The following is a 69,636-nucleotide window of genomic DNA, read 5'->3' as shown; positions in this document are numbered from 1 at the left end:
TAACGAGGGAAAAGTTAACGGAGGTATTGATTTGAATAATATTTTTTGAAATTTTTTATTTGCAAAGTTTTTTATATTTTTCAAGAAAGTAATATTATACAAAATGGTCTATAGTAATAATAAGTGACGCTACCTTTACAGGACCCATGATAGTAGTTACAAGTAATGCTATATTAACAATATTTTTATAACAAATTTTAAGTGACAAGTTATTATTGGTTATAATCTTAACTCACCATTGACATTACTTTTTTTATACTAGCCACATAAAATTTGTCATGAAAATATTGTGAACATAGCATTATTAACATTGACAACAAAAATTGAATAATATTAACTTGGGGCCGTCATCGCAAAACTAAAAAGGTGGTTGAAAGAAAAAAAAAAGTAAAAAAAGGAAAGGAAAAAAAAAAGAATAATGCTAGAGATACAAATTTTTTTACAAAATTTTTTACAAACAACTGAAATGGTAAGTAGTTATTGGTAAATAGAAAATTGATGTTAGTTGTGGGTTTAGCTGAAAACTAGTAAGAAGTTGCTACAACAACATTTTGTAAAAATATTATAAAATAGTTTATGACCGTAACATTACTCATCAAAAAAGAAAAGAAAAGAAAAAAAACCCTACTGTTATTTGTTCACAATTTTTTATACAAATTGTTGCATGCTAGTTATGTAAAAGGAAAAAGGACGCTGATTGCAGCATTCTATTATCTTCTTTCTCTTTGTGCTTGAGTTGTTGAGCAAGATTTGATCAACTTGAAAGAGTAGGCTAAGAGCTTTGTAATTCAGCTGATTGATACCTTGTGGTGTCAATGGTTTATGTGGATTAGTTTGGTCCCCTTAAGATTGGCTTTGGAGCAAACACAATCTCTTAGACTAAGTTGCTTTTGGTGTTACTGTAAGGGGTTACAAAGGAAGCCTTGTAAATTGTAATGATCATACACTTGCGAAAAATTCAGCTCACAGGAAGTATATGCTTAAGATTACAAAAATTGATTCATGTTGCAGTACTTGGGGGATTCAATAGTGATCTTAGAATTTCACGAGGTGCTAATCAAGGCACTAGGAGGGTCCACAATCCAAATTGACTATGATATTGGTAAAGCTCTCCGTCCAAGCTATGGTGGATTCATAGATCCAAAGAATTCTAATCATACAGTAGCATTAGACGAGCCTTTTCCTGCCCTATCAAAAAGGCTCTCTCTCCTGGGGAAAAAATAAAAAAAGAGGCTCTCTCTGGGCTTTGTTCCTAAGAGAATCTATTAACTGCTGTCTTTTTCTTTTCTTTTCTTGTCTTTCTTGCATGCCGTTATTATGTAGCCAAACAAATAATACTGATAGCTAGATACCTATATTACATACATTACTAGGAAAATAGTAATGCATATGTAGTGTATATTACATACATAAAAGTATAGGGGCAATGTAGAAAGCCTCTCTTGTTATCACATTTGATCTATATAAAAGGAATATAAAAAACTAATGAGTAGAAGAAAATCTTGGGTTTGAAGAATCCTTGAGCTATGGAAAACAAAGGAAAGAGTTTGTCAATTGAGTTCAAGCAGCATACATCTTGTCATGCTTTCCAAACGTAGATGATCTTACAACATATCTATCCCAAAATAGCATATTATATAGTTTGCTACAAGAACAATTAAACATGATATATGAAAAAAAAAAGTAAGAAAGAAAATAAGACTTAGGAGATTTTAAAACAAATTACTCAAACATATAGACATATATTGACCTGGCTTAAGAGAGATCTGTTAGGAGAATAAATCATGAAGTTTTCCTCCTGTGGATGCTTACAGGTCCAATTTCATAACTGAATGTAAGTGCACATGGTGTATTATAGTTAGATTTAATATCAATGACCCAAGGAAAAAAGTAGGTCCAACTTCCACAAAATCCCTGGCTATCAAAATGGCTTAGATAAAATTTTTAGGACAAAAATGTTAATAATAGTGTCATGGCATTGTACAGTGAATGTATTAAAATGGAGGAACTTAAATTTCCAGTCCAGCAATAAGAACATCCAAGGACACACCCAATGATGAATAACTGTAAAGAGTTCTCACCGGAAAAGTGAGCTGCACTAAAGATGACTGAGCTTATGAAGATTGCTCGCTGCCATTTCATTGTGGCTGAAATTGATCTCAACAGAAACCCTCTGTAAACAGCTTCTTCCAAAAGGGGAGTTGTAATACAGTAAACAAGGAAACAAGTTGCTTTTGAAATGTTGCTGCTTAGGAGGATCTCCTTCAATACAGGGTTGTTCACAGCCTGCATGCAAATGTCATAAGAGAAGTTACTTGAAAGAAAGCTGCATTTCCAAAAATTCAGAGCTCCAAGTCCTGTAAAACCCCAGCCTCCACTGATTTACGTATCTCTTTTAATGCAATATTTAGGAACAAATAAATATGGAGGAAATAAAACCCCCTAATTGCCCCTCCGAAAAAATAAAACTAGAAACTCAACAAAACGATGCAAGAGGTGAGAATTTATGAGTTCCTTCTAAAGCAATAAGGTGTTGTATGCATACACCAAAGCCTTGAAGCATATTACCCAAGCAAATGCCCTAAGATGAAGCTCTATGACAAGAAGTCAAGAACTCTTTTAGCCCACTCTATAGATTGAAGTATAGATGCCACCAAACTCATCATTCTTTTTCCTTATTCCATAATATATAATGAGGTAACATTTAAAAAACTGTGGAAATTAAACGACTTCTTTTTGTTCCCCATAGCATTTGGATAGAATATAAAGCCTTAGAAATTAACCCATAACCAGGAATGGTGATCAGGGGATCCTTCACCATCCAGCTTCCAAAATATAATAAATTCCAGATTAAAAAAAAAATAATTCAGATTTTTTATGAGTGTAAATTCTCCAACCTTTGCGACTCTTGACCAGCATGGCTGAATTCCAAAGATGCAATTACAATGTTCATTTGAAGAGGTTAAAGAAAAAATAAAATTAAGGCATAAGATACCTTAGAAAATACTATCTAAATTTGATGTGAGACCCACTTGGGGAATTTCTAGTTAACAAGTTATGTCTAATAGTCTATCTTTTCTATAAGGTTATATGTTGATGTTTTAGTTAACCCATGTTCTGTAGGTTTCAGGAGTCAAGAATGTCTGTTAACTACTAGATTTTGAGAATAGATGCAATAATGTGGTCTGGTCTCAGGTCCGATGGACTATAACTTTTATTTCAAGTCCTAGTCTATGTTAGAATCAGAAGTGCCAATTACCTAATTACGTCAGTCCAATCTATCAAATCTTCAATTAAAAAAAGTGCAGACAGCAGCTCAGAAGCTCCTTTTGAGGAAGTGGTTGAATTCTTTGATAGAGTATATGAGTGATTGCTTAAGAAACATATGTGAAAACTCGAAAATGTGTTAAAAACACAAAAACTATTTAGACCCCCAAATTAAAGATTACGGCTCAATTGATTTTACTCTAACTTATACAAAGTGCGGAAAAGAGTAAATGCGAGCAAATAAACAAACAAACAAACTACTCTAACCCATAATCATTATAACACAGCAGTAAAATGAAAGGTAAAAAAGTAGGGAAGAAGAATACAAACACAAAATAACATACTGATGTATTATTGAAGAGGAAACCAAAGTACTTGGCGTAAAACCTCTCCACTGCCCTTCAAGCGGTAATCGATCCACTAGACAATCAGTTGGGATACACGAATAGCAAAAGACTCTCTAAGCCTAGTCTACCCATTGCACCTAAGCCCTCCAAGCTCCTACTCCAACAAGACTTCTCAGAACCGTGTCTTGTCTAACTCTCCGGATCCCGCAATACACCCGATTGCATCCGCCAAAGCCTGGTTTCTTTCAATGCTTCCCAGTAGCACCAAAACCTCACTTGACACTCTGAAAATGTGTGGTAAGTGTTTGGGCTATCAACCTCTCAATGGTATGGAAATGGAGAGGTAGGAGTTGAGGAACATCCACAAGTAATTGTGTAGAAAATTGTGGGTATAACAATCTCTAACTCTCAAGGTTTGTGGCTAGGGTTTTCTCTCAGAAGCACTCCTCAACATCTGTGGGTAACGTGGGTATATATAGTATGGATAAGGATAGAGTGTATTAGAAATGAAAATCTGGCAAAACATAATGTTTTGCAGGTGTCTCGCGCGAAGGCCTTACCCGCGAAACACTCGCGAAAACTAGCTGTCTCCATCCTGTCCTGACTCTTCACATTCTAGTCATGTGCAGGGCACATGCATCACTTCGCATGAAGCTTACTCATAAGATATCCGCGAAAACAGCTTCAGTCTTCAAATGCCTTGAGTCTTCACACACTCTCTCTCTCACACACAACCCTTACAAATAAAACTCACATGAAATATAGGATATATAAGATTGAGCATAATTACAATCAAATTTGGCATAAAATAAAAACCAACAAAAACATAATTGTAAATTACAACTTTACAATATGAATGATTGTTGAGACTTTTATCCTAAATTGCTTCTTCATCTTCTTCTTGAAAGCATTCCTTTTTAACTACTTGCAAAACAGATGTGATTTGCTACTTAATGCATCAGCCTGGAAAATTCTAATTATTCAATTAAACCTATAAAATTTTCTTTAATTGATCCCCAAGGTGTAGCACAATTGGCTAGGCACTACAGCTCATGAAGCTGAAGTTGCTCTGAAAACCTCTTCTACATGCTTTAGTTGTCTGAAGAACTATGCACATCGTAATACAAGTTGTACAACCTATAATTCTCAATGAAATTTTCATCATCTGAAAATTTTTATCAAGCTCTATGCAAAGAATACAACCCCTTCAACTACCAAAACTCATCTTCGATCAATTCCTAAGTCTACTAACACTCTAACTGGCTCACTGTATCATTATCCAGTTTTCCAATAATAAACATGTATGCATTAGGCAAATGAGAAAGCAATTCCTCAGCTGTTTGACATAAATATCGCAAAAATCTTGGGATCATATTAGTCTTTTATTCATTCAAAAGATTAGCTTACTCAACAACTATAGATAATCTCATGAACAAAAAGGAAAAAACTAATCTCAAGATTTGGTGTGGATCAGCAGAAAACTGTAATGCACCAACCTTGGGCCCAATCAATCTGTCGGCAAGGATTGATGTAATGAAAACCAACAGAAACAGAAACCCACATCCTAGTACTGCTGCCAACAACCAGTTCCGCTCTTTCGATAACTTGTTAGCTTTAAAGAAGTTTATAAACTTATATTGTGGCTTAGCAGTCCACTGTAGTAGAAACAGAGTCCCAATGAGCTCTAGAATTTGAACTGCAAGCAGTGATAATATCTGCAAGGGGGTCAAACATCAGTCATCAGTGAGCAAATTCATTATCAGAATCACAGGCAATAGTGAGAGTTTGAACAAACAAGTGCAGCAAAAAGCAACTTGGGATTCTTAATTTGAACACAATGTGCAAGAATGTAATCAGAAAAAGAGTCCACAAAAGAGTTAGACTGATGCACTCAGCATCATCATTGAAGAAAAGAGAAAAAAAAAAAGTAAAATTAAATGAAGAATTTTCCTTCATGAGATAAAAAAACTAGGTTACACAGTGCCAAGATTACCACACCCTATTGCTTAGCTTCTTCTTTTATCTGAGTCTCCACATCATAGAGCGAGAGGCATGAAAACAAGACTCATTGCCTTTAAGTAATCATTGTCCCTTTTAACAAAAAAACAGCAAGGGTTTGGCGAGTACTTGATTACATGGTGTGTCATTAGCCTTAATTGCAGATGCCTATTCAAACTTGTCCAATTTCAAACAATATAAGCCCCCACCCAAAAGCACCTTCTGAGCTAGATAAGTTGCATTTTATGAGAAACAAAGAGAGTTTTATATAACAAATACTAAAAGAAAATAAAATTACAATGATTAGTTATTTTTTTTTCTTGACTTTTGCCCCCACAGTACATCCCCAATGTACTCGGGTTGGCTAGTTTCTTTTTAAACTTATCAAAAAAAAAAAAAAAAAAAAAACAAAGCCACAATGATGATTGGTTTCCTTTGTAAATCACTTTTCATCATTTTCTTCTCTCCTATTTCATTGTTTCCAGAAACCAAACAGAGTGTAATAAACGGCAAATATTGATCAGAAAGATCAAATGCACTCACTTCAGTCTGTGGATCAAGATGAGGTTCACGCAAAATCTTAGCAACCACAGACAACCCTCCAAAACTCAAAGGAATGTGCAAAATAAACATATAAAAAGCCATGGTGCTCCATATACTCCCACTATCCCATGGAATATCTGTTGACAGTGCCGAGAAGCCCTACAATCAAGGATCACAAAAGACCCCATCCCCGTATTAGTAACAAAATACACATAATTGAAAATGGTAGTTAATGCGTGCTAATTATTCAGCATATATGTCGCAATCACATTTTCTGTATTGCTTATGTAATTGCCCCTGAAAAAAGTAATTGAAAACACTTATTAAACCCCCATTTCACATTCACAATATATACAGCCTATAATGTTTTTTTTTTTCTTCTAATAACAGAAAAAACTTGGCAACCAATGTCTTGCACACCCATTTCTGAAACACCCATGTCTGTATTTTAGTATGTCAGAATTGGTAGAATTACTTATCAATTAATGTAGAAAAAAAATAATCTTTAACAAAATTTCGGATAAACCAAAAATATGATACGAACGGAATTAATTTAAGATAAAGCAAGTAGTAATTTAGAATCAACCTGAGAAGAGGCTTCATGGGTGTTCTCCTTTTCGGTGCAAGAACACTGGAAAGAAGCTTTGGAGCTTAGCTTGAGTTTGCATTCCGAGGAACAGAGAAGAACACTTGAAGATGGATATGTAGTTGGGTTTTTGCTAAGCTCTTGGCTCAATTTAGGTGGTGTAGGATAAGCAGGATAGCATCGTAAGTGTAATAATATCATTTCACTCAAAACGCTTTACTCCCTTCCAACTTCGGCTTTTCGGCAGGCAAAAACGTAAAAATACAAAATAGGTTTTTTATAGAACTTGAAAATGGAAAGAAGAAATTACGGAGGACCAAAGAGGAATGGACACACTCCCAAAATTAACGACGATATTAAATTAAGGCTTATATACAAATTATACTATTTATGTTTGACTAAATTTCATTTCGTGCCTTTAATATTATTTTTGTTTAATTGAGTGCTTTAAATTTTAAATTTATTCCATTCATGTCTTTATGAGAGATTTTTTAAAAATGTTTTATTAGTTAATTGCAATTGCATAATTAATAGCAATTTTTTTAATAGAATTAGATGAAAATTTTAAATTGAATAATTTTGAAATTTAAAAGCCTCAATTGAATGAAAAAAATTGTTTGAGAACTAAAATGAATTTTAGTTAAGTATAGAATGTGAACTCTGCATTTTAAGCTAAATTTATTTGTGAAATTTTGACCTAGACCATATATGATGACCCACTTTTAGGATTCGTTTGATTGGAAAAGTAAAAAAGTGAGAGGATAGGAAATGGGGAGAAGAAATAAAAGTGAGAGGATAGAAGATATTAAGAATATGTTTGGTAACTGTTTTTTCTCTTATTTTTTGTTTTCAAAAACTATTTTCTATTTTTAAAACTAAAAAATTTGTTTGGCAACCCAAAATGAATAGAGAACAAAAACTGTTCTCAAAACTCAGTTTGTAAAGGAAATTAAAAACATGCAAAAGTCAATGAAAACACGCGTCTAATTCATTGACTTTTGAAAATTAGAAACTAAAATCAATCATTTGCATATTTTCAATTTCCTTCACAAATTGAGTTTTGAGAACAATTTTTGTTTTTTATCCATTTTGGGTTGCCAAACAAGTTTTTGAAAATAGAAAACAAAAACTGTTACCAAACATAACCTTAGTTTTCTATTTGTGTTTGGTTGAGAAGATGGAAAAATGGAGAGATGAAAAACTTATTTGTTTGATTGAGAAGAAAATGAGAGGAAGGAAAATATTATGTCCCCCATTAAATAAAACTGAAAAGTAACACATTTTTTATTAAAAAAAATTTGTATGGACATTTCAATTTAAAAAAAAAAAAAAAAACACTACTTGAAGTACAGCAAAAGCGAAAAAAAGAAAAGAAAAGAAAAAAAAAAGAAGTAGAAAAAAAGGGAAAAAAGAAAAAGAAAAAAAAAAGCAAATAGCAAGAACGCAACACCCAAAAAAAAATCTAGTAAGAACAAGTGAACAATGCCCATATGCATAGTGCACATGGGCATTTTGGTTAGCTTAAATTGAGCTTTTCTCCCTTATAGTTTTCTCTTCATTTTAGAACGAAAATTTTTTGGTAGACCTGAAGAGAAAACACTCAGGCCCCACCACTTATTTTCCATTCCCCATTCCCAACCAAACAACCACTTAAAATGCTATCTCTCCACTTTTCTCTCCTAAATTTTCTATCCTACCTAAAATCTCTCCAAACAAACACACCCTTATACTTGAGTCAGACTTGAACCTGTTGCTAGGTCTGTAATGTATTCGCGACTTGAATTAGGTTTCACACTATATGTATATGTAAGAAAGAATGCAATTAAACTAAAATAACCCTAATCAAAAGCATTGTTGGCAAATACTGGAGGGTTAAACTTTGTGTTTTTTATGAAAAGATAACAAAAAAGTTTTGAAGAAAACAAAGTTTATATTTAGAAATCATTTGTAAAGAAAATTAAACAAAGGGAGCAACAATTTATTTGGGAAAAAGGTTATGAAACCCCAATTAAAACACAAAGGATTGATTTAGAGAAAATGGTTTTCATGGGTTTTCTTTTGAAAATGAGAGCTTTAAGGTAAAAATCCATGGTTTTTATTCATTTTTGAAGAATGTAAGAAGGTTGTTTTAAGAAAAATCTTTTTAAAAGGAATTTTTCTTAAGCAAGTCTTAAACCTTATCACATCCAAGCTTGTGGGTTCTTTTCCATACTGAGAAATAGGAGTCTTGGTCTTGAAGACTTCTACCATATATTACTTAGGAACAAAGATTAGAACCAATTTAAAAGAATCTCAAAAAAGGGGGTTCCATATTTTTTGAAAGATGATGCCAAAACCTTTTTTTTAAGTTAAAATCATTTTGGAAGAAAGAGAAACAAAAAGGGTTTTAAGAGAAAGACTTCAAAAATGCCCATTTGGAAGGCTTTTATGGATTTAAGAGAAACTTTCTTTTGAAAACATTCATTTTTTAGAAAGGGGTTGGTCATTGGAACCATTTTTATCTTTTGGAAAACACATTTTTTAAAGGTTTGTTTACCCTAACTTTTTACTCTATGGTAATTTGGGATTTATGATGTTAGCTAGAAAGTTAGCACTCTTAAACCCTATTACACATGAGAAAGGGAAAATGGAAAACAAAGCAAGCTCTAAGTGCATAACTTTAAGGACTTGAATTTAAAAGAATTTAAAGACAAGACATAATGTAAAAGCTTGAATTTAAAGGAATTTAAAAACAAGACATAATGTAAATGGGTTATGATGATACTGAAAACCATCAGTAAGTCGCACAGTCCTCACGTGCTTAAGACAACGCTTGCACAACACAGAAAAAGAAGACCTTAAGAGAGTATCGGTGTGGTACCGGCCAAAGACCCTCCGAAGGTTAAGTTAGAGAACTTTCTTCACAACTCTAGAGTACCAGAGTTGGGGAAATTATGCATACCTTGGATTGTGAGGGTTTTGGGGTTTTTATAGTAAGTAGGGTTGACATTTGTTCCTTGGCATAGAGGGTTTTTCCTTGTAGGGAAGATCTTCATTACTATGCGTATCATGCGGGATCCTTTCCTTGTAGGAATTCTCTCGATTAGGGTTAGTCATGGAGCATAAGATGTTTCCTTATATATTCATACGTGGAGGCCAAGCAAGACCATGTTAGACTCGTCAAAGGTTTATTTATACCCTTCAGCTTCCTTCCGTCAACTTCATATCCTGTCTATGCATTCTAGTCGTCTTATTCAAGTGTCGCACCCGTCAACCTTGTGGTGGAATTGTCGGCTTTATGGTGTTGTCATTTATAAAGGCTTAAGCAAGGTCACTGGGTTCGTCAGGACCGTCAGCTTTGCTTCATGTTAATGAGTTTATCAATCTTTCAGAGTTACCCTTATCAGCTGCCCCCTACTCCATATCCTCTTCGGCTCTAGCTGACAGGTTATGAAGTATGATTTGTAGCTTTTTTACTATTATTATTTTTAGTTTATTCAAGAAAAAAGAAAAGGGTATTTATGGATGATCCCTCAAGCAGCCATTATTAAATGCTAGGACACATGGCATAAGCCAGTTGGCTTCATTTCTGAACAAAGGCGTCGCTTTGTCTTCCGTGCACTTTTTGTTCTATATATATCTCACCTCTTCCCCTCATTCCTCTTATTTCATCCTTGTTGATCTTGAGAGAGAGAGCTCGTTACTGTCTTTCTTACTTCTGTCAACTTGTTGATCCCGTTGCCTTTGCTGTTGTCATCTTATTAAGGTTGTCACTTCTTAAGGAAACGTCTACTAACTTAGTAAGTCCTTTCTTTTATTCTATCTTTTATTTTTGTTTTTCTAGTTGGTAGTTAATTCTCTAGAGAGGCCGTCAACTTAGGTTCTTAGAATACCTCCGTTGCTTGTAGGTGTATAGATGTCTAGAGAAGCGACGAGTGAGCAGTCATCAGTCCATGAAGAAGTGGGCTACGACGAAGTCTTCTAGTCAGGTCATGAGCCCGAGAAGGGCTTTTCCTAGTCGTCAGAAAGGGAAATGTCTGCCTATTCTCCTAACGAGGAAGTGAAAAGTTGTGATGGAGAGGAAGAAGAAGAAGAGGTAGATGAGGGCGAGGACAAAGGTGATGAGGGAGGAGAGGAGGGAGAGGATGAAGGGGACGAGGGTGAAGTTGATGAGAAAACCTCTGGAAGAGGAAGTTTAGGAAGCCCCAGGATGGCCACACTCGTCCATTTATCCTTCCCAAAATGTGGACTGTTATTGATTTTAAGCCAACGATGATGGCCAAAATCTTTAAGAATTTAAGGGACCATTACCAAATTCCTAACCAGATCCCAATTCGTCTCCTTGGGAAGTCTGAGAAGTGCTACTCGGGAAGACCACAGATGTTGGTATGTATGATGCCATGTTTGTGGCAGGACTAAGGTTGCCACTGACGGCCTTGCACCGTCAGTTGGCCAATTTTCTTGGGCTATCCATCAGTCAATTTACTCCCAATGCTTAGAGGATATTCATTGGAGCTGAGATTATGTGTGGTTGTTTAAGTGGCGGGAACTGTCAGCTTTCACTGGACGAGTTCTTTTGGTGCTATAGTCCACATCACATCATCTCATCCCAAGAGATATACCACTTTGCTGTGCAGAAGAAAGAGCTTAGGCTGGTGTTGGATATGCCTCACTCTAATAGGAATTGGAAGGGTAGATACTTCTTTGTTCAGGGGACGAATTGGGCATGTCGTCTAGAGGAGTGGGTTACAATGCCTCATGGCTTCGACAATACTTGGGGTATTGTCAGAGATTCAGGTTTAGCACCGTTAGTGTTTTCTCTTACTTCTTTTACTGCTTATTTGTTAAGTATCTAATGTCATCACTTCTTTTTTTTAACCAGTGCTCGCTTGTGCATATCTAACAAGTAAGAGGCTTTTATACGTCGGGTCCTTGAATTCAACACGCTGCACGCATACTATGGGGGTCCAAAGCCAACGCCTATAACTCGTAGGTTGAACGAATACTCTTGTCGTCGTAAGTTTTCCTTTTCTTATTTCTTTTTGTTCCCTCTTTGTTGTCCTTGTGTTTATCTTCCCGTCCTCTATCCTTAACAGAAATGGATGCAGCCAGGCAGAGAGCTTTGGTAAAAGTGTCAACTGTGGCGCATAAGGAGGAGGAGAAGAAGGAGAATAGGAAAGAAAAGGCATCCTCATCAGCCCCCAAGGCCGTCGAGAAGAGGGCGCCTAAAAGAAAGACTGACAGGAAAGACGACCATCCTTCTAAGAAGCCATCAGTCACCCCTAGGGAGAAGCAGCCTAAGAAGCCGTCGCCTCTCAAGCCGAGCCATGGAACTGGCAAAGGCTTAATGACATTGTTGGGCCCCGTCATCCAGGGAACCCGTCGCCTTCTTACACACAAACGATACTCCATTAAGATGATTGAATCAATCATCAAGGCGACGGACATGGATCCTTGTGCTGAGCAGGAGATGGAGGACCTGGGGGTGTCAAATCTTTTTGATCTCTCCAGGGTAAGTTCTTCTCCTAATCAATTTTTTCTTTATTGTTTATTTGTCAGCTGACAGTTACGTTCCATTTTCAGGCATTGGTGTGCATGAAGGCGCTCCAAGACAAGTGCATTGCTGAGAAGGGAGTAATTAGTCATCTTAGGAAGCGCAATGAAACGTTGACCAATGAACAGGATCAATACAAGGACTCCTTTTGTACTCTCAACAAGGAGGTGACTGAGTTAAATGGGAAGCTGAAGGAGGAGACCCGTTAGCGGGAGAAGGATTAAGAAGTGATGACGTCCTTGGAAAAGGAATTGGTGGCACTCCTTGGGTAGGTGGAGACGGCCAGGGCTGACGACGTGATAGAGTTTAAGGCTTCACAGCCTTTCATCAACTTTTGCGCTGTTTACTACAATGACCGGTTTTAGGACTACCTGAAGCAGGTTAAGTCTATCTACCCCCACTTGGATTTATCTAAGGTCTCCATGGACAACCCCATATCATTGACTCTAATTGGCAACACCATTTTTTAGGAGACCAACGACTCCATCTAGTTAGAGTGGGATCCAAAAAATAATGGTGTTTTTCTTGCTTAGTCTACCATGGAGAAGCCTGTCACTCCGTTGATCCCGTCTACTGAAGCTCAAGATGCTGAAAACCCCCTAACTCAGGACGTCCAGGACCCTCCTTTTAAAGATGACGGGAACCCTTCAGCTCCGGACGTCCAGGACCCCTTAGTTTAGTTGTTTTTTATTTTCATTGACAATTTGTAATGTATTTCGTCCAGTTCCCAGACAATGTTAAATGCCCTTTTGTGTTTTTGGGCCTTGTTTGTAATGATTTTACTTTAGTTATATATTTCTTATTTTATATCTGTCGCTTTTAGCATTAGTTGATATGCGTATGTCTGTCTGGTGGGTATCATGTGTGAATCCGTCTACTTTGGTGGACTCGTCCTTTTTTAGGCATAATAGTGAAATCATCTGGTCTAAGAACCAAATAATAAACTCGTTCCCTTGTCTTCTTTTAAGGATGAACTCGTCCCCTGGTGGACTGTGTAACAAACCCATCCACTTGTGGACTTAACAATTTTAAGGCAACCTAATGGGATGGACTCGTCCAATTGTGGACTTCATAATTTTAAGGCACCTTAATTTGGTGAATTCGTCCTCTTTTGGACTTAATAATGAACCCATTCACTTGTGAACTTAGTATTTTCAAGGTTGAACTTTGTCCACTTGTGGACTTTGTAATAAACTCATCGACCTGTGGACTTAATAATTTTACAGTATCCCAATGGAATGAACTCGTCCATTTTTGGACTTAACAATGAACTCGTCCACTTATGGATTTCATAATTTTAATTCATCCACTTTGTGGACTTTGTAATAAACTTGTCCCCTTGTGGACTTTGATAATAAATTGGTCCACCTGTGGACTTTGGTAATGAATTTGTCCACTTGTGGACTTATAATCTCAATTCGTCCACATTTTGGACTTTGTAATAAACTTGTCCATTTGTAGACTTAGTAATGAACTCGTCTACTTGTGTGGACTCCATAATTTTAATTTATACACATTGTGGATTTTGTAATAACCTTGTCCACTTGTGGACTTAATAATGTACTCATCCATTTGTGGACTTTATAATTTCAAGGCATCCTCATGAGATGAACTTGTTCACTTTGTGGTCTTACAAAAGTAGCTTTGTAGAGATAAATATATACGTAGGTCATATTTGAATAACTCTTCTTATTATGATAAAGGCGTGCATAAGTAAAAATTATTCTTAAAATGGATAAAAAAAACCCTGCCCTTTGGGCTTAGAAAGTATTGTAAGCAAAATTTAACTAAAAGAAATAAAATGGAAATGAGGAGTGTCGCTCCTCCTGCTGTCATCTACTGGTAATATTTCCTGAGATGCTCGGTGTTCCATGGATGGTGCAACTTTTGTCCATCTAGCGTCTCTAGGTGGTAGGTGCCTTTCCTTTGCCATGTAGTGATTCTATAGGATCCCTCCCAGTTAGGACTGAGCTTTCCTTGGGTGGGATTTTTAGTGGCACCCGTCACCTTCCTTAAGATAAGGTCTCCAACCTTGAATTCTTTGTGTCTGACTTTAGAGTTGTAGTGCTTGGCCATGCGGTCCTAGTATCGCGCGAGCCTTTGTTCAACTGTCGCCTTAACTTCATCCACTAGGTCAAGTTGTAGACACATGGCCTCGTCGTTTCTCCTTTCATCATGATTGTCCACCCTATAACTTGTGAGTTCGACCTCAACTAGGATAACTGCCTCGCTCTCGTATGCTAGTTGGAACAATGTCTCCCCTATAGGTGTTCTGGCTGTTGTTTTATATGCCCATAGTACGCTTAGCAGCTCCTCTGGGCATATACCCTTTTCCCTTTAAAGCCAAGTCTTGATGATTTTAAGCAAGGATTAGTTTGTGACCTCAACCTGTCCATTGGCTTGTGGGTGGGTAGGGGAGGAGTAATGGTTCTTGATTCCCAATTGTGAGCAAAAATCCCTAAAGGAGTCATTGTCGAACTGTTTCCCGTTATCTGAAACCAAGACCCTAGGGATCCCATATCTACAAACGATATTCCTCTAGAAAAAACTTCTCATGTTCTTCTTTGTTATGGCGGCTAAGGCTTCAGCTTCTACCCATTTGGTGAAATAGTCTATGTCGACTATAAGGAACTTCAGTTGTCGTATTGCTATGGAGAATGGGCCCATGATGTCTAGTCCCTATTGAGTGAAAGGCCATGGGGCTGTCATTGGGGTGAGCTCTTCTGTCGGTTGTCTGATGACATTGTTGAACCTTTGACATTTGTCGCAGGCTTTGACATATGCCTAGGCATCCTTTTGCATAGTAGGCCAATAGTATACCACTCGAATTAGTTTGTATACCAATGACCGCGACCACGAATGGTTCCCGCAAATCCCTTCATGGACTTCTCTCATGACATAGTCCGCTTCTTCGGGGCTTAAACATCTTAGGAGCATGCAAGAGAAGCCTCTTTTGTATAAGATGTCCTTTATCAGGACAAATCGTGCTACTTGGACCTTTAGCTTCCTTGTAGCCTCCCTACTGTCAAGTAGTGTGCCGTCTTTCAAGTATGAGACTAAAGGTGTGGTCCAGTTGCTTTTGGAACCTATCTCCTGCACATCAATGACATCTATCAATGGCAAAAACTGAATAAAGGAAAATACCTTGCCAGGGATGATCATGTGTTCTGCTGATGCGGACTTAGCAAAACGGTAGGCTCGCTCGTTCTCTCCTCTTGGGATTTGAATAATCTTGGCCTGTAGGTCGTCTGCCTTTTTCTTTACTTGCTCCAGGTACTTCTTCATCCTTTCACCCTTACATTTGTAGTCGCTATTCACTTGGTTCGTGATGATCTGCAAGTCGCAATGAACAACCACACTTGTGGCCCCCACTACTTTAGCGAGATCTAATCCTGCTACTAGAGTTTCGTACTCCGCTTTGTTGTTGGTCGTAGGGAAGTCGAGACAAACTATGCATTCAATTTCATCCCCTTTTGGAGAACAAAGTACAATACCCGCTCCTCTTTCTTGTTTATTGGATGATCTGTCTGTGTGGATACTCCAATGAGGATGCTCTTTTGCCCCCTGGCCCTTCATATTCAGCAATAAAGTCAGCGACCACCTGCCCCTTAATGGCAGTATGCAAGCGGTACTGTATGTCGAATTTTCTCAATTCTGTTGCCCAAAGTGCCATTCGTCTGGCGGCTTCAGGATTACTTATTGCTCGTCCTAGGGGCTTGTGAGTCAGGAGAATCACTGTGTGGGCCTGAAAATACAGCTTGAGCTTGCGGGCCGTTGTAACCAAAGCAAAGGCGAGCTTCTCCATCGGTGGGTACCTCTCCTTCACACCATGGAATGCTAGCTGGTGTAGTACACAAGCTTTTGCATCTTGTCTTCTTCTCTAACCAAGGTTGCACTAATAACAGCTGGGGATATGGCTAGGTAAAGGAACAATTCTTCTTCTGGTTTAGAGGGACTTAGCAATGGTGGGAAAGAGAAGTAGGCCTTCAGATCCTCGAATGCTTGTTGACACTCAGCCGTCCACTCAAAAGACTTCTTCAGCATGTGGAAGAAAGGTAGACACTTGTTCGTTGCCCTTAACACGAACCTATTAAGCGCGGCTACCTTGCCTTTGAGGCTCTGGACTTCTTTCATATTCCTTGGTGGTGTCATTTCTATTATGGCCTAGATCTTATCTGGGTTGGCTTTGATACCTCTTTGAGACACTATGAACCCTAAAAATTTTCCAGTCATCACCTCGAACGCACACTTGCTCGGGTTAAGCTTCATGTTGTAAGATCAGAGGGTGTCAAAGGTTTCCCTGAGATCGTCCAAATGGTCATCCTCCTTTTGGCTTTTTACTAGCATCAACGTAGACCTAGACATTTCTTCTGATCTGATGTGTAAACATCTTATTCATGAGCCTCTAGTATGTCACACCTGTGTTCTTTAGGCCAAACGACATTACTTTTTAGCAAAAGAGGCCTTGGCTGGTGACAAACGAAGTCTTCTCTTGGTTAGCTTCATCCAGTTTTATCTTGTTGTAACCAGAAAAAGCATCCATGAAACTCAGAAATTAGTGTTGGGCTATAGAGTCTACTAAGACGTCAACCTGTGGGAGAGGGTAGCTATCTTTGGGGCATGCCGTGTTCAGATTTGTGAAGTCTACGCACATTCTCTACTTCCCATTGGCTTTCTTGACCATTACCAAGTATGCCAGCCAGTCGGGATAGTAAACTTCTCGGATGAAGTCTACCTCTTGCAACTTACTGACTTCTTTCCACTATAGCTCGGTCTCATTCTTGGGTGAACACTTGCTTCTTCTAACGGATAGGTGGAAAAGTGGGCGACACGTTCAACCTGTGGACCATGATTCCCGGATCAATCTCGGGCATATCTTCATGGCTCCAAGCGAAGATGTCCAGGTTCTTTTTGAGAAAAGTCTTGAGTGCTTGGCGGACTGTTGGGCTAACGAGGGTGTTGATCTTAATTGTTCGATTTGGTTTGGAGTTGTCGAGAAGTATCTCTTCAAGTCCTTCAACAGGTTCTGCCACCATCCCTTGCTCTTCTATGTTCATTATCTGTAGATGATCATCCATTTCCAACATTGCTATGTAGCACTCGTGTGCAGCTACTTGGTTTCTAAGTACTTTTCCCACTTCGTACTCGGTGGGGATTTTGATCATCAAGTGGTAGGTTGAAGTTACCGCCTTCCACGAGTTGAGGGTAAGTCGTCTTAGGATGGCATTGTATGTGGATGAGCAGTTGACAACAAGGAATGTAACATCCTTAGTGATTTGCTGAGGATAATCACCAACCGTTACGAGCAACGTGACTACGCCAAGGGGGGATATTTTTGTCCCCTTGAACCTAACGAGCGAGGGCGTTGGTCGGGACCAGCCATTTCTTGTCAATCCTCATTTGCTAGAATGCTGGGTAGTAGGGGATGTTAGCAGAGCTTCCATTGTCAACCAGGACCCAGTGTGTGTTGTAGTCTCCTACCCGTATGCTAACGATAAGTGCATCGTCATGTTAGTGGTGGAAACGTCGAGCATGTTCCTCTGAAAATTCAATGATGGGGTTGTCAATTTGCACCATCTTTGGTATGAAGCCTATTAGCTGGACGTTCTAGACCATCCTGAGGTAAGTTTTACGGGCCTTTTTTGACGAGTTAGAGGTCACTGTGCCTTTTACAATCATCCTTATGTCTCCTATGGGCGGCCTAGGACATTCGTTTTTTCGTCGGGGAACCTGCTCTTGTGGTGGGTCCGTTCTTTCCTTACTGACGATCCTTTGTAACTTTCCTTGCCTAATGAGAGCTTCTATTTCTTGCTTCAAATCGTAGCAGTCGATTGTGTCATGACCGTGGTCACGGTGAAAGCAACAATACTTGTCTCTGGACCTCTTATTGGGGTCTCCTTTCAGTTTGCCGGGAAATGTCAGGACTTATTCGTCCTTAATTTGCATCAAGACTTGGTCAATCGGGGCAATCAGTGGGGTGAAGCTCCTGAATCTCCCTGTAGGGGGCTTAGAGCGCCTGTCCTCCCTCCGTTCTCTGGTCCTAGCCATCTTCCGCCCCTTATCCTATCGTATGTCCTCTTGTCTTTCCCTCTTCTTGGGCTTCTCTTCTCGAGCTAGCAGCGCGTCTTCAGTGTTCATGTACTTAGTAGCCTTGTAATTCACATCCGACATGGTTTTTAGGTTGTTCTTATATAAAAAAAAATAGAAACTTACCCTTCCGTAGCCCATTCGTGAATGCGGCCACGAGTATCTTGTTGTGAACTTCACCGATTGAGAGGGCCTTTTTGTTAAAGTGGGTTATGTAGGACCTCAGCATCTCATCCTCTTATTGCTTAATGCTCATCAGGCATGCAGTGGACTTCTTATACCTATGTCCCCCGATAAAGTGTGAGGCAAACTAGGCGCTTAACTCCTAAAAGGTACTAATGGAGTTGGGCGTCAACCTGTTGAAGCAAACCCGTGCAGGGTCTTTTAGCGTAGTGGGGAAAGCTCTGCACATGATCTCGTCTGCCACTCCTTGCAGGTTCATTAGGGTCTTGAGAGACTCCAAGTGATCTAGGGGGTCCTTAGATCTGTCGTAGGTCTTTACCTGCGGCATATGGAACTTTGACGAAAGGGGGAACGAAGTGACAGATGCTAGTTCGATGGACCAAGTCATCGAGGTCGTTAGACACCCATCCTTTAAGGGCGTTCATCATGAAGTTCATCTGTTCCTTCATCATCTGCATCTCCGCGACCATTTGAGGTGGAGCCGTATCTGCGGTGGATGGAAGGCTCGTGTCCTGTCACTCTGGTCTGCTTAGAGCGTTGCTACCTTTCGGCCCCTCTTGGTCCCTTCTCTTAGCGCTGGTGCCTTTTTGGTCCTTCTCCTTAGTGTTAAGCCCCACGTTCTTCTGGCGCAGCTGCTCCTCCAGATCATGGTTTTGCTTGATGAGGTGTTCTACGGTAGTGGCGAGATTTTGAACCTGTCTCTTAAGGGTGGTGGTGCATGGTTCATCTCCTTGAACATTGTTGGTGGTCACCATTGAGCGAGTAAGCACCATGCAACTCTTTGTTTGGGAAGCGATTGTATGGCTTACAAGTCAGCGTTTCCCACAGATGGCGCCAACTGGTGATGCTGAAAATCGTCAGTAAGTCGCATAGTCCTTATGTGCTCAAGACAACACCTGCACAACAAAGAAAAAGAAGACTTTAAAAAAGTATCGGTGTAGTATCGGCCAAAGACCCTCCGAAAGTTAAGTTAGAGAACTTTCTTCACAACTCTAGAGTGCCAGAGTTGGGGAAATTATTTACACCTTGGATTGTGAGGGTTTTGGGGGGTTTTTATAGTAGGTAGGGTTGACATTTGTTCCTTGGCATAGAGGGCTTTTCCTTGTAGGGAAGTTTTTCATTACTACACATATCTTGCGGGATCCTTTCCTTGTAGGAATTCCCTCGATTAGAGTTAGTCGTAAAGTATAAGATGTTTCCTTATATATTCATGGTTAGAGGCCAAGTAAGGCTATGTCAGACTTGTCAAAGGTTTATTTATCCCCTTTAGCTTCCTTTTGTCAACTTCTTATCCTGTCTATGCATTCTGGTCATCTTATTCAAGTGTCGCACCCATCAGCCTCGTGCTAGAACCGTAGGCTTTATGGTGTTGTCGTTTATAAAGGCTCAAGCAAGGTTGTTGGGTTCGTCAAGACCGTCAGCTTTGCTTCATGTCAATGATTTTATCAATCTTTCAGAGTTACCCTTATCAGGTTAATTAGAAATTATTTTTAAGAAATTTCTTCTAAATAAGCTCTAATCTTGTCACATCCAAGTTTATGAGTTCTTTTCCATGTTGAGGGATGGGAGTCTTAGAGACTTCTACCATTTTTTAGGAAGCATTCTCATATTGTGCTTAGGAACAAGGTTGAGAGCCCATTTAAGAGAAACCTATATGTGGTAAATCACCATATTCCCTCGAAGCTTGGTTGTGCACGAGGAAAAATCCTCCGCATACTTTCTAGTTAGGAAGATGAAGATTTATCTTAGGTGTTGAGTTGTTTTCTCAAGGGAGAAGACAACAAAAGAAAAATGGTAGAAAACAAGTTTTTACAAATATAGGGAAAGTTTTATATAAAGATCGAAACAATAAATAGAGAGATATAGAACAAAATGTAAAGAACAAGAGAATAGATGAACAAATAAAAATGAAGAGCATTTCATATATATAATGATGTATTTACCAGGAAAGAAGGAAAAAATGGGTATAACTTTAAATAAAGCTAACGCATTTTTGTTACATAACTTACCAAGCTTACCTAAGAATTTTAGAGGAATGGAAATGGTGAAAAAAGGGAATGGAGTTTTTGTTTAGAGATGGGTTCCCTTAGGGAAAAAGAAGGAAACTAAGGTTGGAGAGATTTCTAAGAGAGAGAGAGATAGAAGAGAGAATTTTATGCATATTTTTTGTGTTTTCAAGAGGGGGTGGGGGTATATTTATAGGTGGGGAAAATTTGGGATGGGGTGTTGCATGCAACACCCCTTACCCAACCGCATGACAATATGCAGCTGGGTGAGGTGTACACCTCACCAAATTTTGCCTTGATGCCCAAACTTTTCTTTTTCGTCTTTTTTCCCCCTTTCTAGTCTAATTTTTTGTGCTATTATTTGGTGGCCTTCTTGAGCTCAAATTTCTTCAAACTTGGTGTCCCTGGAAAGTTCTGAATGTCTAGTTTCCTAGGTTTTTTCCTTGCTGGATTTGGAGTTACGGTCATTGAGAGATTGCGTCTGGAAGTGAGATGATGTAGTATAGGAAATTTAGTAGTACTGTTTTTGAAAATTTTCATTCTCCCAATTTGTGGTAGATATCGCTGAGCCCTTTTTATGGAAAGTAGATGACATATCATAATTCAATCTTGTTCAAGCAGATCGTTCCAACTGTGGTTGAATTAGTACAGGTTTTTGCACCAAAATGCAAAAAAAAAAAAAAAAAAAAAAAAAAACAGCTCTTTTTGACCTGAGAATAATAATACATTTAATTAAGATTTTGGTATTTTCTTAATATTTCATTCGTTTTATCTTGGATTTTGGCTTGTGAACTATCGTTTTGAAGAGAATTTCATGATCTTCATGATGGTCCAAACTTTAGCTTGGTTGTTCGGTCGGATAAAAAATTCAACGTTTTGACCATTCTTGGTTAGGGTTTTGATCAGCATTAGGTCAAATTTTGCTAGAAATGGCAAATTTGATTTTAGTTTTTTGTTCCATCATCTAATTAGGGTAAATAGGATTTTTTCACAATGTTCCAACTTTTGGCTTTTGAAATTATGACTTTCACTCTTTTTTTTATATTTGAATCATTGTTTTAACGCATTAATCAGAGATAGACAAAATACGATATTGACACTATCATTGCAACCTGCTGTAAATACCTCCATGGCCAATTTTATGTAATGGAAGTTGAAGCTTTAGCCATAGAAGCTGAAATTTTAATTGCCTGACACATGAAGATAACACAGATCATCATAGAGTCTGATGCTTTATCGACTGTCATAAGTATCAGTGAAAATTTTGCAGAGGGTAGTCTCGACCACCTACAACAAGGTATTCTTAACATGCTTAGATCCTTCACAAGCCAAAAAGTCAAGCATTTGAAAATGGACTACGATAGAGCTACCCATGAACTAGCCCAATTCGCAAGAAGGGGTACTGTGAACTCACAGAGGTTTGGACTTTGGAATGGGGTCTCTCCTCCCTTTGTGCATAATATTGTTCAAGCGGATTATAGATAGCAAAAACCTTCCTTTGCCCTTTTTTCTCCTCTGTTGTACTTCAATTTCACTTATTGAATAAAATCAGTTCAATCTTTGCATAAAATAAAAAAAGAAAGAAAGAATGCAATTGTGTTTCAGATTTGTTGCCAAAGACTTGTAGACTTTGTCAATAGCATTAGCATGCACGAGCACTATAGGAAACTAGCTAAGTCTTTCTTCTAGGTAGGAGGTTGTAAGGTTGAACATGTAACCCTCCCAACTTGAAAACCTGCCAAATCTGACCTAAACTGAAGTGCTTTGGGCGGGTCTGGTCTACTTTCGGGTCGAGTTCAAGCCCTGCACTTAGGTGTTTTTCGGGTTTCAGGTTGGGTTCGAGTTTAACTTGACCCACCTGATTCTTCTTCTTCTTCTTCTTCTTTTATTTTATTTTATTTTATTTTTCACGTTTTCTCAAACCAAAAAAAAAAAAAATTTAAATTAAATTTTTATTTCCTATTAAATGTAGTATTTTCAATTTAAAACCTTGACCAAATCTCCTCATTTAAGACTCAAACATCTTTTTACTTTCCATATTTTATTTCTAATTCAAATTTGAATTAAACCTTAAAAAGGAATCTCATGGCATCAATGACCCAACTTATTTTAGTCAAAATATCATACTTTAGTGCATTAAACTTTTTTTTTTTTTTTTTTTTTTTTTGAGAATGTTTAGTGCATTAAACTTGAATTAGGAAACATGCAATTAACCCACCAATCAAAGCCAATTTGATTTCCTCACACGTATGACTAAACTTAAAGGGATTAGTTTCCCTAATTTACCAAAATTTAATGAAAAATACTTATTGTGTGCAATTAGACAAGTAATACACAGAAATGCAAAAAGAATATGAATTATACCCTTTAAAAAATAATTTTGTGAAGGTGTCTATTCATTAGTACTACTAGTTTAGCATTTTATTATCTTTATTTTTTAGGGAGAAATAATAATGTGAAGCAGTGATATATGATGTGTAAATTTCATTTTTTAAGCCTTCTAAAAAAATTCATTTTTAGGTGTATATTTGGTGTATCTGATGTTATATACTTAGAAAAATGTTAAGTCAACAACATTTTCACAATAAATCTTAAGTGGCAAGTTGTTATTAGTAGGCAAAAAATTAATTTCAATGGTTGGTTCAAATTAAAACCAATAACAACTTTTCACTTAAGATTTGTTGTGAAGATGTTGTGGATGTAGTGCTTCTCTATATGCTTATCATCCTAACATAGTGTTCTAAAAAAAATTTAAATTAATGGATCATGAAAAGTGAAGGTATTAAATTAGTCATCATAATGATAATTAGCTAATCAATTACCTAAGCACAACCATTTAGTCGTAAGTTGACTTTTAGTGGTATTTCATATTTGTTTCCCCAATTTGTACCTAGTAGCCTAGTACATTATCATCATTAAATGTAATTTAAATTTGTTATAAAATTATTCATTTCAAATATAAATAGCTGCGATCTCTAGCTACAAACCATCAAGAACTCTTTCAAAAAAAAAAAAAAAAACTTATTTGATAAAAGATTCAATCACTCATTAAAAGCTTCCTAATAGAAATGTCAAATTGGAGATGGACATTAAGTTGGGTTTTTACTAAGCTCTTGGCTCAATTTAGGTGGTGTAGGATAAACAGGATAGAATTGTAAGTGGAATGGTATCATTTTACTCTATTCGCTTTCCTTAGCTACGCTACAGCTTTTGATTGGCCCTTTTCGAGTCTTCTCTCTAATCTCTCCCCTTCCAACTTAGGCTTTTCGACAACCAAAGATTTCAAAATATTCAAAATACGAATTTTCTTTGTTAGTTTTTAGACCCTTGAAAACATAGTTTATTTAACCTAATTTAATAGCCAAGTTGTTACTTAGGTCAATTATGGGTCTATTTGGGATCTGCTTATTTTGCTAAAACTGAAAACTTTTGCTGAAAGTACTATAGTTAAAGGTAAAAGTTAGCTAAAATAGTACAGTGGAACCCATGAATAGTATCAAAAAGTGTAGTAAGATCTATGAATAGTAGCAAAAATAAACTGAATAGTAAAATAAGCTAACTTTTTAATTTGGAGCCAAATGCACACTATGTAGATCTAGGTTAAACATTCATTACACATATCATGCACAGCAGAAAACTAAATAACATAAGATATGATAACCTAGAAAAACTAATGAAATAAACTAGTTTCAAGGTAAAAACCTAGGGGGAACAATCCTAAGAGAACAATCTACTATATCAAATTGAGATTTACAGTAACAAAATATCAATTCATAGTAAATCTAACTATAGTTACCAAATTGAGCTCTGAACCTCTCAAATTTCTCTGATGTGGATCTACTCCAACATGAACCTCCAACTTATGTCTTTAATCTTCGGTATGCTTGATAGCTGAAGCTTGACTACAACTTTACTCCATCGGTTCTAGCAATATGAGTGTGATCTCTAGTCAGTGCTTGAAAGAATAGAAGGTACAACAACCTCATAGATCTTAAAAGAGTAGCTCTCCAAGACTTGAAAAACGTGCTTTAGGGTTTTCCTTATATACCTAGTAGGTTTGGACTAAAACCCTAAACATTTTGCGGGTTGTTGGGCTGAATGAAAATTCTGCAGATCTATGTCTCGATCGATTAAGCTTTTTTTCGATCGGTTGAGCTAGTTAGCTTTTCAATTCTTCTTTTTGCAACTTGTACGTTCTTAAATCTTGACTTGTAGCACTTTGAGCAATGTCTAAAACACTTCATAGACCCTAAATTCTATTCCTAGACAAGTTTATGTTCTCGGTTTGCCAAAACATAAAGTATTTAGAACCTAAACATTTATATCTAAATATTTAGAACCTAACATTTTTGAAACTTGAAGGGCAAAGGAATAAAATGCAAAGAAGAAATTAAGGACAGAAGAAAAAAAAAGAAACAAAATATAAATCACACTTAATAATTTTGTAAAAAATCATTTTAGTTCTTTATTTATTTATTTACTTTTGAAAAAGAGGTCCTTAATTTAAATTTGAAGTTGGTTATATAACTTTATTTTTTTGAGTGTCGGGTTTATGACTTTTTTTTTTTTTTTTTTTGGTTTTGGGTTTTGGTTTTATTTTTTATTTTAAATATTGTGCTGATGTGAAAAATTGTGAGAGTTTCAAAGGTTTCGGTTATATATATATAGATAGATAGATAGATTAAGTTTGAACTTTGAAGTTGATTGTTTTAGTTCAATAACTATGCCAAAAAAGTCATTTTAGTTCTTTAATGACTTAGTTTGCTAATTTTGTTTTAGTTAAACTTTTACCAATGGAAATGACAATTTTTAAATTTAAAGGAATAAAATGATTTTGAAGTAAGATTAGTGGATTAAAATAACTAATTTTAAACTTGGAAGATAAAATAATATTTGCCAAAGTTAACAGTGGAAATTGCTTGAAATTTGAGTAGTTTTGATCCAGACAAATGAGATATGATGACCCATAGTTTACTTGTGTTGGATCCGAACTTGAACCCAACCCGTTGCCAGGTCTTGTAACATTAGTTCGTGACTGGAATTGGCTAGGTTTCACGTAAGTGACGTTACGCAGTATGTAAGAAAGAAATGCAATTGAGTCATTGAGTGTTGAATTTGGAGCTAAAGACTTAAAATTGGCCAGGATTTGGCAAAATTCTGCAAGCACTCACAGCGGAATTGGCCAAAAAAGTAGGCCTCTTAATTAAGTCTTATATATTGGTCAAAAAAGTAGGCCTCTTAATTAAGTAGTAGTGTAACTATCAATCCTCTTTATTCATTATTATATATTGGTAGGAAAAATTTAATTCCCTCTTCAAGTCTCCAGCTCTAAAAATTTCTTTTCCTTTTGGGCTGGTATTTTTGAACTGATAATTTGTTTGTTTGTTTTTTTTTCTTATAAAAAAAAAAAATCATTTCTGTGTTTGCTATTCTCATCATGTCTTCCAGCGACGAGGAGTTTGGGGTGTCTCACATTCAAACCAGTTTCGTGTCAGAAGATGTTAAGATAGATGTAGCGAGACAAAACAGAAGGAATATAAGAGAGGAGAGAATACTCAGGATGAAGCAATTAAGGGCAACATTCAACCCAAATAGTCCTTTACCTGATCATACAAATGATCCCAATATTAATCAGGCGACAAGTTCGTTGCAGTCAACCTCGGAAGAGCAGAATAGTACAGATAGATTCATGGATCTTGATTTGTACAGAGCTGCAACAAAAGGCAATGTTGATGGTTTCATTGATGCCCTTGAACGGATTTCAAAGGACAAGGAACTACCTTTACATGCCATTTTTAAACAAGTAAGCCCCTCCGGGAACACTTTGCTGCATATAGTGGCTGCTAGCGTAGTGAATAATAGAAAAATGGTGCGGCTGATAGCTGACCACGCACCCTGGCTTGTTTCCCAGAAAAACTCAAAAGGTGATATGCCACTTCACATTCTTGCGAGAGCTGGAAGCACAGTGTTAAGAATTTGATTTTCTATTAAAAACCTTTTTGTTAGGACATATGTGATTCATTTGTTAGGAACATATGTCACTATTTTATGTAATTGACTTATCCTTTGACAAAACGCACTTTACTTGTATTTGGGTAGATCTAGGATGTGTTTAATATGTCAAGAAACTGTGTTTAAAGATCAAGTGTTGAAGACATGCAAGTCTGTCCAAGATTCAAGCTGAAGAAGTGCTGTTCATTAAAACTCAACAACTAGCTATCCATCGAGCTTAAGAAGCTGTTCTAGCCCCGTGGCTTGACAGCTGCTCGACAGCATCTCGACAGACAGGTATCTGTTGAGCTTTATGAAAAACTGAATTCCAGTTCTGTTTTGACTCTAATATGTGATTATGTGTTTAGGTTTTCTTTTCTTCTAATCCTAGATATATAAAAAGATTATTTTAAGGATTGTCAAAGGGTACATAAGTTGCACACGTGTTGAGTAAAGTTTGTTCAAGCAATTTGTAACCGGAGACAAAGTTTTGCCCTAGTTCATCATTCTTGTGAAGAAGTTGCTATATATGTGCACCATAGGATTTTGTGACCAAGCATCTTCTTAATCTTCATCGTTGTGATGAATTGAAGAACTTTGTAGCTAATAACCTTTTCTAGTTGGTGATTGAAGTCGCGTACTGGGATCCGCGCATTGGTTAGTCACGTACTTGGGAGCCGTGCATCAAAAGGGGAAATTGTCACTACAGAACAAGTCTAATTGAGTATTGGAGTAATGGTTCAACTGTAGGTTGGTATAAGGTACTGGGATTCCTTTACTTGTAACCGCTTGTTTTGGTAATAGTAGAATTTCAAGAGTGGTAACCTGAAAATCACTCGGTGGGGTTTTTGCCATTACGTTTTTCCCATTTGTAAACAAATCACCGTGTTATTTATTTTCCGCTACATAATTAGTTTATTGGTGATTTGTTTGTGCTACCACGCGTTTGCATGTTAATTAACTTAATTAATTCACTAGGTTAAATTAATTGGTTAATTTATCATAAGGGATCAATTTGTTTCTAGCCTATCAAGTGGTATCAGAACAGGCACACTCTGATTAGGGTTTAATCTTTGTTGTGTTGATCCATTGACCATTGTTTGTCATGAATAGAGGACAGTCACTAATCATACCTCATTTATTTGATGGCACTAACTATGCATATTGAAAGTACACATAGGAGCTTTCTTGCAGTCTTTAGGTGAAAAAGTGTGGCAAACTGTTGAGATAGGCTGGACCAAGACGAAGGAAGCACCAGCCGACTGGGATGATGCCAAGATCAAGGCGGCAAACTTCAACAGCAGAGCGTTGAATGCCTTATTCAATGCGGTCACCAATGAGGAGTTCAAGAAGATATCCTCCACTGAAACTACTAAGAAAGCATGGACCATCCTCCAGACAACATATGAGGGAACAAAGGCTGTTAAGGATTCAAAGTTTCAGAGGCTCACTACAAACTTTGAAGAGATTAAGATGGAGGAGGATGAGTCGTTCAATGAGTTCTATGCCAAGCTCAAGGACATAGTGAACTCAGCTTTCAATCTTGGGGAAACCATTCCTGAACCTAAGATTGTGAGAAAGGTGCTCAGATCTTTACCTGGGAAGATTCCATGCCAAGATTACGGCAATCGAGGAATTAAAGGAAATTGATAAGATTCCTTTGATAGAGTTGTTTGGAAATCTGTAGACCTACGAGCTAGGGTTGACTAGGATTGGCAAGATGGGTAAATGTAAGTGCATGGCACTGAAGGCTAAGGGCAGTTAGACAAATAAGTCTTCAGATGATAAGGATTCTAAGATGAAGTCCTACATCACCAGGCAGTTCAAGAAATTTATGAATAATGATAATGGAAAGGGCTTCAACAAGAACCGTAGGCAATCCAGGTCTTCTCAGTTCAAGATCCAAGACAAAGGGAAGAAGGATGCAAGGGATGGCGGTCAGTACACTGTTCCCCTAGGACCTAAGTGCTTTAGGTGTCAAGGTTTCGGTCACATGAAACAAGAGTGTCCTACATATCTCAAGAGCATTAGGAAGAGTAAGGCACTTATTACTACTTTGAGTGACACCGATCCTGAGGATGATTCCAACAATGAGGATGAAGGAATTTTGAATGCCTTCACTGCCACTGTTAATCCTACTGATGGGACTGTTGAAGATGTGGTTGAAGAAGAGAAATTGGTGGAGTCCAAGTTTGAGAAGATGGATGATCAAGATGATATCCATACAGCCTATGAGAAATTATACAAGCTTTCTGAGAAACATGAGAAAGTTTATAGATTGACCACCAAGAAGCTCAGTGATGTGGAACTTAATCGTGAAGAGTTTTCCACAAAATTTGATAAGGCTAATCAAACTATTGGAGTACTAAGGTTCGAGAACAATTTCTTGGCTGAGAAGTCCAAAAAGCTTGAAGTGGAGCTGTTTCAAGTCAGAGCTCAATTGGAGAGAACTTCAAGTGCAAAGCTTAATGAGATGCTTAATCTTCAGAAATCTGCTTCAGATCGAACAGGTTTAGGGCATGGTTTCTCTTCCTCTAATACTGTTTCTATTTGTACTATTGTTTTTGTTCCTCCTAGCAATAATGTTGAAATTGAGAACAATGATGTTAAAACTAATTTAGCTAGTGAGAACTTAGACAAAAGTAAATCTATCTTAGGAGTACCCCTTAAGCGAGATAAGAAGGAAGCTAAAAACCCTAGGGCTAAGAAGACTAACTCTTAAAATCCTAAACAAAAGAAGCAGCATCTATGTCATCATTGTGGAGTTGCCAGTCATACTGGACCAAATTGCTATAAGTGGCTAGCCACTCAACAGAGCAACGACATGATAGCATCTGGAAGCCAGAATCAGCTTCAATCCTCCCTTGCTCCCTTTGGAGATCTTCTCAAAGCCCTCATGTTCCTTTCGAACTTGAATGGTTTCAATTCTTCCCCCTCACCACCGGTTCAAGGGTTTAATCAAATGAAAAGTTCTTTCAGGGTGTGGAAGGAAAATGGCTCCAAGTGATTCTATCACTTTTCTCTTTCTCTCTTCTTGTTTTTGTGGGTGCATTACTTGTGTGTTTTGCTTTCAAGTTTTGAGTCAGTCTAGTTTTTATACTTTGCATTGTTTAACATATTTTTGTTTGTTTTCAGTTTTGTTTATTTTGTTTTTAATATAAAAATAAATAAATAATTGAAAATAATTAGAAAAATACAAAAACAGTGTGTGTTTTATGTACATTGGTACTTGTGTACCTTGGATGGCCATTGAAACAAAATTTTCTAAATTTTGTATCTCTTGTAACTTAGATGAGCATCTCTACGCACAACTAAGCAAGTGACCTTTGTGGCTCATGTTTGTGATAAGTAATCTCTTGTACTTAACACTTGTATCACTCTTTTTGACGGGAATGACTAGAAAATCCTAAGAGAAAGGCATAAATAATCATCTCATCACTGTTGCCCGCCAATCATAATATGACAACTGTATACTTCGGCATAGCAAAAGTGCAGTGTCAATGACATTTGTGTACTTCGGCATAGTAAAATTGGAATGTCAAATGCTTACCATCATTGGGTATTTCTTTTCTCTTTCTTATATGCCCATGCATGATTTGCTGAAATAAAAATATGCAAAGAAAATGAAAAGCAAAAAGATAAAAAATGCTTTAAATATGATTACAAGTGTGTATTCTAGGAGATGTGGGAGTTATAGGATGTGCCTTGAAGGTGATAATCCCCATCAAACAATTATGATTGTGTGTGAGTTAAAGTGATTTTCTCATATTTCAAATCGTCATAACATATATACACTTATGGAATCTTACGATGTTTTTCACACACAACACGCAATATTCTTTACTACTTTTGATTCATGTGCAGGTACAATGTGATTTGGCCATCACAAGGTTTTACATGTTTTAATGTATACTCACTAAACTATCTTAACTTATTTTTGAAATATAAAATTGGTTAGACTTGTTTAATGTGTGTGTGTATGTGTGTTTTTAGGATCATTGTGCTTAAAATTTTTGTTAAGAGATGATTTTGAGAGCTTAAAATGTTGATATTTGGTTAAGTTGCATGCTTGATTGCATTCATATCTGTGTTTTTCCCTTCTTGAAAAATAGTTTTTAAGCAATCTCGACACCTCCTCGATACCTCCTCGACACCTAGCTATCTGTCGAGCTCTCAAGATTTTTTCCTATCGCAATCTCGACAGATCCTCGACAGCTAGTGGATTGAATGAAAAAGTTCCTAGACCCTCGATAGCTTCTCGACAGTTGGTGGATTGAATAAGCTTCTTTTCTTATGTCTTTGCTTTGTTTCTCGACAACTTCTCGACAGCTGTATCTGTCGACGTTGTTTTTCTCGACACCTTCCTCGACAGATGGCTTGACACCTTTTGACACCTCTATCTATCGAGAATTATTGAGGATCTATATATTTGTTCTTCGCGGTCCAGTTCTCATTTCTTCGATCTCTCTCGATCTGTTCGCACCTGTTTATCTCCCAAACACTATCTCTCTCACTCCAAACCTCTTCCCCAATGATTTTTCAAGCTTTTTCAAGTTTTCCTTCACTTGGTAAGCTTCATTTACATGCATTTCATATTTTGAAACCTAGGTTTTAGGGTTTTTGAAAAATTTTAGGGTTTTTCAAAATTGATGAGTTATTGTTGAAATTTTGGGATAGGTTTTGCTTACATGATCTTAAAACTTCATGCGTTGCATCACACATGCATTATAACTATATTTTCATGTATTTAGATGTGTGTTATATATGTTAAACTATTGTGTGTTGGTAGGATTGGATTGGGCTGAGCTCATGATGCAATTTCTTTTGCATATCACATGTTCATGCATTCCCCATGCATATGTACTCTCTTTTCAATATACTTGTTATATTTGACTTGCTTTGAGACTTTTCTGATTGTCTCTCTTTCTCTCCCTCTCTTTCTGTTTACGTTAGTCGTGTTTATGGCACTTAAGCATAAGTCAACTTCGTCCTATAACCCTTTGCGTTCTAGGGCATTGTCTTCTTCTGATCCTAGTCCTTCTCATATTTGGTTCCGTGATGAGGATGCCCGAAAAGACTTCTCAGAGAACTTTTCTTGACAAGGTGTTCATTTGGAACGCCAAGTCATTTTGGTGGACTTCGCCGATACTGACCTTCCCACTATCATTCACAGTTGGGGATGGGAGTCACTGTGTGATGTCCTGGTCATTTGTCCATTTATGCTGATCCAGGAGTTTTACTCCAACATGCATGGATTCGATTTTTAAGTACCTCTCTTTTCTATTCGCATTAGAGGTACGCACATTGTAGTCACACTGTAGCTTGTTGTAGATGTGCTTCATGTTTCGAGGGTAAAGCATCCTGACTACCCCCGTTGCAAGTGTTTAAGGACTGTGTCCAAAGACGAGATGATTTCTGCTTTCTGTGAGGGTCCTGCTGATTGGGGTGATCATCAGTTTACACCATGTAAACCCTTTGCTAAAGGTCCTAGATTCATGAATATGGTGATGACTTTTGTTTTGCACCCACTCTCTCACTATAACTCTATCACAAAGTCTCGTGCTTGATTTTTGTTTTCCTTGTTACAGTACCTCATTATAGATTTTCCTTCACATTTTATTCTTTCTATCTTAGATGTGTATAGGGATACGGTTACCCGTGATAAGCTCATTTTCCCTTCGGTTATCACGCGGATTCTATGCCATTTTTTTGTTTATTTTCCCTCTTTCAACCTTTTTTCTGTCATGTGTGCCATAGACTACGCTACCGTTAAACGTAGCGAGGCGTAGTTTAGGTTTCGGCAGTCAGATTCAGCAGCTCCTCCCTTCCGTTTTGCTCCATCCACATCCGCTCCCTCCTCTTCTTTAGGCGATGTGACTCTAGGAGACATCATGGCGCAACTGCAGCACATGGATGCTCGCCTTGATAAACTCTCTACAGAGTTGTATCAGGTGAACGTTCGTGTCGGTTGTATTGCATGGTGACAGGCAACCATGGGTGGTTATGCTCTTGAGGCTTCTCCTCCACCACCTCCTCCAGTGGCTTTTGATTATGAGGATGATGATGATGATGATGGTGATGACGATGATGCTTTGGATGATGATGATGGAAATGCTAGCTCTACCGATGAGATTTCTACTTGACGCTCTACCGATGAGATTTCTACTTGACGCTCTACCGATGAGATTTCTACTTGACACTCTTACCCTTTGTCATGAGTGACAAAAAGGGGGAGTAGTTTTGGATATGAGAGTAGTCTTTCTTAGGGGAAGAGTTAGTATAGGACATTTTGTTAGGGGAAGTGTTAATATCTAGGGATGTAGTGAGAATTACTTGTATCTTTTTCTTTTCTCTATTTTAGATACATTTTTTCTTGTATATGGGTCTTGTGACCATTTTTGACATACATTATACTTATCTTCTTCATATATGTTGATGTATGTTTCTTTCACCTACCCTTACATATGTTGTTTCTTTTCTCTCTTTATGCACATGCTTCTTATTACGTGTATGCAATCTATTATTTTTGTTTCACACAAAGATGCCTTGATGAGTTTTGTTTAAAGTGTTTCAGAAATACAGGTTGTTAAAGTCTTCTTGCCATAAATTCTCTTTTGGCAAAGTTTTTCAAGAGTTTGTGTTAGGATTGATTTTATTGTATTTAACAAGTGAATATGAGTTGAGTGATTTATGACTTCTCTCATATGTTCATTTGTTTATTGTGGTTTTGTAACGGATTGCCAAAGGGGGAGATTGTTAGGACATATGTGATTCACTTGTTAGGAACATATGTCACTATTTTATGTAATTAACTTATCCTTTGACAAAACGCACTTTACTTGTATTTGAGTAGATCCAGGATGTGTTTAATACTTCAAGAATCTGTATTTCAAGATCAAGTGTTGAAGACATGCAAGTCTGTCCAAGATTTAAGTTGAAGAAGTGTTGTTCATTAAAACTCGACAGCTAGCTATCCATTGAGCTCTATTAAGCTTAAGAAGCTGTTCCAGCCCCGTGGCTTGACAGCTGCTCGACAGCATCTCGACAAATAGGTATCTGTCGAGCTTTATGAAAAACAGAATTCCAGTTCTGTTTTAACTCTAATCCGTAATTATGTGTTTTGGCTTTTTTTTCTTCTAACCCTAGACATATAAAAGGATTATTTTAAAAGCCGTCAAAGGGTACACAAGCACATGTGTTGAGCAAAGTTTGTTCAAGCAATTTGTAACCGAAGATAAAGTTTTGCCCTAGTTCATCATTCTTGTGAAGAAGTTGCTGTGTATGTGCACTGTAGGGTTTTGTGACCAAGCATATTCTTGATCTTTATCATTGAGATGAACTGAAGAACTTTGCAGTTAACAACCTTCTCTATTTGGTGATTGAAGTCGTGTACTGGGATTCGCACATTGGTCAGTTACGTACTTGGGAGCCGTGCATCAAAATGGGAAATTGTCACTACAAAACAAGTCCAATTAGGTATTAGAGTAAGGGGTTCAACTGTAGGTTGGTATAAGGTACTAGGATTCCTTTACTTATAGCCGCTTATTTTGATAATAGTGGAATTTCGGGAGTGGTGGCCTGAAAATCACCCGGTGGGGGTTTTTGCCATTAAGTTTTCCCTATTCGTAAACAAATCATCGTATTATTTACTTTCTGCTGCATAATTAGTTTATTGGTAATTTGTTTGTGCTACCACTCGTTTGCATGTTAATTAACTTAATTATTTCACTTGGCTAAATTAATTGGTTAATTTATCACAAAAGGTTAATTCATTTTTGGCCTATCACTTCTGAGCCTTTATCTTTTAATAATGGAGGCCACGTGCCTGATAGTACTCCGAGAGAAACTTTAACTAGGTTGTTGAAGGATCAAAATGAGGAAGGCAACACTTGTTTGCACGAAGCCCTGATGGACACGAAGATCTGGCCTCTTTTCTTCTGATGGTAGTGCTCGAGCTAGAACCTGAGCCGCTGTTTTGTTTAAACAAGGAAGAGAAGTCACCCTTGTATCTAGCCACTGAAGCAGATGGTTCCTCTTATTGTCTCTGGTTTATGTTGCAACAAATAACTGAGAACCAGTCTAGAAGGCTAAGACTAAGAGGAAAGTCACCTGTTCAAACTACCATTATGAAGCAGAACACAAGTAAAAGTAGTGCTGCTATTTATTACTTTCTAAACTTATTCTCTACCTTATTTTAGTTTATGTGTTGTATATACTAACTTTTTAAAACTATTTCCCCTATTTGGATATCTCATTTTTTAGTTCAAAAATGTCTCAACACCTCTATATTTAAGTAGAGACAAAACTAAAGGTAAAAATACAACTTTAACTTCCACTAAAATATTGCCTAAAAAATAGGATCACTTGCCTGTTAATTTTCAAATTATTTTATCTACTTATAAATTAGATTCTTAAAATAAAAATTATATATATAAAATAAAAACACTGAGTTTTTTTTTTTTGCTAAAAAAAAGCCTCATCGCACGCATGAAGCATGTGTGATGAGGATAGTATATTTATAATTTATCTTTATCAAACTTATTTTTTAAACAAAACAAGCTAATAAAAATAATTAAATACCTATTTTTTCATTTATATCTATTTAAATTATTAAATCCCTAACTATAATAATATGGTTCTTCCTGAATCCTGATGATGTTCTCCTTCAACTTTGCTAAAAACTTGTCTAGTTTCGATATGACACCACTATTGATGCCGGAGATTAGAGTAATTGCAATTGCATTAATTGGAATGTTAGATTAGGAGGCTTGGGCTACGAGAAATAATTGGCTTTGGAAAAAAAATTTAGGAGATTCTTTTTTTGTTGTTGAAAATTTGAGTTGACAAGAAATGATACACAAAGTACAATAAATGTATGCTACAATAAATGTATACTACTTCATTTTACATGAGTAATAGGTTTTGTCATAAATTTAACCGCTATAGATACATAAGATTTTACGAGAAATTAAGAGCAAGGTAACGTATTGAGGCGAGAGCCATAACCCCTCCAAAATTATGGGAAAAATAAATTATGATCCCTTTACAAAAATAATTAAAAAATTAATTCCTGAACTCCCCTTTTGAAATTGAAAGGGGAAAAAAGTTTGATCTTTAATTCAAACCTTCAAGTCATTGAACTTTTATTTATTCGTTTATTTATCTAGAAAATCAAGTTCAATTCAAATAAGCAAAAACGGTTAGGGAACATCCCTTATTACAATAGGAGCTACATATCATCTGGTACTTCTTCTAACCAAACCTATAGTTCATCTAAGTGTTTTGCCTTTTTGGAAAGCGTGGGCAACAATGTTGCCGCTGCGTTTAACATGGGAGAAACTGAAACTTGGGTGCTCCATAGCTGAACATTTCATGTCATCTATTACATGATCATAAGCAGACCGATGGCATTCAATAATTAATTTCACCTTTAGAATCTTTTAATTATCACAACCATGGTTTTGAAAATTGGAAAAGGTTTAGTTACCAATTTTTATAGGTTGAACCGAGGGTTTTTACGGTTAAATTATTGATTTTTACTAGACCAATTGAGGGTCCATTTTTCAGTTGAACCGGCCAGTCCAATCCAGTTTTTAAAATCACAATCACAACAGCTATGCCAATTGCATATATTTCTTTTAAAAACAGCGCTGTCAAAGTTTGCTTTGAACATACCCAAAGGTGGAGGAAGCCAACATGATGCAGAAGAACATCTCCACTTCGAACTCTTAAAGAAGCAATAGTTATCTTATAATTTTCAATATTGTAAGACAAATTTTCATTTAGATATTATAATCTTAAATGAAAAAATAATATCTAATTAAAATTTATAACGTTAGAAGTCCAAAAGAGAAATTGAAGCAAGAATTTTTTGAGTGATGTTAATTAGTTTGCGCTTATTTCTTATAAAGCATTTCGAACCCAAAATCTTATGGATATCATAAGACTTTGGAAACCACTAACACATATTTAAATGTGTATGTTTGTGTCAATCTATATGGGTAAAAATTAGTGCACTGTTACACACACCTCACCTGTGTGAACTAAACACAACACTTTATGTATTCCTTCAATTATATTTTGAGATTACAATCGGACCTCCCAAGCAAAAAGTTTTTATTTTGCCCGGGGAATACGTAAAGATTTCAAATGTGTGTACATAATTCTTATAACTACATGTATTTGTCAAATTTCAGGTGTTCTAGATTTAATATTGGAGAGAAGGCCAGATTGGATCCTTTACCAGGATGAAGAACAAAGGACTCCACTCCATTGGGCAGCATCCATGGGCTACCTTGAAGGTGTTCGTAACTTGCTTGGTAAAAATACTTCCACTACCATGGAAAGAGATAAAGATGGTTTCTTCCCGATTCACACGGCTTCCGCCAAAGGTCATGTTCATGTCATTCAGGAGTTGCTACAGCATTGGCCATATGTAGAAGAGATGCAGAACAGTAAAGGTCAGAATATTCTTTATGTTGCAGCTACAAGTGGGAAACTTAATGTAATTAAGTACATTCTTGAAACTCCTGGACTGGAGTCGCTTATAAACGAAAGGGATAAGGATGGAAACACACCCTTGCATTTGGCCACCATGCACTGGCATCCCAAACTTGTGAGTGCTCTAACATGGGATAACAGGGTGGACCTGAGGTTGGTTAACAATGATGGATTAACAGCTCTTGATATTGCTGAATGCTACATGGAAAACTCGTCAACCTTTCGACAGGTATGCTTAAGTAAGAGAAATTTGCTCTCTAACTGTTTTTATCACCAAATAAATAACAACAAACACATATTTGGAATTATTAAAAAAAGAGTTCCATCTGCTCAACATATCAGTATTCAGTAGCAACATCAATATATATCATTTTGGGATTATACTTATGAGCTAATCTTTTAACAAAAGCTTTGGACTGATTGAAAAAGTTAGTTAATCTTGTGAAAAGGAGAATTAGAGCTGATTCGGAGTACCAGAGCTCAGCTATCATGTAATTTATGTGCTGTGTATTATTTCAAGCTTATATCAATAGACAATATTCCTTAATTCATGGCAATCATTAGTTGCAATACTGTTAATTGTAAAATGAAATTTCATCTTTTCAAATTGTAGGCGTGGCATTCTAAATTGAAAACTCCTTTAAGATTGTCAAAAAATGTGTAGATAAGAGATCATACCATTTAATTTTTCTTCTTCTTATTCTTCTACTATTACTACTACCATAACGATTTTACATGCTGTAAGTATAAGTTCGTTAAGAGTTCAAATATACTAAGATCACTTTTACATGTTGCAGCGGCTAACATGGACTGCACTGAAAGCTGCTGGTGTGCCATGGAACCCCAATGCCAGTGCTCAAAAACAAGGTTCTAATTTGTCAGGGCTGCAGAGCAGAGACAACTATAAAGACAGCCAACACGCTTTTATTGGTGTCTACCCTTGTTGCCACAGTGACCTTTGCTGCTGGATTCACAATACCTGGTGGCTATAACTCCTCTGGTGATGATAAAGATAAAGGCGATAAAGGCGTGGCCACTAATATACTGGGCGACAACATTTTTCATGGCTTTATTTTCTGCAATACTATAGCAATGTTTAGCTCTATTTTTGTTGCCGTCACTCTCATTTGGGCCCAATTAGGCGACGTCCATTTGGTACTTATCGCACTCAGGGCAGCATTACCACTTCTTGGAGTTGCTCTGGCCACGATGTCTCTAGCTTTCTTGGCTGGCATATACCTGGCTGTGAGCAAACTCAGTTGGCTTGCTATTACTATTATGGTCATGGGCTTGGTCTTCTTGGTGTCTCTTCTATCACTCTACTTCTTCCTTTGTTTCCCAATGTCATCAAGTAACCGAATAATGCGTTACATATCTTACTATCCCTTTTGTCTTCTGCTAGTGGTGACTGGAAGTGTTGCTGATAACGATGCCTTGAGAAGATGTGCAGTCCGTTGTCTACCACTTTTCTAATAATGCATATCTTGTATATCATTATGACTTAGAATTTAATTTTAACTGTTTTTTTTTTTTCTTTTTTCATTTTTCCCCAATGGAGTCGTCAAAACTCAAAAGACTATATAAAGTGTAAACTATTATATGTAAATTGTATTTGTATCTCATGCTATTTTTATAGAAATTTCGTATACCTGGACCTGGTGTACTACCAACTTTTTTTCTTCTTCTTCTTTTTTGTTTTTGTTTTTTTTTTTTTTTATATAAAAATGTTTTCCCATATTTATAACTAATTTCAGTGGTGGCACTTGTAGTTGTAGGGCATGTGATACTATCTAAGTGAAAAAATAAAGATAAAGGCTATAAAGCTTCCGTTGTATAGGAATTTTGATTACATACAAATAAAGAGTAACTATTTAACCTAAGTTGAGTTCAAATTACACTTAGTGTAACTCTGAGCTATAATATACTATCTAACCATTTTTTATTGAATTAATATTTTGAAAATTCTACTATCAGATTACATATATCCTATGTTCTTAACACACTTACACACATGCTAAATTTTGTGTCAATCAGATGTTATTTACTATTTGATCTAGAAATTCATCTCTTATGCACAATATTAAATATATACAAAAACTTGAAATTTAAGTATCTGATTAATGACATGGTTATTGATCTCAAATCATCTTGCAATTTTGTAAGCAGAGTATAAGAATAAAACCTAATTCAACCGTGAATTTGTTTAAAATTTCCATATATTAAAAACATATGAGCGAATTACAATTTACTCACCTATAGTTTGACCAAAATTTAAGTTGTCTAACCGTGATTTGAAATTTGCCATTTTACCCACTTGAAGTCTGTCCCATTAGGGTTCCATAACCGACCTCCTCACTTTCTCTATTATAAACATGAAAAACATAAAAAATTAGTGCGACGATGGGCAGTGAGGTGAGGCGAACAAAAATAAGATCAAATTGTGGCATTTGTATATATATATAAAAAATTATGCCTTCTAAAAAACATCAATAGAATACTGAATCTCAATAAATCATCCTTAATTCCTTTAATAACTCTGCTTGATTCTTAAAAGAATCATTCAACTTGAACCATTGAAACCCAAATTTTGCAACTTAGGATCAAAAACTACCATAACACATCTTAGTTACTCAATTCAAAGTCCCACTCAGATTTTCCACACACCCATTGAACAAACTTCTAAATGATCAAAGATAAACCTAGAATTCAAAATTGAATTTCATTCTTTTCCCACACTTTCCTAGCAACAATCAACTTAAACCATTAATTCCTAAATTCCACAACTTAAAAACCACCATAACACATCTTAATTATAAAGGCCAACTCAGATTTCCCACAACCCTCGCTAAAAAAAATAAATACCAAATACCAAAACGATCAAAATACCCAAACCATAGCATGCAAAACCCATTCAATTAAGCCCAAAGCAAAGAATTTTTACAGGTGTATGTTTCTCTCCTCTTACAGCTAGTAGGACCCACCAGCTTGTGAGAGGGAGGAAGCATACACCCATAACAGGGTGTACTTCCTCACAAGTATAGGCGTTTTCCTCTTTATTGAATACCAAAAATGTTGCTCAAGTAGTTGATTTAATGGTACAAGCAGATGTTTGAGTGACTTTTGTATTCTATTGAAGTTCTTGAGTCAAGGTTTTAAATTTTTACATATATCTCATTTTGATATTGTTTTCATTAATTTTGTTATATGTTTTTCTTGCTTATAATGGAGAAAGTGAGGAGGTTGGTTAGGGAACCTTAATGAGTTAGACCTCAGGTGGGTAAAATGCCAAATTTCAAATCATGGGTAGACAATTTAAATTTTTGCAAAACTACAAGCAGGTAAGTTGTAATTTGCCCAAAACATATTGAGTGGTGACTTGAATCCAACCCATTCAACATATATGTATATACAATTGACTAAGTTTATGAGAACCTATATGAGCTAAACGTACAATCTATTCTACAATCTTTTTTTTTTTCTTCTTTTCTTAAAAAAAAAAGGTACAATCTATTCTACAAAAATTTTCAACAAACAATAATGATCACCAATTGAATCATCTTAATTCCAATAGTAATAAGCTGAGTTTTATCAAACCATTGTCATGATAGTTATATTTATGTAAGTAATGATGCCATATGCTTCTATTGGGACTCTTCATGAAACACCTAGAACCATCCACAATGAAGATTTTATTTTTGATACAAGATAGAAATTCTACTCTAGCCTAATCTAAATGTATATGTTTGTGAAGCTCACTCTTATACTTGTGGAGTGACCATCACAATGAAAATTTTATTATTCATACATATTTGTTTATCTTCTTACATTTTTTTTTTTTGGCATCTAGCTTGGATCTTAGCTTAGTTTTAAATGAAATCCCTATTAACCAAAAGGAGAAAGGAGAAAGGAAAAAAAGAAAATAAAGGTATATATGTATTATTGAATTTTATAAGTCTTAGAAATTAAAACTTAGTAAATTAGTATTTTTTTTTATAGAAAATAGTAAATCAGTGTTGATATTAAAAATAATCACAATTTTTATTGCTCAAAGTTTTCTAGGAAAGAAATAGAATAAGTGTAAAAATATATTACTAAAGACCATGGTCATAAAATTTGGAAATAAAATTTACTTTTATTATTTGGGGGGGAAAAAACCATCCATTTGGGTGTATTGTTGACTTATTACGTATTATTTTTAGTTTTAACCAAAAACTATATATTATTTTTATTTAGTTTATTTTTGAAAAAGAACTTTCATCATTAATTTTAAAAAAAGAGTGAAACCAAAGCATATGAATCGAAAGTTGAAACAGAGCAAAGGAAGAAAAAAGAAGGCCGAAACTCATCAATGTCGTCGAGTGGGGTCATAGCGGAACTGCATAGAAACTCCAGCAATTGGGGCAAAGTGGTGGATGAGATTGTGAAATTGGAGAGAAAGATATTTCCCAAACACGAATCACTTGCTAGATCCTTTGATGATGAGATGAGAAAGAAGAACTCTGGATTGCTTTACGTGGAGGTCGATGGTGAAGTTGTAGCCTATGTCATGTATTCTTGGCCTTCTTCCTTATACGCTTCCATCACCAAGCTCGCAGGTTCCCAACCCCTTTTCCTTCTTTCAATTTTACAAAGTTTTCATCGTATGAAATTTGATAATTTCAATATATTGTTTCTTTTATCGATTGGTTCTGTTCTTTGAATATGAAATTGATGACCCTTAGAGGCCCATATGCTAAAACCGTCTGAAATTCATGATTTTTATCCGTGTCTGAATAGTTGAAGTGCTAAAGTTTTGTGTCCCCTATTGTGGGGTTGTGAGTTGGTGAAACCTCAAATATGCTTGTCACCCATTTGATGAAAGTACCAAAACAGAATAAAGGCCAAAATACATTGTTGGTCTCTAACTTTAGCTCATGAGCAATTTTACTTCTTGACAAACTTAAAAGTGATTGCATGTAATCCCTAAACATTTAAGGTGATCAGTTTTAGTCCCTAACAAATTCAAAGTGATCGCTTCTAGTTCCTGTAAAGTGATGATGTGTCAGTTTTTAATTTGACCACATCATCTAAGTACTAAAACCAATCACTATAAACTCTAGGAACTAAATTTGCTCATAGGTTGAATTTTAGGGACGAGGAGTATATTCAAGCCAAGAATAAAAGAAATGAGAATAAAATATGTGCTCGCTTGCACCCCCTTCGTCATTCTAACCTGTATGTTTTGCTTTGCGGACTGGTTTCTTCAGTGTAAATGAGACTGATTTGGCAAGCCCTGAAATTCCTAAATTGGTGAAACTATTTATTATTGTTCAGGTTTTTGTGACCTTATTGAAGATAACCTATTTTCTTAAATTTGGGTGTTCTTTTTGATTTAAAACAAACTCAGTGAAGGAGAATTGTCGGAGGCTAGGACATGGAGAGGCATTGTTGAAAGCAGCAATTCAAAAATGTAGAACCAGAAATGTTCACCGTATAACACTTCATGTTGATCCGTTGAGGACTCCTGCTATGAATCTCTACAAGAAATATGGCTTCCAAGTTGATAACTTGATAGAAGGTTACTACTCTTCTGATAGAAATGCCTATAGAATGTTTTTGGATTTTGATGCTGATTAGTGAAATAGAGATCAAAACCTGGTCCAAAGTTTTGCAGCAATTTTCTTAATTTAAAATTTTGTAGCCCTTAAAAAAAAAATATTAGTAGCCGTGTTTTGAGATTGTTGAACAGGATAATTCAATCAATCTCAATGCGATATTGAAGGTTGTGATGTGATGAAAAGTGCCAGATAAATGAAGTAAATACTCTGTTTTCTGTTATTGTAGTTCTTATTGTCTTTAATAAATCAATGTATTTGCCTGTCAACATGCATTCATGTTGCAAGCTTGGGCTTGCCTGCATAATGCAACTAGAAATTTAGGTTAGCTTCTTGATTGCCCCCATTCTGTGCTTGTTTGTGTCTATGTATGCAAAAGAAAAAAAAAGGTTATTTGCTAGGAAGTACGAACGCTTCATTTAGGGTGTCATACCCATGTCGTACCGGTGTTGTATTTGTGTCATACCAGTGTCATACCCGTCATGTCATATTATAATTTTTCAAAAATTGCTCATATCGCCGTGTTATACTTGTACCTATATCCATGTACATGCCTCCTAGGTTATTTGTTTTGTAAACTCCCATGTCTTCATAATGGTCACATGGCTTGCATACAGATCTCGAGTTTTATGCTACCTTGCTACCATTTCAGGAGCATGAAATTAGGTTCACTTGTGCAATTGATTGACAAAGACAAAAAGAACTCACGCTAATTTGTACATAACAATCGTATAGACTTTTTGTGAGCATTGAATTGTTTGTATACAGATATTTGAGCCAAGAAGTACTAGTGAATCCAAGATTTGTAAAATCTTAAAACAAGGCGTTTTGATGAAAGAAAAAAGAGATTCAGTGACAAGATTATCCAGTGTTTTGTCACTTTATGGATATCTTCTTAAGTGATGTGTTAATTACACAGGTGTAAAAATTTAGTTCCTTGTTGAGCCACTCCAATTGAATATATCAGTGCATGTACTATACATGTGCGTATGGTGTGTTTGCATAATATTTCCCCTTGTGTTATGTTGTGTATTTGTTGAAACATAGCTATTATGACTTCTAAGAAGACTAATTGTTCCAAAACATAGACAATTTCATCGTCTTATTCTCACGTAAAGTGCATTATTCGTCCGCCTCAACACAAGAATAGCATGACTGCACATGTTGATAATTTACTTCTAGTAGTATTTCTTAGCTGAGAATTTGGGAAGTTCTTGTTCTTTTGCTAGGAACCTGTAGTAGATGGGGTCTAAGCAAAAGACAAAATTTCAAGTTAACACAAGAAAATTTGTAGTTCTAGCCATACAAATTTGCTCAAATTAGCCCTGTTTAGGAGCATATGATGATAATCTTTTGGAAAAGTAATCAGGATGTCATTTTATTGAGAACAATATAGGAAGATGATACGCAAGCAAAATACATCTGAAATATTGTCCTGAATGAAATTGTATTATCACTGTACCTTTCGCTAGGGCTGGCCCTTCCACTAGGCCAATTAGGCAATTGCCTAAGGCCCCCAAGTGAAAAGGGGCTCCAAAATTTTAGAAAATAAGGGGTAGTAGGGGAAAAAAATTGGTTTTAGATGAAGCTAAAAAAATCTGACAAATCCTTTTGATCAACAAACAAAATTTCTATCATACTCAAAAAAAAAAAAAAAAAAAAAAAGTCTAAATAAAATCAATTGTCCCAAAAATAACATCATTATCCTCCAGACAAACCAAAATTCAACAAGATAAACTACAAATCCGGTCTAAGAAATTAACTACAAAACAATCAATAATCAAAATAAAGGAAAAAACCTCAAATCCCTAAAATTTTTACCATTTCTTTTTCTCATTCTTGCTCTCCGCCTCTCTCATTTTTTCTCTCCATTGTTGCTAGTTGCCTGGCTTAAGCTTCCTCCAATCTAAATCATCCAATCGCATTTGATCTAAAAACTCTGAGGAGTGAGGACTGCCGAGCCAATTGCCTTTTTTTTTGTTTTTTTTTTTTTTTCTCGCTACTGCTGTGCTACGTTTTGATTCTGGCATTCTGCAGAATGAGTTTTGACTTTTGAGGTGTAACTTATAAGGCTTGGCTTTCTACTTTAGATTTATTAAGACTAAGGCTGGGCTGTGGCTGGACGTTTCACGTTTGGGCCTTCCAAGTGTGTATTTTTTGTTGTTGTTGTTGTTGTTGTAATATGATTTGTTTTATGTTTTTTGTAGGTGGGTCTTATTAATAAGACTTGTGTGGCCATCTTGGCAGGCATCTTCTTGGTTGGGTTGGGCTTGTTTCTGTTATGGTTGTGCTTATTATTATTATTATTTTTTTAAATTTTAATCTTGTGTTTTTATATATATGTTTTAGTTATTGGTAATATAATGAATAAATTTTTATTTATGCAGGTTGAGATTGCTAAAAACTTGTTATTATTCGGTAAAACTACAACAATAATTTTTATATAAATTAGGTTCTATTTCTTATTTGCTCTACACTTGAAAGTTATTTTTTTATTTTAGACTTTATAAATGTATTGTTTGATTAGAAATGTCTACTAGAAAATATGCATCTGGATATGAAAAACTTAAAAAAAGAAAAAAAAAATTAATTGAGTCTCAAAAAGGATCAATGGATAAATTTGTTATTAGTAATAAACAAAATATAACACAAAATTTAGATGAAAACATCACAAATGAGTAAGAAATTCACCAAAAAGAGTTAGAAGATGATGAAATGATACAATTGCAAAATGTTACTGTAACTTTTGCAGAAAGAAGTTTTTCAAAATTAAAATTAATAAAATCATATCTAAAATCGACAATATCCCAAGAAAGATTAAGTGGGTTAGCTATATTATCGATTGAAAATGAGATGTTAGAAGATCTTGAATACAAAATTTTAATTAGTCAATTTGCATATCAAAATGCAAGAAAAATAGATTTTAAATGAAATATATTATAATATAAAAATATTAAATAAATATTAATTTAATTAATACATAAGTATAAAAAATGTCTCATTTTAATTTTTACCTTAAGCCCTAAAATGTTTAGGGCTGGCCCTACCTTTCGCTGTAGTTTGGCCGACAAGTTAAGAACTCATCGACTGTCTAAAATAGTTTTTAATAAAAATAATGAAACAATAATATCAAAAAAATAGTTTTTAATAAAAATAGCGAAACAATAATATCAATAAAAATATCAGATATAATAAATTTTGATGTTTGAATACTCTAGAGACGTGAAAACTCCACAAGCATGAAAAAGAATTAAATGTAAAAAATTTTCCTTTAAAAAAAAAACTTAAAAATATTTTAGTTCGAAATGTTGCTGCCCAGGATCGAACTGGAGACCTTCAGTGTGTAAGACTGACGTGATAACCACTACACCACAGCAACGTTGATGCATTATAAAACCAATAGTTTTAATTTATTAACAGCAAGACTGGTTAAATAAACTGAAAATGAAAATATTCGCTCATACAAAAACGCTTCGAAAAAACAGAAATCAAAGGCCCGGTAATGTTGATCCAGTAAATTGTTTCGTGTGGTTAAAAAAAAATGTAAAAATATATATAATATTATTTAAAAATTAAAAAAATATATTTAATCATGTGTATCAAATGGACCTTAAAAATTTTATATAGAAGCGTGTAAAAATCATTTCTCTAAAAATAATTCCTTAATATTCGGGAAACTTAAATTCATCAAAAAAAATAAAAAATAAAAAATAAAAGGTTGTGTTATCCGATACGGCACGGTGTCCGTTAACTACAAATTTTTTTTTTAATTTTCCCTGACACAATTTTTGTCCCTTTTTGCAATTTATGTCAATTTTTTCAGTTTTGAAGATAATATTCACAATTTTTTTATTTTTTCTGACAAATTTTTTTTTTTTTTTTGTCTTTTCTGCACTTAACCAGCACCGCCTGGTGCTGGTTAACATTCTCCAAAAATAAAAACTTAAACCAGAATTTTCTTCGGTCGGTTAATCGTTATCTTTGCGTACCTCCCACGCGCTTTTGAGCCCTAGGTCCCCATCTAGGGTTTTCCTGCAATTTATTTTTTTGGAATAATTAGTGTTATTGGTGAATTGGGTTTGGGCAGAAAATGGGTAGACTAGTGAGGAGCTGCATGCAATCGATACTGAAGCTGGTGAATTCATTGATTGGGATGGTTGGGATGGCCATGATTTTGTATGCTCTATGGATGATTAGGGTTTGGCAGAGGCACATGGCTGACTTGCCTTTTGGTGGTGGCTCTGATTTTCCAGTTTCATGGTATGAATTTTATTTTTCCTGGGTCTTTGTTTTTTTGGTTGGTTTTGAAATATTGCATTTTGGGTTTGTTTGGTTGATGAGAAAATATGGGAAAGGAAAAGATATATTGGTGGTTCCTGGTTGATGAGGCAATGCAGAAAATGGAGAGTAATTAAGTGTTTTTTTTATTAGGTGTATTGACCCTTTGTGGCTGAGAAATTTTGTGTTTTGCAATAAGAGCTGCATTTTAGTTGCTTCTTTATTGTTTAGCATTTGTTTTCTCTTCTCAGTTATCTCCTTTATTTCATCTTCCATATAGTTGTTGAGAGAAGAGGAGGAAATATAAATAAAATGGAATTTGGTGGTTAATTGTTCTTTCCTTGATCATGTACTAGTTTACTAGGCTCAGAAAATTTGTGACCCCTTTCTGTTTCTATAGGTCCTTGACAATCAAGAAGGGGGCCTTAAATTGACATTTGCTTGTCTTTTGCTCTCGAAATGCTTGTTAACCACTACTATCTACTTGTTTTTACTCTTCTAAGGATTTGTCACAGTTGCTTTTGGTTGGAATTTGCTTACTTATTAGTTAGTTTTCTTGTAAATCAATTAAAGAAAAAGGATTAAAAAAAATTAAAGGAAGATTCTTGCCCCATAGAATAATGTTTTCTTAGGTTGTGTTTGGTTGTCGTGAATTTAAAATTTTCAAGAATTTAAACTGCTTCTTTTGTATGAACTGCAGGTTCATTTACACTTTCCTTGGCCTTGGGGTCACTTTATGTGTGATCACATGCACAGGTCACATTGCTGCAGAAACTGCCAACGGTTGTTGCCTTTATTTGGTATCCTTTTCTTGAATGAATTATGTTGAATATTGACGTTCCAACTTTTCTCCTCTTCCTAAAGTAAATGTAGAGCCAGGATGTACATTACAAAGTCTTTTACTTGTGTTTAGAATATATTGTTCACTATAATATCAACTATTTAAGTAACATGTTTAAGTATTTTAATCCTCAAACTTGAAAGCCTCAGTAAATTGCAGTGAATTCATTTCTGTATGGGACAGTTGGATTCTGTTTTCAAGTTGGGAGTGTTATTAGTATGATCAATCTTGGTTGGCTAAATTTTAGTAGTTCCGTCCATTCTTAGAAAAACCATAGTTGATCCTATAATTCAACCTTGATTGCTGTATTATTATAGAACCAGATTGTTCCATTTCTTTTCTTATTGTAATATAATTCTTAATAGTCTGTATTTGTTTCATACATTTTGTGTTGTGCTTGGGAGTTTCAAAGTCAGAGTTTCAATTGAACTTAATTAATATTATTAATTTGGGTTGACATGCATATCTGACTGTACAATTGTTTTATCTGTCCATTTAAAATTAGGATTGATCTTTTCACAATAACCCTTATTTTGAATCCTTAGTCATTTTTGCACCTAGTGCATGAAACTTTCACTTTTGCAGGGTCTGGAAGAGGTGATTGGTTAGCGGCCTTAACAACCCCCCCCCCCCCCCCCTTTTTCTCTTTTTTTGGAGTGGCTGATTCCTGTAATCGTAGAGTTATGTTAAAAGAAAAAGAGATCTTTTAGCACATTGGCATTGTTTTTGAAAGTGAAATATGTAAATTTTCTAAAACGAGGCTTATGGCTTTGCTTCCTTTACCATTCTTGAAAATGCTCTCTGCTTGCTCATTAATAACCTTTTTAAAGCTCTTCTTTCACCCCAGAATGGGATATTTTGATGCTAAACTAAAGCGTATGGCGTAATCCGTTCATACTTCACGGTTGTCCTTAACAGAATCAGTATATGCTGCTTCTCCTTCTGCTCCTCCTGTTAGAAGCTGGAGTGACTGCAGATGTATTTCTAAACCGTAACTGGGAGGAGGTATATTATGCATACAAACTCATTTCTTATTTCCTATTTAGTTACTCATGAGGTGATTGACCTAGGAAAGATGCTTTTATGTGGTAATGATACTGATTTGATTCAATTGGCAAGCAGGACTTTCCAGTGGATCCAAGTGGGAACTTTGCTCAGTTGAAAGATTTTGTCATGTCAAACTTTGAGATCTGTAAGTGGATAGGCTTGTCCATTGTGTCTGTCCAGGTATCTCTCTCTCTCTGAATTTTGGCACCCTTTGAGGGAATTTACTTATAAGCAAGGATATGGAGCCCTTGGCTCAAGTGGTAAATGAGAGGGCAGTGGGCACAGGTTCAATCCCTGAGGATCTTGTCCCCTTTACTGGGATCCCCCTTCACTTTTAGATTAATATTTTTTTTTTCTCTCAAAGGATTTACTAATTGACACCATTTACCTCTCCATAAGTAGTGAAACCAGTAGAAACTTTTAATATATTCCTTTTTACATTCTTAGATGCATCTTTCCTACATATGAGGTTTGAGATATATAAATCCTATCATTTAGGGATTTGATCTAGTAATTGTTCTCCTAGAAAATGCGCTTTGCTTTGTCACAATCAACCATTACATTGTTTCTTATCTATATCAATTGCAAAAGTTTTAGCTGTTGTGATTAAACCTCAGTATGGTGTTCTTTTTCCCCCTAATTTCCTAGGCACATTTTTTAAATAGTTATGTTTTCTACAGTAATAAGATACAAAAGTATTTGGGTCCTTAAGAATGAAGTTTTTTTTTATATTTTGTTTTCAGGGACTGTCTCTATTATTGGCAATGATTCTCAAAGCTCTTGGGCCACATCAATATTATGACAGTGATGATGATTATGCTCCTGATAGAGTTCCACTCCTGAGGAATGCTGTTGTTGTCGGTGACCCTGTCTATGGGTCTAACCGTGATGCATGGAATATAAAAATTAATGACAAGGTATAAATGCTTTAATCATTTTTTATAACTACTCCTATCCCATTTTGTTGGTTGTATTTAGAAATTCTACTTTTTAAGGAATTATAATTTCATGTGTTGTCTTTAAACTAAAAAGATAACAGTTTCTAAAACTACCCTCATTAATTTAAACTTTAATAAAAATGGGGTATTGACTTTTTAAATAGTGTTAGTGTCAAGGGTAAGCATGGTGTATCGTCGAGTCTTAATTTAAACTACCCTCATTAATTAATTGTTGTATCCCTGCCCTGTTTGTCTTACTTTTTCAAGAAATGGTGTAATGTCGTATTGTGTCCTGTGTCAGTGTCCATGCTTCATAGCTTGGAGCATTATAACTTAGGCAAGATTTATGAGATCGAAGAACTCTGATGAGATTTCTGCCATCATTTTTTGTTTTCACTTATTCTTTCTGTCTTCAACTTTATCTATATAGCATCCGGCCAGCACAATGGTATGAAGCTGCATCTTTTCAAAGTACAGTGTTTTTAAACCTCACTTTTTCTAGGTATAGCTTTTTCAAATTTTCATTTTTTGGAAAGCAGACACACACTTACTTTACTATCATTGTTATTTCTAGTTTATCAAACAAAAAAAAAATCATTGTTATTTCTAAGATAGGTTGTTATGAATTTTCTTTACCTCATTTTTCCTGTTTATGAATTAGACAACCAGGTAACTGCATTCACATCAGAAAGGAGCTGACTTGTGGATGGATCGAAGGTGTAGGGGCACAAAAAGCTTGTTATCTGTTTTGACCAATGGAGGTTGAAAATGGAGAAAGACCGAAGGACTTTCTGAGGGATTGATGGTGAAATCATGTACATATTTCAATAATGTCCAACTGTTAATGCCCAGACCTCATGAGAATGAAATTACATGTTATATGGTTTATTTTTTAGGTTTTCAGCTATGCATAATATATCTAAATAGTTATTTACAAAATATGAATTATGTATAATGTATCTCTTTTGTCAAGATCTGTATATTTTCCTGGGGAAACATTCCAATATTTGGAGTTGCAATGGAACAGTTTATACAAATAAGGAATCTGGATCTTCAAAATTGGATTCCAAATTTTTTTTGGTGTGCAAACTGAACCCAGATGTTCATCATTAGTATTCCATTTCTTCTTCCTTCCAAAGGGAATTAGGATCTTCAAGATCTAGATTCCAATTTTTTTTTTATTTTAAATTTTTCAAAAGATAGAGAGAGAGATGTAATCTGGATGTTAAACATCTTTTTTTTTTAAAAAAAAGAATCATGATGTTGAACATTTTGGTTCAATTTTTTACAAAAAAGAAACTGGAATCCAACAGCTAAGATCCAAAGTTTTGTGCAAAAAAAGAAATTGGAATGCAATCTTTAAGATCCAAATTTCTTATATATAAATATGACATCTAATTAAAATAATTTAATTTAAATCATTGAATTTCTTGGAACTTTTTGTAATATTCCTTTCATTGGAGAAATTTTTAAATTTTTTTTTTTTTTTTTATTGAACAAAAAACTACTATAAAATTTTAAAACATTTAGTAGTAAGACCCTTCTCTTCTCTCTATCTTCTTCCTCTAAAATTGCCAAATTCTATAAAAGGAGATTCAAACCATCACACACATTGAGACTTGGTCATTGCAATTGGAGGCTCAATTGCAAATTTGGAGACGATCAAAAAGAAGGGATTCAAGTAATCGGTTGCTGGCAAGAACTGTAAGCTCGAGAATATAGACATTACTTAACTTCAAGGGTTTTGAAAGTGATATGTACTGCAACTATTCTTGATTTGTGAATTGTTTGGTGCTAGAAGCCCCAAAGATATTTTTCCACTTCGAGTTTTTATCTCCGTAAGCACTTCAGTGTTCTTGTGGGTGTTAGAATTTTGTGATGGGTAATGCTAGAGATACAAACTTTCTTATAAATTTTTTTATAAATTACTGATGTGGTGAGTAGTTGTTAGTAAATGAAAAAGTGATACTAAGGATGTGTTTAAATAAGAACCAAGAAGAAGTTGACCACATCAACAATTTGTAAAAATGTTATAAAATAATTTATGGCAGTAATATTACTCTTTTGTGACTGGGATTGTTTGTATGCTTATCTATGGTTGTTTATGTCAATTGGTTAATAACTTGAACAATTGGGCTTAATTTCTCTACTAAGCTTAAAACTGACTTAAGGCCTAAAATTTGAGGTCTAAATTGTAATCAACAATTGTAAAATATCAACACTAGTCGCTTTCATTTGTCTGTCGTTATCAACACATTCCACTAAAATTCCAACACGCTGCGCATTATTTTGTCTAAAAAGATTGGGATGAAGTGCATCACTAGCCGATTAGTGACACTGACAGAGATATTCTACCATAGTTGTGTTGCGTTTGGATAAATAATATTTGGCAGTTTATGTTTCTATTCAGTTTATTTTTTGCTACCATTTATGGATTTTACTATATTTTTTGATACTATTCATAAATCTCACGATACTATTTCAGCTAATTTTTACTTTTATCTACAGTACTTTTAACAAAAAGTTTTCAATTTTAATAAAATAAACAGTTTCCAAACAGACTTTTGAATCTTCTGTTTTTTCTCCGTAACTAGAGAGCTTCAATGTATCAAATATTGTTGTTGATAACACATATTTTCGTTAGGTTCAAACAAGAACCAAAACTCAAAATAGTAAACAATAAAATTGCATGTGGCTACCAACTCTTCAAAATAATCGGCACACCCTAGCATGGAATATTCATACAACCAGTAAAGCTCCTTGACAACTTCTAACTCACGAGGTAAGGGAAGAGGAAGGTAAAAAAAGAAATGAAATAAAGTGATTAAACTACACTTTTCTTGTAGCCTTTTCTCTTCTCCCTTGATTTTGCCTTTTAAAAGCATGATTCGGATACTCGATTCTGTTGTGGACACCCATGCTATATATTCTTGAATATATAAAATAAAATAGTAACATGCAAAAATAAAATAAAATAAAATAAATTGGCTTTGATTTCAATATAACAATTGGGACAGCTTTGTGTTATTCGCTGATTGGATTCACAAGGTATAATCTTCAACGAAAGCTACTTTAACTACTACTAGATAATCATAGTAGTTTATTAAAACATCATGGAGATGAACTTTTAATAATAACTATAAGGCATTCGTCTTTTAACATATCAATCGTCGTGGGCCTTTGTGTATCTTATTATATATGTTTGTGTTTTCGTTGATATTAAGTATTATTATATGTTTGTTAGGCACTTTGAAGCGCACTTATTTCATATGCTTACCCTCCGCAGACATCAGAAGTAGAAAATTTGATCAATCATGGAGGAGAGCGGGAAGAGTTAGAGCGCGAAAAATGCTTCCCTTTTCAATTATTTGATTTCTACGTGTTTTATTTAAAAGATCTGCTACAATATTTTCAAGATAGTCAAAGAAAGACAAAAGTTATATCATCATCTTCTTTTTTAAGTACCCACTAGGGCCACTGGCCTTTATTAGTTGTTCGGTTGGATGTGTTATTTCCAGGGTTTATGTTATGAGTAATTTTTTTTTTTTTTTGGGGAGATATTACAAATTTCATAAACTTACAAATTGATCTGTTAACAAACAAAAAATAATTTTGACAATTATTTATTATGTTGTTAAAATAACACCAATCATATTTATTATCGTGTCAATTTGTAAGTAACTTTAACATTTTTCTTATTACCAATAATTATACTAGTCATAATCACTTGTTAGTATATGTAGAAAAAATAGTACTAAGTTAATATATTGATAATTATGAAAAAAACATAGCACATGATTTAGGTTTAAGCACTAGTATAAACAATAATGTGTAGCGTAAACAAGGATGCTAGATCTATATGACATAAGCATGATTCTTGGAGTTGAAGGGAAAAAAAAAATTATTAGACACATGATATACTATAATTGTTGAAGTATAAAGTAAAATATAAAAAATGAGATAGAGAATATATACTCAAAGCATTGAATAAACTCAAAATAGTTGCTTCATTGATCAAATGGATTTCTTTTTTAAAATTTTTTTGATTTTATATTTGGGGTTGGATGAAAAATATTTGGTCAAATAGATAACATAATAATAGAAGTTCCCCAACAAAATGACATAAATAGATTGAAAATTTTAGAATAACATTACCACTTTCGCTAGTAAAGCAAGTTTAGGCAATAAAGAGAATGCAAAAAATATCATTTTGGTTCCTATATATTTTTTTGAGTCATTTTTAATTTGGTTTTTTACATTTTAGTAGAAATCAATTTGGTTTTTATTATTTTCAACTCATTAACGAAAATTTTTTTTTTGAGAAGAAACTAACAGAAATTGATTGCAAGTTGAAACTAATAAAGAGCAAATTGATTTGTACCAAAATGTATAAATCAAATTGACAATAACCCAAAAATGTAATGGCCAAAATGGTATTTTCTTATTAAAAAAAAAAAATTAGAATTTTGATACAGCTAGGGTCCTATCCTATCCTACAGTGAGTGGGAGGTTTGGTTTTAATAATAGAAAACACGAGCAACATGCCTATATGCTGATGTGAAATGTCGATAATAATCAAGTACATTTAGGATTAAATACCGACGGAAACTATAGCTATACAAAGGTCGATGGTTTGAATGCAAGATAAGGATTAGATTCGTCTGCCTAGTCACATGTTCTGTTAGAGCTTGCAGACAAATTAGAAAAATTTTAAACACACAGTCCGGGCATCGAAATTGGTGGAGATTTTCCTTGTATTATGGTAATCACCATCTTTTTTCTAGAACTGTTAGGCCTTGGATCATTCACATTTAGCATCCACATTCAAAGCAACCAACTAAAGTGTGCTAAAAACAACAAACTTCTTAGACCAATGTATGATCTGCAATCTGCATTGCCCACTATTTAGTGGAGGCACCAACGCCATTAGAGTGAAAACAGTGCAATTTGCATCTTTGATTTTACGCGAGTCATGTCACACTTGTGCATATTTGAGGCTTTGGTCATTCATCTGGAATCTGGACAATACCAATTATAGCTCTTTGATTTGGTCTATCCAATGGGTGGTCCATTTATTGATTGAATAGATAAGATATACACAAGATACCAACACCAACAAAAATTGCTTCAATGGACCACACATTGGCCAGTAATTCAGAATTTGAGCCCCGCCATGTTCTCGAGCACATGTTTTTGACACTTCCATTGAAATTTTATATTAGTATTTGTTTCCAAAATTAATGCATCCATTTATAGTTTGGCTTCTTTAATTTGGGCAGAGAGAGAAGCTTTGTAACATAGTTTCTTAATGAAAGTAATAGTAACTAATAGAAGCCAACAGCTAACCTTGCCATTAAGGTAAGAATTAACACATTGATTGAAATAAAGACTAAAACTACAGAGAGTTGAGTAGCAGAAAAAGAGAAATATCTTATCAAAAAAAAGAAAAAAAGAAAAAGAAAAAGAGAAATATTAAAAACAACAGCTGAAATAGAAAATGGTATTCTATTTCGAGGATACACATTTCTCAACCAAGTAGACCAAATAGGTCAACAAAACCTGCAAAGCCCTTTCACATTTTTTAGCCTAGTTGTACCGAAACAGTTTCCAAGGTTTTTACCTGTTTGCATAAAACGGTATCGTTTCTCAGACACTACGTTGCCGACGTCACTTCCTTCATGTCTCAACAAACTCAGTGACTCACACGACACATTACCGTTTGCTTTTCCCCCAATAGAGAAGAAGACCAACGGTAGAAACATCAATTTACAGAAAATGACCAAAAACACCCTTACCTCACTACTCTCATTTCTCATTAGGCTAATGCTAAAAAAATTTCACAACAATAATTATGACCTCACTACTCTCATTTCTCCTTAGGCTAATGCTACCAAAATTTCACATCACTGCTCTCATTTCTCATTAGGCTAATGCTACAAAAATTTCACATCAACAACCCCTACCTCACTACTCTCATTTCTCATTAGGCTAATGCCACAAAAATTTCACATCACTACTCTCATTTCTCATTAGGCTAATGCTACAAAAATTTCACATCAACAACCCCTACCTCATACTCTCATTTCTCATTAGGCAAATGCTACAAAAATTTCACAACAACAATAATTATTACCTCACTACTCTCATTTTTCATCAGGCTAATGCTACAAAAATTTCACAACAGCAATAATTAAGGGTGTTTTTGGTCATTTTATGTAAATTAAAAAAAAAAACTTTTATCAATTGAAAAGTACTACGCATATAATATTTTTACAAATTTTCATAACAAATCTTACATGATAACCTATAGTCAATTCTAATTTAAACTTACCATTAAATTTTTTTTTTTTTTTCACTAATAACAACTAGTAACAATTTATCACTTAAAATTTATTATAAAAATACTATCAGATAATAGCATTTCAGTTATGAATTTTGTTTAGAGATTTTTTACTTGTCACTAACCATTAGCTAAATTTGTTACTTATCACTAACAGATAGGTAAATTTGTTATGTCCACCAATTCTCTTCCTCACTATTCAATCTGACAAGTACGGCCCAGCGGAATTAACGCCTTAACTGTCCGTGGGACCCAACTGCCAATGGCATTCCCTAAAATAAAACCAAGAACAATGGCTCACATGGTCATTAAAGAAGAACATACCTTTTCCTGTTGAACAAAGTTTCTCTCCAAACTAGTTTGGAGAGAAACCCTACAAACTTATCATGTATATTTATATTGAGTGTGAATTTTGAAAATCTAACCGTTGGATTACATGTTCTTATTACATCCTTAATGCTTACAAAATTTTAAGGAAATCAAAGATCAATTGCTATGTCATCAAATAAATGTTATAATTTCAAGTTTTTGTAATCTAAAATTGTATATAAAAAATAAGTTAATTGATCAAATAGTAAATAATATCCAATTTAAACGAAATTTGATATGCATGTTAAGAACATAAGGAACATGAAATTCAACGGTTAGATTTTCAAAATTCACACTCAATATAAATATATGTGATGAGTTTGTAGGGTTTCTCTCCAAACTAGTTTGGAGAGAAACTTTGTTCTTTCCTGTTCTCTATATATTACTCCTATAATATAACCAAGACATCCCACCTTCAAAGCAAGAAAACACTGCAAGCTTTCCCACTTTAGACTACACAGAAAAAAAGTGTCGGCAAAAAAAGCTCTCTTCTTGGGCTTTGTGCTTTTCGGAAAACTGACATTGTGAGCTGCTTGAACTGGTGGCGCCACCGTCCCTTATGAGCCACACAATGCTGCGTCACGGTAGCTTTGGCCGCAGGTTTTTTAGCATTTGGTTTTTGTTGAAGTGTTTGGTTGTTTCAGCTCAGGTTCAGAAACGTGTTCCGGACCTGCATTGGTACCCCGCCACCGCCACCTGGTACGGCGACCCCGAGGGCGATGGTAGCACCGGTAGGTCCCACTCACCCCAACCACATTAGCTAGTTTCCCACTTCCCATGTTGCTTCTTTGAGGTTTTCAGATTCTCTTTTTTTTGGTTTTTTTTTTTTTTCCTCTATTTGTAATTCTTCTTTGCCAAGTTCCCAATTTAGTTTAGTGAATCAGTTTTAGTTTAATTGGCATTGTAGGATTAGCATTTTGGTTATACTCTTTTCTAATTTGTAAGAAAATTTTTGGTTCTCAAAGGGTGAGAAAATCATTAAATTCAGCTTAGACCGAATACTTTATTTTTATCACAAAGAATTTAAGGATGGTGGGACCAATGATGTCTAGTTTATATAATTAACTGTGTGTCTCTTCCTAAAAAGAAAAATAGTGTGTGATTTTAAGTTAGTTCAAGTGGTAAAGTTTTGATGGTTGTATAAAAGATTTAAGATTTAATCCTATCTGCACTAAAAATCAATTGTTGTTTTGGTCTGATGATAAGTGCAGACGGTTGAAATATCTCTTTAAAAAAAAGTAATTAGGGCCCTTTAGTAGAAAATTTTGAATAATGTTATTTGGGTGTTTTTGATGTCCATGTGAGTGAAAAAGTGTATTGAAATATATACAAGATTATTTAAAATATGAAAATATGTGTTAAAACCACACAACCAAACAGTGCCGTGTGTATGCTGACAAATTTAATTTGTATGTAAATGTAACGTCATTTAATTGGGTTTTGTAGGTGGGGCATGTGGGTACGGGTCCTTAGTGGACGTGAAGCCATTGAGGGCCAGGGTTGGTGCAGTGAACCCAATACTGTTCAAGAATGGCGAAGGGTGTGGGGCATGTTACAAGGTTAGGTGCCAAGACAAGAGCATATGCTCGAGACGTGCCGTGACCATAATAGTCACAGACGAGTGTCCCGGATGCTCCGGTGGGCGCCACTTTGACCTCAGTGGCGCAGCCTTTGGACACATGGCTGTTGCCGGTGAGGGTGGTCCGCTCAGGAACCGAGGTGAACTACCAGTCCTTTACCGAAGGTATGCGTTTTAATTTGTACTGTGTAGCACCTCTTTACTTTTTAAGTTTTTAACTGCCTCTGTCTTGGTCACTTGCAATTTTGTCACTTTTCGGTTATCTGTTTGTTAATTAATTAATTTATATTTTATTTCATTGATTCTTGTATCTCTGGCCAACTAGTAACTAACATTTGGCATGACTTGTGTGATTTTTATTTCTTAAACTTGAGAATGAGGGAAATTTGTCTTTAGATTACCACATTAATTTTCCTTTTCTTTTACCAAGATTATGCGACCGGCTCGTTTTCATAGTTCCAGGCATTGACTATTGCCCACATCTTGTTGCATTGCAACTACAGAATAATTAATTAACCTCGTCTCTTTACTCGGCCAAAAAAAAAAAAAAAAAGAAGAAACAAAATTAACCTCTCTTTTCACTTTTTTTGAGAATCAAACCTCAACGTAGTTTCGGTAACCCAAAAAAAAAAAAAAAAAAAAAAAGAAGAACCTCATTGTAGTTTGTCTTCATGCTCATAAAGTCATTGCCTAAGATTCTATTATCTTAAGTCATCATTTTTTTTTTCCCTTAAATTCCAGTGCTAAGGCTAAGGTGAAAAGATAGGTTGGAATAATGATTAACTGATTAAATTTCTTATTTTCTAGTTGTTTAAGATTTAAGGATAAGTAATGATACATGATCCACAACCACAAATTAGCTATTTCGTAACATCTTTTGGAACTGATGTTGTAGCAAATATATATTGAATCTGATCTGAGCCCATTATTAAAGTTTGTAAAAAAATTTATAACTCTAGCATTTTTCTTTTAAGATAAATGTAGTATATCAAGCGGAAAACTGTATGCTACAGAATAAAAGGGTTTGCTTTTACTTTTCTTTTCTTCTCTCTTTTTGATAAATGAATCAGTCTTTTGCTTCTTTTTCTTTTATTCTCCATAAAAGATTATGCTTTACTCTACACTGGCTTGCCTTTATACAAAAAACTCTCCAATAAATGGGAAATGTTTCTGTACCTATAGGACACCATGCAAGTATCGTGGAAAGAACATTGCCTTCCATGTCAATGAAGGTTCAACAGATTATTGGCTGTCACTTCTAGTGGAATATGAGGGTGGAGATGGAGACGTGGGGTCAATGCATATAAAAGAAGTATGTAGCTTTCTTCTTTTGCTAAGTTTTTATCTTGTTTATTATTTCCTTCCTCTTTTCTGGTCTTCTAGTCCACCATCTACAGTATTTTTGTACTTGATCACCTAACAAAAAGAGATAAAAATAAAATAAAATAAATAAAAGTAAAAGAGCATGTCTCTTCACGCTCCACAAAATTGCATATAATTAATAAACTTCTCAAATCAATGAAGTTAATACTTAATAAATATGTCTCAACTTTCAACTTTAAAGTGATAGTGTTTACCTAAAAAGTAATGCATAAGCGCGCTCAAATAAAGATTTTCATTCCATGGAATTATTGGTAGTTTACTATAGTCACTTTGTTAGCAGTAGACAATTCCTAATATCGCGGATGTCTCGCTCCTTTATCATGTGTCACCCTACTCAGCAATTCATAATATTTTTTTACAATAATTTGTTATTGATAGATTAAAAAATAATGTCAGTGATGAGCTCAAATTAGAACCAATAATAACTTATTACATAAGATATATTATGAAATTGTTGTAAGCATCTGGTATTGTTCTAATTCGCTGCCTTTTTACATTTTTTTTAGTTAGATATTGTTGATGGGGGCCAATGTGCTCAAAAGCACATTTTAGCCTTCTTTTTTGTTTTTTATTTTGGCTTCTATTCAACCATTCACTTGAGTCTTGAATCAAAGCATGTGAAATGGATAGGGGCCACGATCTTAAAAGTCACGTTCTAAGCATGTTCGAAATGATATTTTTCTGCCATGGTTACAGTTTTATAGCCCGACTGTTGACCAGCCTCGATACAAGATACATACTCTGTAATAATAAACAGCTCCATTTTCTTTTTCCTTGACAAATGTGTGTACATGTTGCATACTATGCCCACATCCTTTGAAGCCAAACTTTTTTTTTTTTTTTTTTAAATTTTAAATTTTAATATTGTGGCTTAATCAAGTTTCGAAAATCTAAAAGAAAATATTTTGGACATAATATTTTTCACAATACATTAAAAGTGTAAGCCGTGATTAAAGCAATTGTTGATACTATTTTTATTATTTACTAATAAAAACAGATCAAGTCAATAATTATAAAAGATTAAATAAAATTTAATCTCTTTCTATCTTTATGTGGGCAGAGTGGTTCTACAGAGTGGCTGCCGATGAATCATATATGGGGTGCAAACTGGTGCATAAATGGAGGACCAATAAAGGGTCCATTTTCTGTAAAGCTAACAACACTATCAACAGGAAAAGCTCTCTCCGCCAAAGATGTCATTCCAAGTAATTGGTCACCAAAAGCCACATACACCTCTCGCCTAAATTTCGTCCCCTAAACCCCAATATTAATGGTGTTTAGACCAAGCAGGGAGATAAAACAATAATCACTTTCTTGAGCACTTTTAATGCCAAGAAAGGCTCGATCTCTCCCCCCACCCCTAGTCCCCATGACCAAAAAAGTAACCGTTGTCTGTTTGGTCTTGTTCTTTTTTGAAAGGAAAGTAGCAGTTGGAGTGCATCTTTTGGCATCCAATGCTCTTTTCTTTTTTCTTTACTTTCGTAGTGTGTTTTAACCGTGTAGTAGATGTGTAGCCCTCTCCAAAGGAGAGAGAGCGTATTTTTAGTTTTTATATGTTAATGTTGGTCAGTTGGTGTGAGAGTTTGTGATTGTATTTGTGGGTCCTGTATTTTTTAATGAATTTGGACCGTTGAATGCAGCATTTATTTCTGTTGTCATTTTGCAAAACAAACAAACCCTCAAGATATTGGTGTACCTTACTGTCTTATCTTTATTTTTTGGTAATGACAAATTTCATTTCAAACCTTATACTAATATTAAAAAGAATAGATTAATCAAGAGCGCCGTCTGTGGGAATCGAACCCACGACCACATGGTTAAAAGCCATGCGCTCTACCAGCTGAGCTAAGACGGCTTGACAATACAGTAATGTTTGATTATTTAGAAAATCCGAATGGAAATTGGTTCAAAAGCAAAATACCTTATATACGAAACAAATCCTGAAAATACTAAGTGGACACTTATTCTGATTTGATTTGGTTGATCTTTTTAAGTATATTAAGTAGACAAGAACCAATGCACCTAGCAACTCCTTGCGCTGGCATGAGTTATATGACTACAAGAAAATAACCCTTTGTGGTTGAAAGAATTTATTTTTAGGAATCCTATTTCTATAGATCTTTTGGATGCCAGAAATTTATTATTATAAAAGCAAAAGTGAAAGCTCCACAAGTTTGGGGGATCCCCCGACCACGACCACGAGCCAAAGATTGTCAGTGCCTCCTGCTGTGGATTACATAATCAGTCACATGCACACAGATTTTTACATCTTTCTTCACAACTAGCTAGTTGGTGCTGAGTGACAAAGTTGTGAGTTGTGACCACCAAGCGTGGAGGCGGTCCCATTAAATTGGCCCATCACTTGTCTGATCACATGTGAATTGTCTTGTGTTGTGTTTTGATTCCATAGATATGATAGAATTCCTCCAATCATCTCTACCATCGTCAACCAGCCAATGATTACAATCATAAGTCTTTCCTTAAAAAATGTGCTTAAAACACTCTTGATGTCGCTATGAATTAATTCTATTAGAAATATATACTTTTTCTCCAATTTTTTTTTCCTTTTTAAATCTTTTTGACAATTAGGTTCCCAACAAGAGTTCAATTTCAAATTTTCGGAACCGTGATTTGTATCCTCGGCAATGAAATCTTTCTTGTGTTTGTCTGCAATTTGAACCCTTTTATGTGAGATGTTATATCATTCACCAAGTAATCATGTTCCGCAAGTCAACTTCTTCTTTTTGCAAACTTATAAACCCGATAGCTACAGATTCAGGGTGTTCAAAACATTGAAACCATTGGAACCAATCAACCTGACTCAACCCAAACAGGTTGGGTTGGTTTTTGGAAGCTCAAATTAGTGTGAAAACACTAAAACTTTTTCAGATCCCAAAATTAAAATTACGGCTAAATTGTTTTTACTCTAACTTAATAAAGTGTGGAATAAGTGTCAGTTTGGATAGAGATTATTATACGTCTACGTTTTCTATTTCACATTTCCTTCTTCTTTATTTATTTTATTTTTATTTTTTTTAGCGCATGAACAGTAAAATCACATGGATTTACTGTGAAGGAGACAATTATCACTGTTCACGCACTGTAGCAACACTGTTCATGCATTTAAAAATATTAAAAATGGGTCTCACGGTACTATTCACACATTTAAAAATTATTTTACTACAGTATTTTCAGTTTTCAGTTTCAGCAAAAATAAGTTGTATCCAAATGGACCCTAAGGGTAAATATGCGCAATAAACCAGTAACTCTACTCTAAGCCATATTCAGCCACAATGAACAATAAAATGAAAGCTTAAAGAGTAGGAAAGAGAGATGCAAACATAAAATAATGCCAAGACGTGTTATCGAAGAGGGAACCAAATAATTCGGCGAAAAACCTCTCTGCAGCCTTCTAAATTGAAATCAATCCATTAATGAATAAGTTGGAGTACACAAATAACAAAAAACCCTCCAAGCCTAGTCTACCCCATCTACTTGAGCCCTCCAAGCTCCTGTTACCAATGAACTTCTCAGAATCTTGTTTTCACTAACTTTCTAAATCCCGCAATTCAACCCAATTGCATCTGCCACTTAATGGCTCATTCCAATGGTTCCCAAAGGCACCAAAACTTGACTCAACACTTAGATTGGGTGAGATAAGTATTTGGGCTAAGAACCTCTCAAGGATGAAGAGATTGAGAGGTAGGAGTAAAGGAAAACTAAGAGAAAATGTGTAGATAATTGTGGGTATAATAATCTCTAACTCTCAAGTGTTTTTGCTAGGAATTTCTCTTTGAAAAACACTTCTTACATTTCGTGGATAATAAGGGTATATATAGTGTGGGTAAAGAATTTGGCAAAGCACTTTATCTTTTTGTCAAATAGAATGTTTCGCGGGTACCTCGCAAGATGGCCTTTTTTCGCGAAGTACTCATGAATTTGACAGCTTGGCATAACTCTTTAGCTTCTAGTCATGTGCTTCACACGTGGCCTTTCGCGGATTACTCTTCTCGCGAGCTAGTCGTGAATTGTACTATTTTTTCTTTGAAGCTTGATTTTTCACCAATCTCTCACACTCATCCCTTACAAATAAACCCACATAAATACAAAGAAATGATTGAAGAAATTACAATAAAATTTGACTTAGAATTAAAGCCAACAAAAACTAGTTGGAAATCACAACTTTATAGTTTTGATGCATCATTCGATCAAAACTGATCCCTCCACTTGACATGTTCAATTTGGATGTTGGGTTTCTAGACTACAGCCCAAAGAAAACCTAACTTGAATCTGGACTAATTAGTAAGCCGTGTGTACATCATTGTAACTTAATATTTCAATACCGGTCTATTCTAGTATATCATTTCAAGTTTATCATAAACCACCCCTTCTCAAACACAAAGGAAGATCACCAGCCAGAGAATTTATTCGAGCTCTTTTGTTTTTGACCTTTAAAAGTATACTTACAAGGCAACAAGTCAAGGTAAATGGTTTCCTCTTATAACCTTTTACAATATAGTTTCCATCATAAACCAAAAAAAATCCTCATACATTTTGTAATATCTCAATCCTCAAGACAAATAATTCTTCCTCACTAAAAAGGATGACCTTACAATACGCAAAGAGAAGATTCTGGAAATCATGGACGAACCAAATTGAACGTCGAATGCTCAGACCATTCTCCTTTCAACCAGTAATGATCATGCCAAGCAACAAACAGCAATAGAATTAATGCATAGGATGGCATACTAATAGTCATCGTTGTTAAGTTAGATAAAAATTTAAGAGTGAATATTTAGTTACAATACAGATGTCAAAACAAGTGGAGCGAGAGTCAAAAATTACATGTAAAGCCTACCATATCCGAAGGGGAACAAAAATGAATCGAAAGGATGAAACCTCTTCATGAACCCATCTCGTGGACTCAAAAAGGATCATAAGATAGTCATGCTTATTTCTTCAGAACAAATGGTATGTGAAAAAGAAGCAATCTAAGAAAGAAGAAATGAATATAGCGTGTCATTACTCAGCAGGGGCTGGCTTGGTTCCAGCAGCTGCATCGCTCTCAGCAGCAGCGACAGCAGCTGACTCTGGTTTGGATGGGTCAGAAGTACCATTAGTGGTAGCATCTTTTGCAGGTGATGCAGATGCATTTCCTCCTGCAGCCTCTGCTGCAGTTGGTGTCTTACTTTTCCCATTCTTGGCATCCTTCCCTTCCTTTGCATCCTTGCCATCTTTGGCAGGTGCAGGTGGGGGAGGCATCATGTGTTGAGGAGGGTTTTGTTTCAGCTTAAAGAGAATTTGCCGCATCCTAGAAAGATCAGTGGGTTTCCCTGGCTTGGGACCCTGAACGACCACAATTGAAGGATTCTTATCAGCATCTTTCTTCCCTCGCTTCCTCTCAATATTAGGGACCTCGCGAGGAATGATCTCTGCTATTGCTTTCCAGTAATGTTTGTCAGCTTCTTTGTGGAACTTCTCTTGGTTAGCCAAGTTAATCTGCAAAAAAAAAAAGTTCAAATTCATTTATCTTAAACAATGAAGCATGGAAATAAATGCCACTTGGAGGAGAGAGAGGTAGGACCAGAGAGGATTAGCTAGGAGGAGGGGCCAGGAAGGGAAAGAACAATGAGATTTGCAACTTGTACCTTCTCTCTTTCTCTGTTGTTAGTCTTGTTTGTTTCACAATTCAGCATCCTTTTCTCATAAAAAGATCGTTTATACTCTTCAGCTTCTTCAATAATCTGATTCCGCATCTCCTTCTCTCTTTTCTCCTTTTCCTCAAGATGAATGGCATTTTGACTGCATCAATAATGTCAAAGGTTTTACAATGCACAAATTTAATGACCAAGCAGAAGTCTATGGCTAAAAACAAGACATGATTTTTGAACCACTTTAACTTCATAAAGATCATGCAAGCAAACAACAGAATTCAATATTTCATTGGCCAACAAAATACACCAGAGGAATGTTAGCTTTCTCTGTAAATCATTCTTGGCTCAATCTAAAGTAGTATTTTCTCTGACAGAAATGAAAATCTATAAAAAATAAAAAATAGAAATAAAAAGCAAGAAAGGTAGACAAAAATGAGGATCAAAATGAAATCTGAAGTGAAATGTTACCTTAAGCAGTAAATAGTAAAGCAACAATCATTATTTAGATCACTCTCAAAGGCCATCCCAAACCCATAGATAAAACTTACAATTTAGTAATAGGATCTAATCTCTATATCCCCTTTCCTGTAATAAGGAGGACCTATTCTACATGACAGCATAGCATGCCTAATGCTCGAATGCAGCTATAAACTTTCAATAATCACTTCCCAAGCCAGATAGATAAACTCTAACCAGCAATGGCTCTGCTTTCAACAATATATGCACTGTTGCTCAACATAATTCAGATCTTTGACTTCAGAACACAAACTACCTGCTTAAAATCTGTGCTAATAGACTTATCAAAAAAAAAACCTGTGCTATTAGGTAGAGCAGTGCCAACAAATGGATTTGTCCATCTCAAATGAGAAACATCTGATGATTGTTATGTACCAAAAGTACCATCCCTATATTTAGAATGTCTAAGAAACTATTCTAAGATACATAGCCATAATGAGACAAAAGCAAAAGAAAATAAATAAATAAGGATATACAATTACCAAATACATGGCGCTGTACCTTTTTTGCCCCTTATTGGTAAGTTACACAAGCATCCACTGCTTTGCTATGAGGAGATACCATTTGAGCAAGGGGTGATTGAAAAAAAATACATGGGGCTGCACTCAATAGCAGCTATAGCATATTTCCACATTCTCAAGATGTAACAAACAGATGAAAATATTACTTGAATTCAATTTATCAGAACCAATCTAGAAACTCAACTTACTGTACTACAATCCACATTCCAAAAGGCCCAAGAGTATATAATTACTGCATTAAAGGACCATTTTTTTTGTATGTACAAGTGAGATAAATTATACAAAGAAGAGAACCACGTGGATGTAAGATCCTAATAAAAACAAGTGAGATAAATTAGGCTCCAGCTACATTGCAGCCAATGCATTCATTTGTCTCAATTGATTTTTTGCTAGCTGCAGTTTTTTTATTTTTTTATTTAAATGATGTTTCTAATGGAACTTTAATGTTGGTAGACTTGTCTGTAGTTAACTCAATAATTTTTGTATACATGTCATGACTTTCTTGTGATTGATTGTTAGAAGGTAGATGTCCAGATTCCTGAATGAAATTTTTATGATTGATTGTGCTGCACTGACCCAAAATCATATTTAGACACAAACTATAATTTTTTAAAATTCAATAGTTGGGGGTGGGGGAATTTGAACTTTGAACGTTTTTGTTAAAAACAATGGTAGGTGCTAGTTGTGCTACAAAACTCTTGGCTAGACACAAACTATAATTTTAAAGCTCAGGCAAGTTCTGAACTAGCATAACCCTAATTCTCGATTATACCAGCCACCTTGTTCCAAGATTCATCAATCTGAAACCTGATACACTTTTTGTTTCAATAAACCAATTTTTACAAACCAAAAATCTCACCCATTTTGCGGATGAGTATTCCAGCTTAAAACTAGCTTTATCAAATTCTAGCTTCTGATCAAACAATTTATACAAGCTATGTATAACGCTAAACCCCATTGTTCCACATTTTTGGCTAAATAACATACAATGCCACATTCTCCATCTGTATAACACAACAATTAGCATTCCAGGTAACTTAGTTCTATATAGCAGTAGCACATTTTACAAGAAAAAATATCGAACAATCCGGAGTGGATCTACTAACATCAGAGCCACCATCACAACTTATGCTACAAGACTAGCTCTTCAAGGTTTTAGAAACTGCTTCTATTGAAACCATTTAAATTGTCTAATAATGATCACAGTTATCATTTGCTATAATGGTCCCAGTTCACAATGATAAATTAAAGGATTAATTGTAGTTATCTAAGTCAAACTACAGGAACATTTGAAACGTGCACCCTAAATTACAAAGCTTTCTTATCAACATCCTTATTTGAGACTTATTTGCAATGTCCAGCCCATAGTAAAAATTAGTGACTGAATTAACCAATTAGTGGGAAAATTAATCCCAAATTAAGGTGTGGCAAAATTTTTGTAGCTTAGAGTGCACATTGCTATAGTTTGGGATGGATGAAGCCCACTAATCAATTAACTTTGGACACTAATTTGGACGATAGAATGGACAATGAAAATTAATGTAGAATTTAATCTTACACATTGCAAATGCAACCATTTTTAGGTTAACCTGCTTAACCTAAATAAAATTCATTGATAACAAAAAAAGTCAATCAGCTCAAATCTGCAATACTCTTCAAAATTTCCCATTACCCACATCATCAACTAACCCAACTTCCATTCCAATTTACTAATTGAAAACCCATTTATGATTTCATAACTCAAAGATCCTAAGCTCATCCACAACAAATCCAACTGTCTAGAAACCCAGTTACGCAATCATAAATCAAAGATCACAACCAACCAATACAACACAATCATTATAAAGATTAACAAAAAAGAAGAACAAAGTTAAAGAACTGACCGCCTCCATTCGCGCAACTTAGAGCCTTCCTCACGCATCGCCTCGGGAGGTGGCAAGATGGGGCCTTCAGAAGAGAAGACCCCACCACCACCACCACCATCTTCGTCTCCGCCACTGGCGCCGGACTCAAATGGCGAGACGTAGTCCGGGTTGGAAGCTGTGGGAACCCCGTAAACGTCGTCGTTCTCCTCGTAACCCGTTGCCACATCGTCAGATAGAATAGGAGGTGGCGGTGGCGGTGGATCTCCCGCGTAGTCGTCAGAGGAGACGAAAGCGGAGGAGTCTTCGTAGCGCTGAGAAGCGAGGCGAGGGTCGTAGCCGATGTAGCCATCGTCGTCAAAAGGACGCGTCGTGGTGGTGGTGGTGGTGGATGACTCGTGGTTGTTCTGCTCGTCAACCTCGTTGCTGAACGAATCAAACGACGCCATTTCAGCTCTGTCTGTGAATTTGGTGGTGGTTTATGGTTTTTCTGTTGGGTTGTGTTGTGTAAGAAGGAAGGCTTACTTGTTGTTGTTGCTGTTGTTGTGGTCTTGGAAAAAGAGCGGTGTGTTCGGATCGCGGTGAGAACGTTGTCTGTTTGTTGGTTGGTTGGGAAATATGATGAAAGTCTCTTTTTCTAGAAGAAAGTGGAACGTGTTAAATAACATAAAAAATGCATTGTCGGGATTGATCATTGATGTAGATTGTTGAAGAAGAAACCATATATGGTGGGGGCGTTGGATGGACGAAACAAAAATAAAAGAGATGCCATTTTGAGGGGCTTATCCAAATTTTGATTGGCCTACCTACGGTTAGAATTCTATGCTTTCATTTTCATGGGCCCATTATTTGAATATTTTCCTAAGATTTTTTTTTTTAAAGAAGATTTTTCATTTTTGTCCTAAGTTAAAATATCAAATATCCAAAAGCCAAAGGCTTATTATGTTGGGATTTTAAAAGGAATACGAAAATAAAATCTATCCCCCCCCCCCCCCAAAAAAAAAAGGGAATATAAAAAAGTTGAAAGATTACAACTTGTACTTTCAAATTTGAGGGTACGTTGACATTGGACGGGTTTAAACTTTATCCTTTTTGGTTGGATTTGAACTTATCTTATATTTTATATATTTTAATCTTGTCTAGTAAAAAAGAAAAAAAGTACAAGAGGAAAACAAACATGTTTTTAAGTTGATAAAATCCTTTTAAACCTTTCTAATTTATATAATAATAAAAAAATCTTATAAAATATCTATACATTTATGTAAATAAGGAAAGTTCAGTTGCTTGTATTTGATAAAAGGACTTATGAAAGACTTAAACAGCAGGCTTCTATTTATATATAACTTAATTACTTGTTTATTCTTGAAAAGTAGTGAAATCTTAAGTGTTGCTGAGGTTTTTTTTTTTTTTTATTTTACATGTCAGCCACGAGACCACTGCATCTTCTTATCTCTTTGTTGACTTTTTGTTCAACTGGTAACTTTGTTGATAGACATAAACATAGGACACAAGAAAGATAGAGATAAGAAATTTTTTTTTGTAAATTTGTAACTTTTTTTTGGGCTTAAATCTTAATTAATTGGTATAAGATTTACAAACAATTTGAAAATTGATTATGAATTTTGGTTTTTTGGAGCTTATGTATAGATTGATCACTTGGAAATTTATTCACG

At 35.3% G+C, this 69,636-nt stretch overlaps 7 protein-coding genes and 2 non-coding genes across 14 annotated transcripts; 5 read left to right on the top strand and 4 right to left on the bottom strand.

Annotated features, from left to right (window-relative positions):
* Nucleotides 1-674: 674 nt before the first annotated feature.
* Nucleotides 675-7,057, bottom strand: LOC115958545. 5 transcript variants are annotated; one of them, XM_031076964.1, is made up of 5 exons: nucleotides 6,742-7,056; nucleotides 6,156-6,314; nucleotides 5,111-5,329; nucleotides 2,082-2,286; nucleotides 675-899 (listed from the first exon to the last, which is right to left on the bottom strand). In XM_031076964.1, exons 1-5 carry the CDS (start codon nucleotides 6,940-6,942, stop codon nucleotides 880-882), a joined length of 804 nt encoding a protein of 267 aa, XP_030932824.1. In that variant the 5' UTR covers nucleotides 6,943-7,056; the 3' UTR covers nucleotides 675-879. The 5 variants fall into 5 exon arrangements, with proteins under 5 accessions (XP_030932824.1, XP_030932822.1, XP_030932823.1 ...); XM_031076962.1 differs by lacking the exon at nucleotides 675-899 and adding an exon at nucleotides 945-1,524 and having other exon boundaries at nucleotides 6,742-7,057; XM_031076963.1 differs by lacking the exon at nucleotides 675-899 and adding an exon at nucleotides 1,551-1,828.
* A 3,696-nt stretch (nucleotides 7,058-10,753) lies between these two features.
* On the top strand, nucleotides 10,754-12,483 carry LOC115956843. The gene is made up of 5 exons (XM_031075124.1): nucleotides 10,754-10,942; nucleotides 11,047-11,106; nucleotides 11,220-11,517; nucleotides 11,817-12,232; nucleotides 12,304-12,483. The coding sequence occupies exons 1-5, from the start codon at nucleotides 10,754-10,756 to the stop codon at nucleotides 12,481-12,483; spliced, it is 1,143 nt and encodes a 380-aa protein (XP_030930984.1).
* A 13,504-nt stretch (nucleotides 12,484-25,987) lies between these two features.
* Nucleotides 25,988-38,053, top strand: LOC115956842 (ankyrin repeat-containing protein At5g02620-like). The gene is made up of 3 exons (XM_031075123.1): nucleotides 25,988-26,474; nucleotides 36,738-37,270; nucleotides 37,839-38,053. The coding sequence occupies exons 1-3, from the start codon at nucleotides 25,988-25,990 to the stop codon at nucleotides 38,031-38,033; spliced, it is 1,215 nt and encodes a 404-aa protein (XP_030930983.1). The 3' UTR covers nucleotides 38,034-38,053.
* Nucleotides 38,054-41,306: 3,253 nt separating this feature from the next.
* On the top strand, nucleotides 41,307-44,926 carry LOC115957691 (putative [ribosomal protein S18]-alanine N-acetyltransferase). 2 transcript variants are annotated; one of them, XM_031076001.1, is made up of 3 exons: nucleotides 41,307-41,636; nucleotides 42,428-42,598; nucleotides 44,843-44,926. In XM_031076001.1, the coding sequence occupies exons 1-3, from the start codon at nucleotides 41,390-41,392 to the stop codon at nucleotides 44,854-44,856; spliced, it is 432 nt and encodes a 143-aa protein (XP_030931861.1). In that variant the 5' UTR covers nucleotides 41,307-41,389; the 3' UTR covers nucleotides 44,857-44,926. The 2 variants fall into 2 exon arrangements, with proteins under 2 accessions (XP_030931861.1, XP_030931860.1); XM_031076000.1 differs by lacking the exon at nucleotides 44,843-44,926 and having other exon boundaries at nucleotides 42,428-42,858.
* A 1,015-nt stretch (nucleotides 44,927-45,941) lies between these two features.
* TRNAV-UAC lies at nucleotides 45,942-46,014 on the bottom strand. Its single transcript has one exon. It is a non-coding gene; the product is annotated as a tRNA-Val (tRNA).
* A 501-nt stretch (nucleotides 46,015-46,515) lies between these two features.
* On the top strand, nucleotides 46,516-50,678 carry LOC115958002 (tetraspanin-19). The gene is made up of 6 exons (XM_031076364.1): nucleotides 46,516-46,895; nucleotides 47,614-47,713; nucleotides 48,679-48,759; nucleotides 48,877-48,981; nucleotides 49,545-49,718; nucleotides 50,401-50,678. The coding sequence occupies exons 1-6, from the start codon at nucleotides 46,726-46,728 to the stop codon at nucleotides 50,410-50,412; spliced, it is 642 nt and encodes a 213-aa protein (XP_030932224.1). The 5' UTR covers nucleotides 46,516-46,725; the 3' UTR covers nucleotides 50,413-50,678.
* Nucleotides 50,679-56,846: 6,168 nt separating this feature from the next.
* LOC115958340 (expansin-B3-like) lies at nucleotides 56,847-61,063 on the top strand. The gene is made up of 4 exons (XM_031076744.1): nucleotides 56,847-57,179; nucleotides 57,895-58,192; nucleotides 59,210-59,339; nucleotides 60,471-61,063. Exons 1-4 carry the CDS (start codon nucleotides 57,008-57,010, stop codon nucleotides 60,666-60,668), a joined length of 798 nt encoding a protein of 265 aa, XP_030932604.1. The 5' UTR covers nucleotides 56,847-57,007; the 3' UTR covers nucleotides 60,669-61,063.
* A 129-nt stretch (nucleotides 61,064-61,192) lies between these two features.
* TRNAK-UUU lies at nucleotides 61,193-61,265 on the bottom strand. The gene has a single exon. It is a non-coding gene; the product is annotated as a tRNA-Lys (tRNA).
* A 2,850-nt stretch (nucleotides 61,266-64,115) lies between these two features.
* Nucleotides 64,116-68,636, bottom strand: LOC115955932 (clathrin light chain 1). Its single transcript, XM_031074346.1, has 3 exons — nucleotides 67,985-68,636; nucleotides 65,059-65,212; nucleotides 64,116-64,909 (listed from the first exon to the last, which is right to left on the bottom strand). Exons 1-3 carry the CDS (start codon nucleotides 68,410-68,412, stop codon nucleotides 64,433-64,435), a joined length of 1,059 nt encoding a protein of 352 aa, XP_030930206.1. The 5' UTR covers nucleotides 68,413-68,636; the 3' UTR covers nucleotides 64,116-64,432.
* Nucleotides 68,637-69,636: the final 1,000 nt, after the last annotated feature.

Source organism: Quercus lobata, chromosome 8 (assembly GCF_001633185.2).
Source record: "Quercus lobata isolate SW786 chromosome 8, ValleyOak3.0 Primary Assembly, whole genome shotgun sequence".
Taxonomy (NCBI): Eukaryota; Viridiplantae; Streptophyta; class Magnoliopsida; order Fagales; family Fagaceae; genus Quercus; species Quercus lobata.
The sequence above is the reverse complement of the archived record's forward strand: the minus strand, read 5'-3'. Positions and strand labels throughout refer to the sequence as shown.

Coding starts and splice junctions, on each gene's coding strand:
- LOC115956843 (XM_031075124.1), top strand. CDS start 10,754: ATGTCTGCCTATTCTCCTAACGAGGAAGTGAAAAGTTGTGATGGAGAG. Junction 11,107..11,219: donor CGGGAAGACCACAGATGTTG/GTATGTATGATG, acceptor CCCAATGCTTAG/AGGATATTCATTGGAGCTGA. Junction 12,233..12,303: donor ATCTTTTTGATCTCTCCAGG/GTAAGTTCTTCT, acceptor TTCCATTTTCAG/GCATTGGTGTGCATGAAGGC.
- LOC115958545 (XM_031076961.1), bottom strand. CDS start 6,942: ATGATATTATTACACTTACGATGCTATCCTGCTTATCCTACACCACCT. Junction 5,330..6,155: donor ATCTTGATCCACAGACTGAA/GTGAGTGCATTT, acceptor ACCCCCTTGCAG/ATATTATCACTGCTTGCAGT. Junction 2,287..5,110: donor ACAGATTGATTGGGCCCAAG/GTTGGTGCATTA, acceptor ATTTGCATGCAG/GCTGTGAACAACCCTGTATT.
- LOC115958340 (XM_031076744.1), top strand. CDS start 57,008: ATGAGCCACACAATGCTGCGTCACGGTAGCTTTGGCCGCAGGTTTTTT. Junction 58,193..59,209: donor CTACCAGTCCTTTACCGAAG/GTATGCGTTTTA, acceptor CTGTACCTATAG/GACACCATGCAAGTATCGTG. Junction 59,340..60,470: donor GGTCAATGCATATAAAAGAA/GTATGTAGCTTT, acceptor TTATGTGGGCAG/AGTGGTTCTACAGAGTGGCT.
- LOC115956842 (XM_031075123.1), top strand. CDS start 25,988: ATGTCTTCCAGCGACGAGGAGTTTGGGGTGTCTCACATTCAAACCAGT. Junction 26,475..36,737: donor TTCCCAGAAAAACTCAAAAG/GTGATATGCCAC, acceptor GTCAAATTTCAG/GTGTTCTAGATTTAATATTG. Junction 37,271..37,838: donor ACTCGTCAACCTTTCGACAG/GTATGCTTAAGT, acceptor TACATGTTGCAG/CGGCTAACATGGACTGCACT.
- LOC115957691 (XM_031076000.1), top strand. CDS start 41,390: ATGTCGTCGAGTGGGGTCATAGCGGAACTGCATAGAAACTCCAGCAAT. Junction 41,637..42,427: donor TTCCATCACCAAGCTCGCAG/GTTCCCAACCCC, acceptor AAACAAACTCAG/TGAAGGAGAATTGTCGGAGG.
- LOC115958002 (XM_031076364.1), top strand. CDS start 46,726: ATGGGTAGACTAGTGAGGAGCTGCATGCAATCGATACTGAAGCTGGTG. Junction 47,714..48,678: donor ACGGTTGTTGCCTTTATTTG/GTATCCTTTTCT, acceptor TAACAGAATCAG/TATATGCTGCTTCTCCTTCT. Junction 48,760..48,876: donor TAAACCGTAACTGGGAGGAG/GTATATTATGCA, acceptor ATTGGCAAGCAG/GACTTTCCAGTGGATCCAAG.
- LOC115955932 (XM_031074346.1), bottom strand. CDS start 68,412: ATGGCGTCGTTTGATTCGTTCAGCAACGAGGTTGACGAGCAGAACAAC. Junction 65,213..67,984: donor AAGTTGCGCGAATGGAGGCG/GTCAGTTCTTTA, acceptor TTATTGATGCAG/TCAAAATGCCATTCATCTTG. Junction 64,910..65,058: donor ACAACAGAGAAAGAGAGAAG/GTACAAGTTGCA, acceptor TTTTTTTTGCAG/ATTAACTTGGCTAACCAAGA.